At 32.1% G+C, this 72,089-nt stretch overlaps 3 protein-coding genes across 4 annotated transcripts; 1 reads left to right on the forward strand and 2 right to left on the reverse strand.

The window, feature by feature from the left end:
- Nucleotides 1-16,728: 16,728 nt before the first annotated feature.
- LOC107934519 (zinc-finger homeodomain protein 10) lies at nucleotides 16,729-17,202 on the reverse strand. Its single transcript, XM_016866969.1, has one exon. The coding sequence runs from the start codon at nucleotides 17,200-17,202 to the stop codon at nucleotides 16,729-16,731; it is 474 nt and encodes a 157-aa protein (XP_016722458.1).
- A 2,048-nt stretch (nucleotides 17,203-19,250) lies between these two features.
- LOC107934524 (putative clathrin assembly protein At1g25240) lies at nucleotides 19,251-20,830 on the forward strand. The gene has a single exon (XM_016866974.2). The coding sequence runs from the start codon at nucleotides 19,589-19,591 to the stop codon at nucleotides 20,537-20,539; it is 951 nt and encodes a 316-aa protein (XP_016722463.1). The 5' UTR covers nucleotides 19,251-19,588; the 3' UTR covers nucleotides 20,540-20,830.
- A 171-nt stretch (nucleotides 20,831-21,001) lies between these two features.
- On the reverse strand, nucleotides 21,002-23,342 carry LOC107934525 (protein BASIC PENTACYSTEINE2). Of its 2 annotated transcripts, none has more exons than XM_016866975.2 (2): nucleotides 22,983-23,342; nucleotides 21,002-22,057 (listed from the first exon to the last, which is right to left on the reverse strand). In XM_016866975.2, exon 2 carries the CDS (start codon nucleotides 22,051-22,053, stop codon nucleotides 21,205-21,207), a length of 849 nt encoding a protein of 282 aa, XP_016722464.1. In that variant the 5' UTR covers nucleotides 22,054-22,057; nucleotides 22,983-23,342; the 3' UTR covers nucleotides 21,002-21,204. The 2 variants fall into 2 exon arrangements, with proteins under 2 accessions (XP_016722464.1, XP_016722465.1); XM_016866976.2 differs by lacking the exon at nucleotides 22,983-23,342 and adding an exon at nucleotides 22,395-22,974.
- Nucleotides 23,343-72,089: the final 48,747 nt, after the last annotated feature.

Raw genomic sequence — 72,089 nt, forward strand, 5'->3', positions numbered from 1 at the left:
AATCAGTATTAATAGAAAAGATCGTATTTCAAGTCCCTTCCCGATTTTTTAATTTTCGACATTAAGACACTAACTAATCAATTCGGTACCAATTTTTTGGGCATGTCAAGGGTGCTAATCCTTCCTCGCACGTAACCGACTCCCAAACTCATTCTCTCAAGTTTCGTAGACCAAAGGCCCTGTTTTAGTACAACTAAAATTGATTTATTAAAACAAAGGTGATCCGATCACGCCTGATAAAAGATTGGTGGCGACTCCCGTTTTAATTTTCACTTTCAAACAAAGTCGATCCTCGTTTTCAAAAGAATGGTTTCGACACATACATTACAAATAATGGTAGTGGTACGATTTAGTTTTCACCAATTAGTGGAATGACGAGGAAGATCAGATCCTTCACCTTCACTTTGAGAACGTTCTTGACTTGATTCTCTTGACCTTTGTCCAAAAATATATCCAAAAAAAGTGACATTTTCACCTTGGTTTTCATATAATTGATATGGAAGATATATTTGAGGAGGAGGATACATGAGAGGTGGAGGTGGGTGATACATTGGTGGTGGAGGATGTATTTGGGGCTGGTATGGCACACCATAATTAGGAAATGATGGATAATAACCATATGGTTGTGGATAACCATGTGAAGGTTGAAAATATGAAGGTTGTTCTGGTGGATAAAAACCTTGAGTACTAGTAGATGAATCACTGTATCCAAGGTTACTGGAACTCGATCTCCTACCAGATGAAGAGCCTATAGAAGTATGCTTCTTGCCTTTTCCTTTTGATGGAACGCTAGGTTCACTTCTATCTCTCCTAGGTTCAGGAAACATATTTCCATCAAACTCTGATCTATCACGGAAATGTCCACTAGTAGTACCAACCCCATATTCTCCTCCATACTGACTAGAAGACCTAATTTCACCTCTATCACACTATATCCATCATCCTCATCAATTGGACTTAAACCACCACCATCGGGTCCATCGCCACTCTGACTTGGCGTTGAACTAGAACTTGAATGAGACAAATTTTGTTGTTGAGATTGATCAACATCCATTTCATCATCAGAGGTATCCACAGGCAGCACACCGGCATTTTCACCATCTAATAATGGATTCTCTTTCTCATGAAGCCATTCTGATAGTGGATCAACATCTTCAAAGATATGATCAAGGCTGATAGGATTAAAACTAGCGTTTATATCATCAGTGCTCATTCTTTTTTGATGCCTTATCTGAAGCCTCATATTATAATAGGTAAACACTAGTTTCTCAAGTTTTTTATACTTTAACCTATTTCTTTCCTTGGTGTGAATATAACTAAATGTGCTCCAATTCCGTTCGCAATTTGATGCTGAAGTTGTTTGACTAAGCACTTTAATTGCTAATTTTTGTAATTCGGGAACACATGTACCGTATATTATTCACCACTCAGCTGCATAATATTATTTAAATTTCAAAATAACTTCAAAATGTACAATATAATTAAATAATATAAATTAAATTAAATAATTTAATTAACTGTTTACTCGGATTCACTTACTTCCAAGCTCTTTGTGCTTGTGGAGTACCGAATGTCTCATGTTTATCTCTAAATAGTAACAACTGCATAAATAAAAGATAGAGTAAAATAAAAAAAATTCTATTTCAAATTATGTAACTAAGTAATAAATAATAGTACTTGAATCTAACCTGATTAACCATTCTGACTTGAGTATCAAGAGAAGGTTCTAATCTTTCAATTACTGATCGTGTACCTTCTAATGTTTCTATTAGTACATTCTCAGAATGCTCCACCCCAAATTGAAATTGAGGATTGAGAAAATAACCTAAGTATAATTTATAAGAATATCATCAAATAATAATAATCTAAAGCTTAAAATAATAAAATATAAAAATAGTTCTTAATTATATGAAACATTTTATCTTACCAGCTGAATGCAAGTCGGAATGCATAAAATTCCATCTATTGTCAATAATCTTTTCATACTCGGTGAAATATCGACAATCTTGTTGAATTGCTCGTTTCGCTCTATCAACAGCCTCATAGATAAAACCCATTGTTGGTTTTTCATCACTATCCACAAGTCTCAATACTTTTACTAGGGGCTCGTAAACTTTTATGAGGTCGTTGGTTTTTTTCCAAATTTTTTTGGCTTCATAAGCAGGCCCTGACTTTTGCTGTCTCCATTTTGATTCTTTAAATTCCTATATATTCATAAGAAAAAAATTTAAAATAATATAATTTAAATTATTTGGAACTAATAAAATCATTGAAGGTTGTTATATTTAAGTAATTATATTAACTAATTATAAAATACTAACCTTTGAATTAAACATTTCTCTTAGACCTTGCTTTTGTCTTGTTATCTCTTCAAGTTGAATGAAATGAGTTGCAAATCGAGTAAGAGCGGGTCGAAGTATTTGTTTCCCTTGTGTATACTTCTTCATCAAATCAACAGTTCAAATGTGATTGTATATAAAGCAAGTCACTTTCTTTGCCTCATCTAACACTTTTGCTACACTGGGCTTCTTCCCAATATCTTCAAGGCATAAATCTAAATAGTGAGCTGCACATGAGGTCCAATATAGATGTTTTCTTTTCAACATTAATTTTTTTCCAGCAGCTTTCATTGCTGCCTCATTATCAGTCACTATTTAGACAATGTAATTTTCTCTAATTTCTTCTACAACTGAATCTAGCAAACTGTAGTAGAATTCAACATCTCTACTACGAACACTTGAGGCATCTACCGATTTCCAAAAAATGGTTCATTTACTACAATAAACAAGGAAATTAATGATGTGCATTTGATTCAAATTGTTGGTCCAACCATCACACATTAGAGTTGCACCCAATTCTTTCCAATGAGTCTTTAGTCCATTTACCCAATCACGAACTCGTTGATACTCTGACTCTAAATACACATCTGAAATCTCATAAGGTGTTGGGAGCTTTACACCTTGTCCAACTTCTGTTGACACTTGAATTAAGTTATACAACCATGGAGAGCTTGCTAATTGAAAAGGAAGTCTTTCATATATTAATAATTTAGATACCGCTTCACCTATCTTCTTTCGAAAAGTCTTTAAAATAGAGTCACTGACCTTTGGTTGCTTTGAACTTTTGCTTCTGGCCAATTCAGGTATAGCTTCCTCTAAGGTAAACTCAGACTCACTTGGGATGGATTTACTTGTTCTTTCTCTATGATATTCTCTAGCTGATCCATGAGAAGATCGCCCTTCTTCATAAATGTTATTCCAACCACCAGTACTTCGTCTGAATTCTTCCCTTCTATGCCACTCGTGTTGTGATTGGATACTTTCTTGAGTTGCTTGCCTTATAGCAGAAACCTCATCAATGAATTCCTCGTGTTCATCCTCATCTTCTCTTAATTGAGATAAGAATTCATCTTTTCTCCTCTTTTTGTCTATTTTCTTTGTCTTGCTTTCTTTCAATATATTCATCATGCTTTCTCTAATGACACCTGTTAATAAAATAAAAATAATTCACACTTTATATTATTATCAATTATATATAATCTTTATAGAGAATTTACAATAACAATTAAAAATAATAATAAAGTATCACATACCAGTAACATTAGGGCATGGTGCAACATTACCAGTTTTATGAGCAATGTGCTCTTTAAATCGCGTTATTCCTCCTTTCACAACTTTACCACAAAGTTTACATACGATATTTCCTTTCGTATTTGGCACTGGAGTTCCAAAGTGCCAACCTATATCATTACTTGGTGCACCCTCCAATCCTTTAGTCGGGAACTCTTCACGTGGTGGCATGTTTATTTTTATTTATATATAAGAAACATAAAATTATATTTAGAAATATAAGCAACTCATTACTTATATTATCAACAATATAATACAAAAAAATAAATAAACATCATTAACATGGAAAATTTAAATTTATTGCATAATTCATACATAATAATAATAAATAATAAATTATGAAAGTTATGAAATTTTAAAATAATAATAAATAATAACTAATTATCATTATAAATTATAATTACAATATTAATTAAAAATAGCATATAAAGTAAAATTATAAACCTGATAAGATTGAAGCTTTCATATTAAAAAATATAATAATATGATTGTTATCAAAGCAATTTTTATTTTCTGTAAAATCTCTCCAAACTCTAATAAATCAATCCAAATATACTTTGCTTCAACAAGTTAAAAGAGGATGGGAGTGAGAGGTGGAATTCACTCTTTTCCACTTTAAATACTTTCTAGTTTATAGAAATAGCATGTGAAAACATTTACGTAATATATTTATAAAAAAATTGCTATGAAAATTAAGGGCATGAAATGATAAAGTTAAGATGATTTTAATGTTGGGTTTCAAATGTCATTATTTACATTTATATGCATGTATTTTTTTTCTAAATTTATCAAATATAAAAATATATAAATACCTCGAAATAATATTTGTTGTTTTATAAAATGAATGGATAATAATTTTCTAATTGAGTTTGGTCTCGGTTGTTAGGTTACATCAACTCAATCAACTCCTTAATTTATAGTATAGATGATTTTTTATGGTTGCATTAGCATAGTATATAATTACATAAGAAAATTATTAAAACTCCATATGTGTATGTAAAAATTTAATTTCATAAATTATTAATATGTTAAAATTTATATCAATAAAAATTAAACAAATAGAATATAAATATTTATATTATACTTATTTGTCGATAAGTTAATGTCAAGAGTCAACTAAACACTAACTTGATTGGAAATTAATTAAAAAAACATAACCTTTTTACAAAGTAGCAAATATTACAATATAAAAGTATTTTTACATTTTATACAAAATACAAAAAAAATCAATTTAAATCCAAAATACATATAGAAAAATACAAACAATAATCATATTTAAAAACTTTCAAATCCTCAATTTTATCATTCAAATTAAATCTCGTTTTTTATATTAATTTTAATAAATATAGTGAGGATATCATTCTCATTAAATAATATATACTGGTTTTATTTTAAAAATGATTATATATATATGTTTAACAGTTATAATGAATTCTAATTTCAAGTCTTATAGCCTATTAATTTTAGTCAAAGTGTCAAATTTACACCCATTAAAGAGTGACTTGTCATGAAAATATTGGAAGCCTAAACGGTGCCTTGGTTTTGGCTAGGAGTAAAGACATTAAAAATGAAAAAAATAAAGAAAAAGGGAAATCAAACGCCAGAAATATCAGAAAGAAAAACTGAAGAAGAGTCAAGACTCAAGAGGGAAATCAAACGCCAGTTTCCACTTTCTAGCTTCCAAGATCTCTCTTCTCTTGCTCGTTTTCATCTTCGTTCCTGGATTGATTTCATTTTTCTCGATCTTACAACGGTTAGTAAGGAATTGATTCACTTTGTGATCTAAACTCTATCATCCTCTCAAAAAAACTCTGAATCTGCTGCAAAAACAAGCAAGAATCAACAAGACAAAGTTTTAGGTACTTACTTGAAGATTATCAGTCTCTGAATCTGAATGTGCAAGTGATCAGTTTGCTTTGTTTGCCATTTGGGTTTCAATTTAGGGACCGAAATATGAGAAAGGAGTTTTGAATTTTGATTGCTTATTTGCTTGTTGTTTATTTGGTTTCAGTTTTGTTTACTTTCTTTTTACTTTTTTTTTATTGAAAACACTGATTTTGCAGGGAAATACCCTTTTGTTTTATTTTCACTGTTTCTACTGATTTTTATTTAGATGAGGGAGATGGATTTTTTTTAATTCACTATAACGGGATATAACGAGAATAGCATCCTATTATTGCCGCGACCGGCCGTTATCCGATAAGTTGCGGCCGCGACCCACCGTTATCAGTGTAACTCCGCTTCACATAGTTATTTTCAGCCGTTGCGTTTTGTACGGCGCCGCTACCGCTATATAATGGCCACTATAGCGGTTTCGGTCCGCTATTTAAATCCCTGGTTACTACTTTAGGTATTAACTACCAATTCATTAAATTAAATACAAAAAATTAAAATTAAATTAAATTAAATAATTTGTCTCTTTTTTTCTCTCCCTCCCCTTCTTTATTCACTTTTTTTTGTCTTCATCTTCTTAGCCATGTGTGAAATAAAAAATCCTTAAAAATAACTTATCATGGCCTTAAAATAGAGAAAATTGGAGTTCTCTTTTCTATCATTTCTTTTTTTTTCTTTATTGTTTTGAATTCTTAATATTGAACATTAGAGTTTGTTTTAAAGGAAATGAAGATGAGAATTTATTTCAATATTGAAATAAAGGATTCGTTCATTTTAAAAGGAAAAAAAAAGGAACCTAGGGGCTTGTTTTAATAGGAAATTTTTGAAATAAAATTTATTTTAAAATTTTGTACAAGTTTCTTTGTAGAAAAGATAAAGACGGAAGGAGAGATATTGAAAGGTGATGTCACGCCCTAAAATATAGAGAGTCAATTGTAATGAATAAATAAGAAAAGTTAATAAACTTGATGGTTAAGTGTTACTCCCTTATTTTAGAGGTCTTAAATTTAAACTTTCTTCCTTTAATGTCTCCTTTTATTAGGATAAAAGTCACAACTAAAATATATACAATTGGGAGTTAAAATTAAATAAGAAATAGGCTTCAATTTTAATGCTTAAGAGTTAGCTTTATTTTTAAATGATTCTAGGTTTGAGCCACCCTCTTCCCTTGTATTTCCTTTTTATTTCAGCCCAAAATTTTGGGTTATTTATCCTTCGCGCCCCAAATTTTCAAATCCTAACTATTTAACCATTTTTTCCCAATTGGACTAGGTTTGCCTCTTTTTAAATCCTAGTAAGACTTCTCTTCATCTTTTCTATTTCTTCTCTTTTTCTTTTCTTTTCTTTTTCTTTGCATCATATTTACATCTTTTTGTTGTTGAATATTTTTTTTCTGTATCAAATCAATCCCCGTTAAATCATTTTTCTACCAGTTATTGAATTCATCGTCGATAGCCTCCGTATTTTTTATCAAAGCTTGGTAAATGCATTCGTTTCAATAAGTAGAACTCTTAATTCCAAAATAGCATCGTTTCACGTTAATCTTTCAATTCAATTGCTCAATCTTTTACGGTTCTTGACAATTTTTTTTGATAATCTTGTCAAATCTTGAAACTAACAGCTAATCTGTGAGTAAGTGTTGTTTGAAGGATCAGATTTAGGTGAATCAGACTAGAATCGGGCATGAGAAATGTTGATCGAACTCTCGGTAAGTGTGTGTTCTTTACAAAGTGAATCAGGACAAACCGTGTGTAAGAATAGGGTTACATGGTCTCCCATATAGGCGTTTGGACCACACGGCCACCACACAACCATGTGCTTCTATTATGTTAGGGTACCTTTGATTTTCACACAACCAAGAACCTCCCACATGGTCGTGTCTCTCCTATAGGGTAATTTTTACATTTACCACATGGCCTAAATACACGGTTGTGTAACCTTTTCACACACTTTATAGCTCCTCGCACGGCCTAACCACATGGCTATGTGACCCCTATTTTACAGTTTTGCCCAGAATTTTGTAAACTGTTTAGTTTAGTCCATGTATAGTCCCCGAATTATTTTTAGAGATTTTATTCACTTATTTAAGTCCCTAATATTAGGAACATGCTAGAATCTGTGACTGGATTGAATCGCTATTGTAATAATGATGATATGTGAACGTTACATGTTTACTGTCATTGTAATTTTGATGAACTGTTACTGTTATTCTTACCACTGTATTACTAATTGCATATTCAACATGTCTACTGTTACTGTTGAACCTAATACATGTTAAGCATATCTAATGCTACTATTGAACTGAATACATGATAAAACATGTCTATTATTTTTACATGATACTATTACAAGCATGTCATACATCATTGCATGGGGTGTGATGATTGTAAGGAGGAAGTATTAACAGTTTAATAATTTGGAACACTGGTGGTTCATCCATAAATTACTGACAGCTTTTATCTGTAAATAAGTTGTGCATCCACAACAAGTGGCAATTTATTTACAAATATTTTTATTTGAAAATACTAGCGGTTCATCCACAATTTTTAATACTTATAGTTTATTTGCAAATATTACTAGTTCATCCAAAAACTGGAGTGTATTGGTTGGAAGAGTTCTAAGAAACTCTTACCATAGAGTGTAGCAAAGTATGGGTAGGATCTTTCATGTTATTTTTGCATTGACATTCACATGCATGCTCAAAATAACTGTTGGTTTATACTTTGCTATACGATTGTGTTTGTTTTGAAAACTATTTGTTGTATACCTGTTTACTATTTTACATTGGTTTACTTGTGATAGGACTCGCACTGAGCTTCTTAAGCTCATTCCCCTTTATTTTTCATCTTTATAGATAACCCTCCAATTCAGACGTGGACTCGGCATCCTGAATGTCTCAGCTCGGAATGTTATTTATTTATTAAAGTATCTTAGATTTATTATTCGTTATTCAAAGACTGTGTTGTTTTATTTTTAACTGTGGCATGGAACATAAGTTTTTAGGATTTATATAACATTTATGACATTTAATTTGAATTTAGGATATTGAATCATGGAGTTAGAATTAATCATGCATAAAATAATTCTGATTAATTGAAAATCACTTTTCCGCTACTAGATTATAAATAAAATTTGAGTAATAAATAAATCGGAAATTAACTAAGTTTTCAAAAGTAGTCACTATTATAAGGAAAATGTTAAACTTAATTAGTTTTTGATAACTCGTGAGTTTTTTCTAGAAATAGGGTTAGTTTTCTTCTAAGTTAAACAAACGTTTTAAAATTATTGTTTTATAAATGCTATTAGCTTACTAGGCCATTTCGTTGGCCAATGCAATCTTCCGAATTTAGGCCAATGTTTAGGCAGAGTTGGGGAAGTTACAAATGATATTTTTATTTTTAATTTAATTGAATCTTAATTTTAAATTTTTTACTTAATTAAAAATGTCACATGTCATAATCAGTACCATAAAATCGAATATTAAATTGATAAAAAAATAGAATCAAATAAAAAATTGTTTTAAAATCGTTAATTTGAATTGGATTTAAGTTTGTTTAAATATTTAACTTTGTTATTATCTATACTATTTTTAAGCTCTTAACTGAGTTGGTGTCACCATCAACCGGGTCACCAACTTGGTCAAGAAATTATGAAAATGTCTTTTTGTAATTAAAAAAAAAGGTTATATTATTCAAGGGTATTCTAATGTTTTAATTTTAATAAAAATGAATTAAAATATGCATATGATGGGATTTGAATATGCATCAATTGGATTATTCAAACTTTATATTTACCAATCGACCAAAGCTTCATTTTATGTATTATAAACATTTTTGTTTTAAGATACACAATTTATTATCTTCATCAGTTATGTTTATATATTAATAATATTATTCATTGAGTTGGTGTCACAAGTCAGCTTGACACTAACTCATAATTGATGACAAAATCATAATAAATAACTGTAGTGCATTTAGTATTGTTTATCTCATATATTTACGTGTCTAAATTTCATTTTACTTATAATTTAATCTAATTTTTTTATTTTAATAAATTTTTATTTTAATATCATACATATTTCATGTGTTATTTTGATTAATTAGTTTCAAACCATATGTTTCATTGTTTATTGTATGTTACTTTTAAAGAGGCGCATGTTTTAAATATGTGTTTCCACATGCATATACGTGTGATAAGATTTCTAGTAATTTATAAAATATGTTCTATTATTATTTACTAGTGTTGGGGATCGACCCGATTAAGCAACAAACAAGTAGAAAATAGCAGAAGAACTTGAGAAATTAAACACGCAAATTTAACGTAGAAAAACTTTTCCAAAAAAGATAAAAAACAACAAGAAAATATAATTTTACTATAATGGCAAAAGAATGAAGAGTACAAAGATGGAGATAAAAACTAAAACCCGAAACCTGAAAAAACAAAGAACCCTCAAAATGTAAATACAAAATTCTTCAAAAGTGTTATGAATTCTAATCTCTAATGGGTGTTTTTTATAAAGTTGTAAAAACCCTATTTATAGGCTAAATGCATAGGTGAAATCGTAATAAAATAATCTAGACTAATTAAAGTTTGATTGAAACAAATAAACAGAGTTTAACTAGAAGATTAATTCTCAAATTTGACTGAAATACGAGTCCTACTCAACAAATCTCCACCTTCACTCATATTTCCACAACTCTATCTTTGCCAAAGCCCACTATGGGCCTATCTTGAACTATGCAGGGAATTAACTGAGTCGAATATGTGCATAGAAATTGGAAGACTTCTAGCCTTCAACTTGTACACTACCAATTCAAAACTAACCTAGGTCTAATTTTCACGAACACAGTGCCCTAACTTTTCAAAACCTGCATCCAAAAGAGAACCTCTCTTCTAGCCTTCAACTTGTACACTACCAAATCAAAACTAGCCCAGGTCTAATTTTCACGAACACAATGCCCTAACTTTTCAAAACCTGCACCTAAAAGAGAACCTCTGTTAAAAAATGATCATACTTTTTTTTATCCTATGACCAAGTTGTCTCCGCTCCAACAAGTTGGCTTCGACTCTATAACGGACGAGGGACGTTCGATTTCACCGGTCATTGTAGAACCTTCCAGAATATAAAAATTGTTGGTTCTTTTACCTTTTAACAAAATGAGAGCCCCACGAGACACATTAATGTCGCTTGACTCGATGTTTATTCTACAACCTATCAAGTCTGAAATACTCAAGCAGACGAGATTCTTTTGTAAATCAGGTACATATCTGACATCTAAAAGTGTCCTAATTTTAATAGTACCAAAACATTTACCTTATTGGATGAATCGTTTCTCATGCACACAACTCCACCTTCAACTAAACTGTATATGGAGAATCATTCTTTATTAGGACACATATGGAAAGAACATCCCGAATCTAGGATCCACTTGGACGTAAGCTCAGAGCTTTCACTCATTGACACTAACAAGAAATCATCACCGCTTTCATCGGCCAAATTAGCACTAGATATATCTTCTACGTTACTCTTAACAGCCCTTTTATTTCGCAGTTTATAATAATCTACTTTGACGTGGCCTAACTTCTTACAATAACAACACTTTTTGTCTCGCTTTTTTTATACTACCAAAATGGAAGCTTGCCTAACTACCTTGCTATCTGAACCAAACTCGTTGTCAAGTTTATCTTTACTCAACAAATGACCCTTCACATCCTCAAATTAGAGTTTGTCTCTGCCATAAATTAGGGTCTCCCTGAAAGACTTGTATGAAGGGGATAAATAACACAATAACAGCATAGCCTGATCTTCATTGTCAATCTGAACCTCAACGTTATTTAAATCATTTAAAAGGGTAATGAATTGACAGATATGATCTCTAAGAAGTTCACATTTGTTCATGCGAAACGTAAATAGATGTTGTTTCAACATTAAATGGTTAGCCAGAGACTTAGTCACATAAAGAGTTTCTAACCTTTTCCACAAGGCGGATGAGGCCTTCTCCATCAATGCCTTCTGCAATACCCTATTCGTGAGACACAACTGGATTGCAAACAATACCTTTTTATCAAGCTCTTCCCATTTTGACTGATCTAGATTCTCAGGATTTTTCCCAGTAACGACCTTTTTCAGGCTAGTTTGAACTAAAATTGTTATATTCGAACTTGCCACAGATTGAAATTTATGACACCATCGAACTTCTCAATGTCAAACATTGTATACTGTTGTTGTCATCTTTGAATGGGCTGATCTACGAAAATTGAACTAGCATGATACCACTTGTTGGGGATCAACTTGATTGAGCAACGAACAAGTAAAAAATAGCAGAAAAATTTGAGAAATTGAACACACAAATTTAAAGTAGAAAAATCTCTCCAAAGAGGATAAAAAAAGCACGGATAAAAATAATTTTACTATAATGGAAAAAGAACGAAGATTACAAAGATGGAAATAAAAACTAAACCTCGAAACCCAAAAAATAAAGAACCCTCAAAACGTAAGCACAAATTTCTCCAAAAGTGTTATGAGTTCTAATATCTAATAGGCGTTTTTTATAAGGTTGTAAAAGAGCCTATTTATAGGCTAAATTCATAGGTTAAATAATAATAAAATAATATACACTAATCAGAGTTTGATTGAAACAAATAAATAGAATTTAACTGGAAGATTATTTCTTACAATTAACTGAAATAGGAGTCATACTCAACAACTAATTTTCTTAATCGTGCGTATAAATTAAAATAGATGAAATTACTTATTCAAAAATTTTATGAAAAATGACACATTTTGCTTAAAATTTTATTTTTAATAAAATTCGTAATAATAAAAAAATGTTTCATTTGTTATTTTGAATATATAATTTTTAATCAGATATATTATTAAAATTGTTAAAAAAATTAAACATAAATTTATGATTTCATAATAATGATAAAGAATTCAAATTTAATATTGCAACATGAAATAACTAAAGAGTTAATAATGTAATCAACCAATGTGACTATATCATTATTCTATGAATTGCATTTTTGACCTGTAATTTGTTACAATATTATTATTTATAATGTTAAATATTAGTAAAAAATAAAATTAATTGAGTACATATAAAAAAATTACATTAATTTCAGATTTTAATAACAAAATAAAATCAATTGACCCTTTTCATTAATAGATATTATCAGTTGACTAATTTGACCATTAACTGCATTGACATAAATGAAGTAAGTCACTAAAAATTGCCATGTGGCAATAAGTTAACATGGGTAAATAATAAAAATCTTTTTCTAAATAATTGAAATGTGCATATAAAGTGAATCTAGGCAACCATCTGTTTAGATTCATTTTAACAAATGCAAAATAAAGAAATATTAAAAGTTGTAATATATAAAAAACTTAAAAGATTTATACTTTTGATCTGCAAATAAAAAGTTTGAAAAAAAGAAAGAAAAACTTCAATATAAATAGCATAATCAATTCCATTTATGCTTAATATGTTAATTGCCCACTATAATTTAGGTTAAAGTTCAATTTGCCACTATACTTTATCTTCTTATATTTATCATTATAATATAATAACATATTTAAAATAGGGTTAATGTGTCAATTGCCCACTATAATTTAGGTTAAAGTTTAATTTACCACTATACTTTATCTTCTTTTATATTTTTCATTATAATTTTCAGTTGAAGATAAATTTACCATTATATTGTAACTTTATCTTGAATTTTACTATTTTACTTTTGTTTGTCACTAAATTTCGATTTTAATTTTAAAATATTTTGAAGAAAATATAATAAAAATAATATTATAATTTAAATTTAATACTTATAAATAAATAATTAAATTATTTATAAAAAATAAAGTTAATATATTTTTTTTATTTTTTATTTTTCAAGTTTTTTCTTTTATTAAATAATTTTTTGTTAATTTATTATATTTTAATATTTTATAAATTAATATTCTATAGTTAATTTTTATTTTCAAATAATCAAAATCAATATTAATAAGTAAATTTATTTAAAAATCAAGATTAATGGAAAAGTTCAGTAAAATTCAATAAAAATTTAATAGTATGGCGGCAGTTTTGCATTTTAACTTTTTTAATTTTGTCAAAAACATTTTGTTCTTAAAAACGTTTAGTTATTTATGTGTGTATATATGTATTATATTATTTGAGATGTAGATTAAGGGCTAAGTCATACATAATAAAAATATTTGTTAATTGGTTAAATAGGTTAATTTTTTGAAAATTAAAGGAAATAGGTTGTTTTTTAGAGAGAATGTGTAAAAGTTCGTCTAAAAATAATCTATCTTCTTAAATTTTTTTTAAAAAAATTAAATTATATGACCAATTAACAAACTTTTTCGACATATTTAACATACAGTAAGAGCTAAAAATATAATATATGTAATTTTGTGTTCAATTTTTAAATGGAAAAGTATTAGTAATTGAAGTTTTATTTGTGGCGGTAATATGAAAAGGCAATTGATAGTAAATAATGTCATTCCAACCTAAAATTAAGACTTATTTTGTTTAAATTATTAAATAATGGAATAGTAATTTTATAAAAGGGATTTTAAAAACAAATATGTAATTAATATTTATAGTAACATGTCATGTAATGAAAAAGATTGGTGCATATAAGTAAATACGTCAGCAGCATCATTCATACAACAATCTTATATTCATCACTTCTTATTTCAATTTATTTCAGTTTTATCATATTTTTTATTATTTTAAATCTACTAATTTCTCAAATTTATTTATTTTAATACGTGAATAGACCTGGGTCGGATTACCTGTATAGACTTGAAGATACGTCTGAAATTTAGGAGGATTTGAACAAATATATTAAACCCGAAAAATGGGTTTGAGAAAAAATATAAATTTATGGTACTTTATATTATGTTATTTTTATATATTATGTAATTTAGAACATATCAAAAAAATAAACTTATACTAAATATATAATACTACTCTAATATGAACATTAAAATAATGTTAAGATTACTACATAAAAACTTTCAATAAATAAAAAATATATAAAAATATTAAATATTACAATAATATAATATAAATATTTTTATAAATTTTTTAAAAAATAATATAGGCAGGCCTAAAATGAGCTTGGATTAGTCTTTTGTAAATATAGACGAGTTTGGGCAAAATTTTAAGCCTATATTTGAGGTCGGACCGAACTTGAGCATGCATAAAGTATGTTAATATTATGCTTAGGATCGACTCGAGCCTAGCCCGACCTGACTCAACCCGAACTATGAGCACCTCTATCTATGAATTATCCTAATATTCCAAATTAATTTGTTTTATTTTTTAAATATTGGATCATCACGTGAAATTTTTGGAATAATTCTTTTTTTAATTAATATAGTTTAAATTAATTTATTTCACTTTTTTTTTAAAAAAAATGTAGTAATTATAGGATAATTTGATACAAATTAATTTATTTTAAAAACGTTGATAAAAATTGTTTTTAATTGTATATTCATAATAATCATTTTTTACAAACAACTGATAAATTTTATTTATAATACTTATTATGAACGTAAATTAAAATTGCATATAATAATTATTATAAATATACGTTAATAACAATTTGTATCAAATTGTTCATAATTATTATAATAATTAATTTGCGCTGATAACAACTCGTATCTATGTTCATAAATTATATTAAGATAAATTAAAAAATTTAATTTTAATAATATGATGATTTTGAATTAATTTTAATTTTAATTTAAAAGAACGTTAATTTAATCTTCAAAATAAGTTAATTTTTAAATAATTAAAAATAAAATATTATCTTATAATTTAATATTATTCAGAATAATAATAGTGAATATTTTATTAATTTATGTCTTAAATTAATTTTATTTTATTTTAAAAAAACTTAATGGATAATTAAAAATTAACAAAAAAAGGGATTCCACCACTTGTCACAATATAGGCTTGTTTATATTTTTATATTATATATATGATATATTATATGCGCCTATTAATTTTATTTATTTATATGATATTTAAATATTTTATTATTTTTAAAAAATTTCTGAATTGTTTATTTTATAATAAATCCCCAGGAGGAGACCAGGTTTAATTTATGGGGTTTTAGTTTATGTTTTAATATCAGAAAACAATTTTGGGCTCTCAAGGCTCAAACTTAAACTCTGTTACGCGAGAATGGACCGATTCAGATAAACTAGCTTTCAAGACCCCTTGTTTACTGTTGAGGAATATAGATTCCAGTTTATATGAAATCAATATAATTCATAGGGTAAATTATAAGAATAGTAACTCAATTATTCAACTCCTTTTATTGTGATAGCTTTTTTAAAATTAAATATTTTATTCATTCTTTTGTGAGGTGTATAACAAAAGTCTAACGTGAGACCTCAATGTTAAAAGTTTTTGTATTTATTTTTTAAAATTTTTAAAAAATTTTAAAAATATATTTTATAATTTTTATAACTAGGATTAAATTAGAATTTTTTTATAATTTTTTAAATATATTTTAGAATGTGTAAACATTAAAAGGTTAAATTTGTTACTAAGCCAATAAAACAAGGGCCACGGTAGACTTTCGTTACTAAACTAACATCAAGAGTGACTAAAATATTTAATTTCAAAAAATTAAGTGACTAAAAAATTAATAAATTTATGATCAAAATAGAACAAACAGAATAGTTGGATGACTATTCTTGTATTTTGCCCTAATTCATAATTGTTCAATTACAATTTGGCCTAAAATATAGACTTTCAAATTTGTTTTAAGTATGCTTATATTTGTAAATTACGAACCTAAATCTATTTAAATCCACACATTAAATTTTTATCCTTTAAAATAAAATTTATTTATTTTAATATTTTTATTAATTTTTTTAGCAAAAACAAATTGGTATATTTTTAATATCTACATATATGTCATAAATTACATAATATGTGAAATAAATAATAATATTATAAATCTGAAAATAGATTGACTCGAGTTTGAGTATGGACAACCTAATTTATTATTTTTATGAGGTTTTTGACATTAACGAGTAACCCAAGCCAAGTCTAATCTGCAAACCCTTACTGAACTTGCCAATGCCATGCAAACAAACAGTGAATTTGAAGACAAAATTAGCAGTCTTATTCTGCAAACAAGAGAAATATCATTAAAAAACTCTAAAACAGGTATATGAGATGAACTATTAGCTTGAGATGTTAGCAGATGATGTCCCTTTGAAGTAACATTTCTTGTTATTGTTCAACCATGTCTTGAAGATTATCCTGCTAACACCAATTCTTTCACAAAATCTGTTGATTTCCTCTGGTCGATCTTTGTTCCTCATGCTCCATCCAAGCCCCTCACCAAATTCTCTCATCGCTTCTCTTTGTCCCATACTGAACTTGGATTTCCTCTGCTTCATGTTTACACCACCACAACTCTGTTGCTGCCGAGCCATCCTCTTTGCCTCTCTTAGGCTCCTGAACGACTTACCATTAGGAGATTGTTCCAGGTCTCTGCAAAGGACTTTCCGATGGTAGTTTCTATGGCAACCACAGGCTTTACAATGGGTTTTAGAGTTGTTAAAAGGAATGAACTGAGTGCAACCATCGATTGCATAGCCGCCAAGGCAGCGTGCATGGTTTCTCTGGCAATCTCTGTATATCTCTTTCTCCATCTCTCTTTCGATTGAGACAAAAGTAAAATGACAAACAGTATATCATATTGAGGAGGTTACAATAGCAATAGAGATTCCTCTCTGTATGTTTGCAAAGTGGCACATTAAGGTCTAATAGGTTAAACCAAGTTGGCAAGCATTAAACTACTTTGATGGTCGGAGGGCATATTTAAATTTTATTTTGTCTAATTATGATGTCAATCCTTGTACTTTTCAACCTTTTGAAAATTAAAATCTAATTATTAACACCATTAGTAGACTATGTTAAATGTGAGTCTGTTTTACCAATCAAATTTAATTTTTAAAGCTTTAATGCATAATTTTGCTCCAAAATATATTGATTTTTTCACTTTGCTCCTTAACGTTTTATCTCAAATTAGGACCTAACATTATCAATCATTCCTATCATTCCCAGTTCAATCCTTTTGGCGTTAAAAAACGGATGAAGCTTCCAACCAATTGATTTCCGCCATGTGTTGGATGATGACGTAGTCAACATTCAGAAATTTTAAAAATCAAATAAAAACAAAAAATTAAAATTAAAAATACTAAAATTATAAAAATTGTAAAAACCATAATATATAATTATAAAAATTTATAAGAATTACAAAATTTATCAAAAAGTATTAAAATTTATATATAAAAAAAAAACTAAAAATTTTAAGAGTATGAATGAAATCTTACATAGAAACATTCTTTTAAATGTTCAATCGTAGACTTTTATATTGAAATATTGTTCTTTAATTTTCTTTTTCAATTTTGCTATGATTTTGGGGTGATATCAGTGCAAGTAAATTTAGGATTTGTTTGTACACAATCCAATAACTGCAAGAATATATAATTATTATCCCAATAATCGTATTTTCTTATAATTACAAAGATTTATAATTTTTTAGATGTATTTGATTGGCATGTTAAATTATATTTTAAAAATTTTTAAAATATTTAAAAGTCATTTTAATTAATTATCCTTATAATCTTTCGTATTCTCAACTTTAAAGAATTGAAGCAAATATAAAATATTTTAATTACACTCAATTCAGTATGATGTATTAATTATAATATTTATCAAGATATGTCACGAGTATAATTAAGAAATCAAAAAATATTTTCAATTTTTTCTAAAAAAATTAAAAATATATGAAATTCCTAGAAATTAAAAGCCATTTACTTTTATTTTAAAAATACATAAAATAAAAAATAAAGACAAAAATAGGAAAAAAAGATAATAAAAAAATCAGAAAATATAGAAAAACACAAAATAAATGTAAAAAAAGATTCCTTTATTTTTATTTTTATTATTTTTTAATTTCGTAGTAAAAAATGGACATAAAATTATACTTGACAAATTAAAATTTTAATTCTATTAAACACCTTTGATAAAATTTTCCTGCGACTTCATTTTGTTTACAATCTTAACTCCATTATATAATGTCTTTATTTTAATAATTATTGAATAATCTCCCACACCACCTTCATTTTGTTGGATGCCACTCCAGAATACTCTTAAAAATATATATTTTATATTTGATTAAGTGATTTAACTAATTATTTAAAAAATAAAAATATTTAAATACCAAATTATTAAAAATCAAATTCCGCAACGTGTCATCATATTCCTAATAATACTGGGGTGACATTTTTAAGTACATGCTGAAACTATGAAAACCACTGATTTATTCTTAATGCACAAAGATGACATTGTAATTGGCTAAACATGAAAGAAGTGGGCTAGGCTTCCTTCCTTGTCATATAATTTTTTATTATATTTTTATACTTTCCTTTTTTGTAACTTTTTTTTTTGTTAATTTTCTAATTTTCTTTGACACCAAAAGAATTGATCCGAAATAATTGATAAAATTAAATCTTGATTTGAGACAAGAAATAAAAAAAAATGGATTAACAACTTTAAGTATTAAAATATAACATATTCCATATCAATGTTATAAAATGAATTTTAGACAAATTTCTAAATAAAAATAAAAATAAAAATAAAAATAAAAATGAATTGTTTTGTGGGATTTTAAATGTTATAAAATTTGTGGCATAAAAGCATAGGAATTTCGCCATTATAAGAAAAGAAAAATGATGAATAAGCCAAACATGACGCGACGCTAGAAACAAGGTTGAACGTGGTAATAACAAATGGCGAGGAGGCAATGGTGGCCAAAGTACTACCACTAATTTCATTAGCCGGCGATGCGGCTGCTTCTATCTCGTAACGGCAACCCATATAACTCCTAACCTCAATGGATGACGGTTGGTTTTCAATTCCGTTGAACCAATAACTTATTACACTAACAAAGCGTAGTTACAACCATCCTCCTAAGGCTATTATAGAGGGAAAGGGATTCGATACCATAGAGGAAAAGAAAAAGAAAAATCAATGGCTATGTGGAAGAGGGCCACCGGTGCTATCAAAGACAAGAACAGCCTTGTGGTCGCCAAATTTATCACAAGAGGTGCCTTTGGGGATCATGATCTTGAAGCTGCCATCATCAAGGCCACAAGTCATGACGAACATGACATCGATAAAAGGAATACTCGAATGCTTTTTTCCTGGATTCGAGCTTCACCGAATACCCTATGCCCTCTCGTTCGTGCCCTGTCTAGAAGGATGGAGAAGACGCGGAGTTGGGTGGTTGCCATCAAAGGCTTGATGCTCGTGCATGGTCTTATTCATTGTAAGGTCCCCGACGCTCGAAAGATGGGTCGTTTACCTTTTGATTTCTCCAGTTTCAGCGACAGACATTCCAGGTTAAGCAAAACATGGGGTTTCAATATTTTTATTCGTCAATACTTTGTATTTCTAGACGAAAGAGCTGCCGTTTGGTTACAGGACGAAAACAAAACTGCCGAGGATGTTCCCTTGATTGTTCGGCAGCTTTTGAAACTTCGGAAACGGCAATCTTTGCTTGATATGTTGCTTAAAATTAGGCCTCGAGCGGATAATATGAAGGTTCCTTTAATTCTAGAAGCCATGGATTGTGTCATCATCGAGATTTTCGATGTTTATAGCAGGATATGCAGTGAGATCGCCAAGGTTTTAATGCAAGTACATTCAGTTGGTAAACTTGAAGCAGCAATGGCCCTCGAGATTCTTCGGAAGGCAACGTCACAAGGCGCACAACTTTCTCAATATTTCGAGTTTTGCAAGAAATATGGTGTTTTAAAAGCTAACGAATTCCAGACGGTTACTGAGATTCCGGAGGAAGATGTCCAAGAACTGGAGAGAATAATCAATGGGGTTTCAGACAAGACATACAAGAACGACGACTTTAAGGAAAATGACCAAATGGCAACAGTTGTAAGAGAAGAAAACAATCGTCGAGCATAGCGAATTAATTAAAGGTGGCTTGAAGACAACAATAACAGACAAATGGGAGGTTTTTAATGATAATATAAACCTCAATGGAGAACATATCGATAGTTTCTTTAATGAAAACAACAGTAGTGCCGATCAAGAAGCTACAGTTTCCAATCTACCTCTAATACTCATTGATCATGTGGCTGTTCATTTCCCTTTTGAAATCCCAGATTTAATTAGCTTCTAGAATTAGATGGGACCATCAACTTTGATGAAAACAATTTTTCACATATCTATATTATACAAACATAATTAGTATAATATTCTTTTCTTGAATTCAATAAAAATGCATTAAGAAAATGAAATGATATTATCAGTTCAAAACAAGCGGCAGCATTTAACTGCTGGGTCTAAAATAAACACTTGCCGAGTGGATGAAATGAGATTACCCAACAAATGAAAACTCTCAATCCACAATTTAAGTCAGTGACCTGAATAAAATAAAAGTTCTTTAAGCAGAAGCATGAATGAAAAATACTAAAAAGGTTGGCTAGAACCATGATGTTCAAGTGTTTAAAACATAATCATGACTGAGAAAATTCATGAAACTACACAGGCAACAAACATCTCCACAGGAGGCCGAGAAATATATACATGCGATGCAGACCCGCTGTCAATACCATCCTTTTAGCTCTCTACCTGATAGTGACAAACTTGTTGGTACCATGTCTTGCCCAATGAGTCCTCAAATCAATTGGGTTATTGAAGTTATAGTTTTCGGCTGCGAGTTTCTCCAGGACCTTTTTGAATGCCCCTTGACTCATTTTCCGCCCAGCTATCCTCGCACCACGCCTCTTGGTGCTCATTGGCAAAGGATACATGGATACATTTGTGGTGCAACAAGCAGATTGCCAACCGCCACAGCCCCATCGATAGCATTGCTGAGGGGTTCCAGTGCATGAGCAAACCGGGATCGGAATGCCGGAAATATCCATGTCGTACCCATTGATTTTAATATCCATACTCTTCTTTGCTGGCTTCACACGTTGAACAGAAGAATTGGTATTATCCTTTGGCTTCCTAGGCTTTTTGGTCTTTGGCGTCTTCGGGGCAGACTCACTCTGCCTTTTCTTCAACTCCACACTTTCCTTGGTAGCTGGTGACTCTTCAACTCTGCCAACCACCCTCTCATCTCTTGTTGAAGAATTGGGTGATGGCTGCAAAATTGGCAGCGAATGAGCAGCTGAAGTTTCAGGCAGAATGCCGTAGTTAGGAGAAATACCCGGTAACATGTTAAAAAACTTTTCTCTCTGGCTAATCCAACTATCCCTAACATAATTCATGGGGATAGGAGCCTCCGAAACAATGCAGTCGCGTGGGTGAAAGGCAGCATTGGGAGTAACCATGAGATTCGGATCGCGCATTGGAATAAAAGACTTTGTGTCCCGCTCAGCCATGCTTGACATAAGCTGCAGACCAAGATGTCCTTTAAAGGATGGCTCATAGTAACCCCAATTACGCATGTTCAACGCATCGTCATCCATGAAGCTATACATAGCCACCAACAACAAGAACAAAATGATTAAACTTTTAACATGATTCACATTATTCCATAAATGCCATTCAAATCCTGCTTAACATTCCCATTAAAGAACCCACAAAGACCATGAAAAAAACATAACACCATTAAAGACAGACATTCAAACAAAAAACAATGTTTCAAATAAGCAATCTAACACATTTACATGAATGAAGCAAGATTCAGCCACATCAAAATACATATGAAAGCAAATAAAAGATCAGACAAGAACCAACATTCAAAATTCAAAGAATGACTAACAATCCGTTTGATTCCCAAGAAAACAAAAAGGGGCAAATATGTTACATTTTCTAACTCTCAATTGGGAGGAAATTGAAAAAAGCCCCCAATGAGCGGCCTTCACAGTATCGCAGATCCATGATATGGAAACGAAAGATCTAAATCCACAGTAAATATGTATATAGCAGATTTGGAAAAATCTAAGATCCCCAAAGCAGCAGAAATAGAAATTTAAAGATACCAAACAGAAAGATGGAAAATTTGAGATTCAAAATAATTTCCAATTCCCCACATTTCCCCAAAGTCCAATCTTTGCACGCATCGTAATCCATAATCAGATCTACTATTATAGACCAAAAACAAAATCTTGAAAAAGGAAAAAAAAATAAAGTTTGGGTTTTTCTTTTATGGCAGTATCAGGGCTTTCAAAATGGAAACTTTATAACATCCTTTAGATCTCCTTTCATAAATTTCACCTCCAGAGCTCGAACAAACAAACAGACAAACAAATAAATAAATGAAAATACATATGAAAAGTTTTAATAGTACAAAGAATAAGCATGGAAGGACCCATATATTCAAAAACTGTTAGAAAGAGAAAGCAAAGAAAGAGAAAAGAGGGGAAAGGAAAGTGAGAGGAGAGAGAAAACTTACTTAGAGGGGGTGTAAACGACTCTTTAGGGTTTGCCCTTTCTGGAGAGAGAAAGAGAGAGGAGAGAGAAACCTGCGAAGGCAAAAAAATAAACTACGAAAGAGAAAGAGAGAGAAAAGAAAGCCCAAAAAAATCAAGAGAGAGAATGGGAAAGACCTAAAAATGTGTATCTATCAAAGGGGATTTATATATATCAGGAATTTCACTTTTTTAAAAATAATATAAAAACATCAAAAGAAAATTATAAATAAAATCATTTTAATTAGAGATAAATATAATCTAAAAAAGTTATTGGATGAGTGTAGGCCATATGCCTTTGAACAAACAAACAAAAAGGAAAACTTGTTATATCTCTTTTCTACATTTTGTATGTGGACAAATATGTGATTTTATAACAATGGAAAACAAAGATAGTCAATAGATTTCTATCAATATCTGCCTTCCCTTCTCTTTTTCTTTTTATCTATATAATTTATAATCCCCATCAAATGTCATCAATCAAGTTTTAAAATTTATTCATTTTATAAACTAATCAATAGTATTTATATCTTTTGATAAATCTAAAAAAAATCTATACAGATTTGAACTAAAAACATAATTTTTAAAATTTTATTTTTACTATTTCAATCAAGAAACATTTAGTATTATCTCATTTTTTTTATAAAATTTTTCACTAATATTTTGAATGTACCATAATCTACTTGCATTGGAGATTTTGATCAAAGATTAAAAGGGTGAAATTCAATCAAATTTTTAGTTGATTAACATGTGAAATCTTTTTAAATGGTTAAATAATATTAATTTATTTGATAGAATACACATTACTCATTTCCAGCTTAAGTCAACTGCCTACTACATCACGAGAAAGAAAAGGCCAACATCCTAGCTAAAAGGTCATCTAGAAATCTAAGGGTATAATACATGCACGGATGGGTGAAATTTGTAACATCTCTTACCTGGTCCGATCATCGAACCCTAGTAATAAGATGTTACAAGCAAATACAAAAAATTATATGCAATTTATATAAATTCCATTCACATATTATGAAATTTAATAATTTAAAGTTTGCAAGGACTGAATTGTGTAATTCAAGCATGAAATAGGATTCAATTGTAAAATTTTAAAATTTTAAACTTTTAAAGTTGATATTGATATGTAATGAATGGGTATTGATATCATATTAAATACCGATACAAAATCACGATTTTGTTTGTTATGCGAAATAAGGGTATCGACATTATTTTCTGGTATTGATATTTTATGAAAAAATACTAATACCATTCTAGCATTCTATTTGTTTTAAAATTGTTCATATGATCAAGTATCAATACCAAATGCCAAAATATCGATACTTAAGTTTAGAAATGGTAAAGACCAATATTTAAAATGTCCATTTCATGCCCAAAACACCTAAAGCTCAAATGGTAACCATAGATATAATTATAGACCTAAAAAACATCAACCAAGGCATACCACAAATATCACTTCTAACAATCATCCTAAGTGTCTAACCAATATGCCACAATTGGCACCTCAATGAAAAATTCAAATTCAAACATAACATTATATTCAAAATGATCCAATATGCCCTCCAAGGCACCTAAAAAAAATTAACATTCCATACTTGTAATAGCCCGTTTTTGGGTCAAATCAAAACAGTGGTTTCGAGACCACAAATCCGAAGCAAAAATATTTATTTTACTGTTTCTTTAAGGTCTATAGCATAATAGAATAATTGTGTGAAAATTTCATTAAAAAATTTTAGCGATTGAGTACTCAATTTGACTAGAAGGACTAAATTGCAATAGGTGCAAAATTTGAGTTCTATAGGCTAAAGGTAGTAAATTGTTATGAAATTATAAATTAGAGGCCTTAAATGGTAATTAGACCATTATACTCTAGGATGGACAAAAATGGAAATAGAGTAGGTAAAATTTCAAAGTTTAAGTGAGGGGTAAATAGGTAACTTGGTAAATAAAGGCAAAATAACTAAATAAATGATGTCATCTTCTTCAATTTATTCCCCCATAGCCGAAAATTAGAAGAGGAGACATAGCTAGGTTTGGCCAAGCTTTCAATCTCGATTGTAAGTCCGTTCTTGTCTCGTTTTTAACGATTTTTATATTTTTGAGATCGTTGTAACTTGATTTAGCTATTTCAAGGACTAATTTGAAAGAAAATTAAAGTCTAAAATTTTAAACATGTTGAATATGCTTGTATTTTGATGTTTGATGGTAGAAAATGCATGTTTGATGTTTGTTAAATGACTTTTGTAAAGTGATTTTAGGTAAAAAGTCAAATAGGGACTTATTTGTAAAAGTCTATAAAATGTGTAGAAAAGTATGAATAAACGAAAATTGTGGGCTGTTATGAGTATAAAAAACATTCAGCTAGGCTTGGGTTGTGAAGATATTGAAAGAAATTCATTTTACAAGCCTAAGAACTAAATTGTTAAAAAGTTGAAAAGTTAGGATAAAAAATGTAAATTTTGCCATAATGTGTTTTTGGGCTGATTGAATAATGTGATGATTAAATAAGTTCAATATGGTATTATAGATCAAGAAAATGAATTTCGAGTGTAGATTGGGGGAAAAAAGTATTTGACGAATAGGTCCTTTTGGCCGATTTTGTAACCGAGGTAAGTTCGCATGTTAAATAAGTTTTACTTTAAATGTGCTTTAAATGATTTAATTTATGCATAAATTGTGTAATCGACCTTACGGACACATTTGAAAATGATTTGGCAAGCGAGAAATCCCAATTGAACCTTAGGAATAGATTAGGATACAAGTGACATGTCACTAAGGTTTCATGTTATGTGATCCGGATGCTGGTCCTGTATGTCCTACTAGTGGCTGAGTATACCGGCATATGTTGCGGCTACTTGACAGCTTGTGTGAGCAGCACCGAGTAGCTATGTCTTGACTGACAGCTTGTGTGAGCAGGCCCGTTGTTGGCTCGAGAGCGAGCATATATGTGATATAAGATAGAGGTAACAATGGCTATATATGTGGCACCTTGTGTGCAAGGTTTCCCGAGTATCCGAATTTATTATTCCAAGTGGTTCATTGGGTATGAAAAAGATAAGAATGTGTATGAAATTATTTCGAGATGGTACAAGTATGTACTTAAAGCTTATGATTATTAATTCGTGATACGACGATTTTAAGGTAAGTTTGTGATGGTAATGATTTTTTATCATGAGATTATTAAAAAATACATTGCCTTATGATAAATTACTTGCATGTCAATGTATGGTAAGGGTTGCTTATTTCTTTCATACGAGCTTACTAAGCTATATAGCTTACTCCATTTTATTTTGCATATTTTATAGTGTCACCAAGCTAACTCGGATTGGAGATCATCGGTGATTGTATCACACTATCAAACTATTATTTTGGGTACTGATGATTTTAAACATTTTGAGAATAAGGCATGTACAGGGACTTGGTCATTTTGTTATATGTGTCATTATGAATTTGACCGAATGTAGTGGCTTATAATTTGTCAAAGGCTTGATGTGGTGTTTAGCCATGTAACTTGGCTTATTTTGGTTGAAATGGTTGTAAGCTTATATATATATATATATTTATATAAGCATGCATGTGTAATTACTTCTTGTGTGATGTGGTTTATAAATGCTTGGTAAATGGTTGAATGTGGCTTAATGGTTTTGATTGTTGAATGGTTAAGATTAGCTCATTGGTATGCTAGGAAAACTAAGCAAAATTATGCAAGTTATTGGTAGCCATATTGAAACTTGTAGAATGTGAGTTTGGTATGATTTGGTTTGACAAAATATGATATCGTAAATATGTTGAGTGTGGATAATGAAATGACATGATTTGGCCTTGTTTATGGATGTTTGGTTGCCTAAGTATATCATGGTTTATGCCATTGAACTTGTGTGTATGTAGGTGGAAATGAGGGTGACAAATGGCTTGGTAAATAGCCTTTATTTTGTCCACACGGGTAGACACATGAGCGTGTGTCTAGGCCGTGTGTGACACATGGTCTGCCCCATGGGCATATGTTCCAGCCGTGTGTCTCCTACACCTTAATTTTAAGAAACAGAATACTCAAAATTGAGCACACGGGCAGAGACACGGGCGTGTGTCTCAGCCGTATGAGGGACACGGCCTCAAGCACGGGTGTGTGTCCCGACCATGTGAAGTCTGCACCTATTTTATGAAAATTTAATTAACCACACGGCCTAGCACACGGGCATGTGACTTGGCCGTGTGACCTCAATTTGTTCATGCTTTACAAAAGAGAGAGTTACACGAGTTAAGGACATGGGCGTGTGTTACCACACGGCCTGCCCACACGGGCGTGTCCCAAACCACACGGGCATGTGACCCCTTTTCATAGCAAAAATTTTCTAAGTTTTGTAAAACTTTCATAAGGGCTCGGTTTAATCCCGAACCACTTCCAAAGCATGTTTTGGGCCTCATAGACTCGTATTAGGGACTTTATGATTGAATACAAATGGTTTTAATTTGGTCAAAAATTTATGACTCGGAATTGTATGTTTGCTTGTGATGTAAGTCTAGTAATGCCTTGTATCCTATTCTGGCGGATAAGGGGTGTTACAATACCTCATTTATCCATTTATAACACATTATAACAATGATTAAATATCAACCATTCAAGCATGCACAATACCTTACCAAATTCATTCAAACCTATCACATACACATCATTCATTTACTAGGCATATTTCAAACATTTTATCTTATCACCACATAAGCATTATAACATACAGACCTAAACAATCAACAAAGGTTACCAAATACCAAGATCATTACCAAACTTATAGTTATATATATTCACATAACACTTAAAATGCTAAATTCATTCAGAGCATAACATATACAACCACATAACTCTCCTAAGTACATGCCAAATATTATATACCTTTCTTTCAAACCAATTAATTCATATCATGACATCATACTACTTATATAATTGCATACTCAAAATGCCATTTCAAATAACAAATACAAAATTCAACCATTTACTACTACATATGTTTTCAACAAGCATCTTCTTTGTCATAATCACACCAACAAAGATTTCAAGCCATACCACTATATAAGTAAACCAAAACAACTCTTAAGTACATGTCACACATAACCACGCCTTAATATGGTCAAAAGACTACATAATCAATATCGATATAGTGTGAGCTTCTCAACGATCCGCCTGACACATTCCACAAGTTGACACTACAGGGAAAAAGGAAAAAAGAAGAAGTAAGCATTACAATTGCTTAGTAAGTTCACAGGTATTCAAGCCAAATAACTTACCGTCAGTTATAATTATACACTACATGCTACTTAGCTTGGTAAAATTTGCCTATCATGGCAAATCACATATAAAAAAGGTGAGTTCAACATTTATCATACTATATATTAACTCAATCATATAATATTTCAATTCACTTAATTCAACATTTCATTATCATTCATAAAACTAACAATCATTTAATCAATTCACTATCTTAATCATACCATACAATCTATTTACCCGTAGTACATCTCATTTCAAATTAATGCCAAACATTAATTTTCATTTAATAGTATGAATTCTCAATCAAATTCATATTAAATCATATAAAATTTATTCTCATTTCATATGAATTCATCTTTATACAATATATATATCAATTTCAAATTTAATGTCAATTATTACTTCCTTTCATAATACGAATTACGAATCATATTTCATTCCATTTTCCAAACTCATGGATTCATTGAACATAATCAACCAATGTTTTCAACTAATTCCACAATTTCATATTCCATTTCACATTTCACTTCCATTTCACATCATTTTCCATTTCAAATATCTGATATTTCATTTTTACCATTAATTTCCCTGTTAACACGACTCAGACTCAAACAAATTCACAGATCTAACCAACACACCAATTTAGCACCTAGTGCCTCATCGCATAAATCTGAAGCAAATAGTTGTGCCCAACGCTATCAATAAGGTTGACACCTAGTGTCTTATCGGTATAGCCGAAGCAAATTGACACCCAGTGCTTTATCGACTCTTAGTCGAAGTAACCCTGAACTTTTCCATCCTATGGCATGCCAACTATATCCGACTTTACCCAAACAGTTAATAGGGTATTCATTTCATATTTCATTATTAACCAATACCTCTATTCATATTTAATTTCATCGTGACTAAATTTATCCAACATATGCCAGCAATAAATCATCTCAATATATGCTCAATTTCACATTATAACATTATATTATACTTTCACATATATTTAATTTAGTCATTATCACTATCAACGAGTCTAAATCAAATCAAATCAACTCATTTCATCACATTATCACATAACATATTTTATTTCAGTTCAATTTAAGGTCAATTCCATAATTATTTCAATTTATAATTCATCATATTCAATTTAATCCTCACTCACCTTTTTGTACTGAATTGTAAACAATTAAAATTTTAATTAAATATAATTACAATTATAATTCTGATTGCATAACAATTTAATAAAAACATACCATAGGAACTTACCTAGTCAAGATAATAAACAAACAACTCTCTAAGGACTAATTAGCAATTTTTGTCATTTCCTCGATTTTCTTCAATTTGGTCCAATTTTCGATCTATTCAATAATTCAATTCAATTTATCAATTCCAAATATTTTATATCATCCTATTATAAGTATATATCAGTTTAATTTTTTTATTTGAATGCCCCTAAACTTTTGCATTTTATTCAATTTAGTCTCTAAAACCAAAACTATTATAACTTTCACAATTGAACTTTGTTTTTCATTCTGATTTCAATTATGCCCTTCTACAGCCCTCTAAAACCTAAAATTATAAAACTTTCATGCTAAATTCAAAATTATTACATTGTAGTCCCTAAGTTTGAAACTAACAAATTTCTTTACAATTTAGTCCCCATTTTTATAAGTTCCTTATGAATTTTGAAGTTGTTCTTAGTATGAAAAAAAACTATCACACTATGGGTCTGTTTGTTTCACGTAAAAGCAATTACAAAAAACATTTACCATGCTTTCTTATATTTGTTTAGCATAAAACATCTTTGGTCAATGCAAGTGATTTTCCTAGCCAAAGTAAAATGACCCTTTTTCTTTGTAAAATGTATTATCGTTTGTTATCTCGTATGACATTTTCCAAACCCTTACTCTCAAGAATTTTGATAGCCGAGGTCTCTCACTAAAGCTTTAGACCAAGCCTCAAGCATCATTCTTGACACTGATGCTCTCCCTCTTTGACAATGAGAATCAAATGAGTTGTGTCTTTTCCATTTTTCATTCTTTTAACAAATTTGTTGTAAAAATTTTGGGATTTTTTCTTATGAAAACCTAGAAAAGAACTCATAATTTTTCACACTCCAAAACTGAGCTTGCTTGGTTTGCAACATGAAAAGTTATTCCAAATCTGAGTTTTCATCTTTTGTTTCTGAAATCAGGTATGTTTTTCATAAATTTGATTCATTTTCTTCTTCTTTTTATAATTTTTTTATTGCCGCATCGTGGTATGAAACTTTCGAATGTTTCTTATTATTTCACTGTCGTTTTCTTTTAGTTGTTTGTTTCATCTTGATTTTTCTTTTGGCTTTTGGAATAGGTTTTTGGGAAGCCAAATATTTTATTTTTTCTTCCTAGTATGAAAGCTAATGTAGAGAGCTTTTCCACAGGTTTATTTGCTTTGGGTTTAGAGGGAAAAATCTTTTGAGAGATTTAGGTGCAATGTCTTTCCTTCTTTTTTTTCCTTTCATGTTTTTATTGATCACTCTTGGTCTTTCGATAAAATATAATCTTTACCATATTAGAAAAAAATACCTCTTCTATGACTGCCCTTATTCTGGCTTTGTTTATTGCTTTATATGCCTTCCATCAACTTGTTTATTGCTTTATATGCCTTCCATCATGTTCTTTTTAATCATGGGGCTTAGTAAAATTTTCTAGAAATGACTTTGATTTTGTGTAGAAGGATCTAAATTTAGTAAGAGATAATAATAAAAATAAGGTTTTGGGAAGGTATATTAGCTTAAATACCAAAGCATTTAAATGATACAACTCCTACAATTTCATTAAAGAGCTCTTGTAAAATAACAATAAAAATCATCTTCGCAAAAGAATAAATGTAATAGAAACATAAAAGGGATGTTGTATAACAGTCCATTTCAGCGAAATCGGAACAGTGGTTTCGAGACCATAAATTTGAGTTCGTAAGAAAAAATTATTTTATGGTCTACCGTATGATAAGAATATCGTATAAAAATTTTGTTAAGAAAATTTTACCAATTACATGTTTAATTGGTAAAAGGACTAAATTGCATGAAAAGCAAAAGTTGAGTTCTAGTAGCTACATGTATCAAATAGCTATGGAATTCAAAATTGAAGGTCCTTATATGATAAATAGACCATTAAGAGGAGTTATAGATAAGTATAATGATCCATCCATGGAAATTTAAGAAAAGAAAATGACTAAATTGGAAAATGAAATAATAAAAGATGATAAATGATTAAATAATGAAAATATCATCATATTATCATCTTTCCCAAATAAAAATACATAGAAACCCTAGCTAAGAAAAGAGAACTCAAGCAAGCTATTTTGGCTTAATTAGGTATGTTTTCTTGTCCCGTTTTTTAGTAATTTTCATATTTTGGAGATCGTAATAGTTTAATCTAGCTATTTCGAGAATTAATTTGTAAAGTTATCAAAGTACTAAGGTTTTTCCATGGATGACTATGCATGAATTATGAAATTTTATGGTAGAAAATGAAAGGTTATTGATAGATAAACAACTTTTGTAAAGTGAATTTTGATGAAATTGTGATTTATGGGCTAAATTGAAAAGTTGTAAAATTCATGAAAAAATTCTGAATTTTGTGAAATACATGGGCTGTTATTGTTACATGTAAAAATCAACTAGTTTTGGAATAATGATTAAATTGCATGAATTTCATTTTTCGAGCATAAGGACAAAATCGTAATTAAATAAAAGTATAAGGGAAAAATAATAATTTTGCCTAAGATGTGAATTGGATTGAATTGAATATGAATTGTATTAAATTGAGTTAAATTTACTCATATAGATTCTGAAAGAAAAAATATGGAATTAGATCGAGGAAAAGAGAAAGTGTTATATGAGCAAACAATAAATCAACGAACACTTGTCAATGTAAGTTCGTGTAACTAAATTGAGAACTTATATTTGTTAAATTGAATTGTATGTATGTGATTGTATTATTTTCATGTACATGAAAGTGTTCGCATATCTAACATTAATCGATAAGAGTAAAGTCTCGTTTGAATAAATGAAATTTAAGATTGGATATAGGGTTCCCGAATTGGTTATGGTCCTACATTTGTTACGGAAACACCATAGCTCGAAAGATCGTCCCGTTATTAGCCCTCTCGAGCTTCCTGTTATATGGTTTTTGCGAGCTTTCCATTGATAGCTCTTCATAACGTCCCGATTGGTTGTGATTCTGCATGTATTATAGACACACCGTAGCTCTTATGAGCATCCCGATATATGGCTTTTCATGAGCATCCCGATTAAAGGTTTTTTGTGAGCTTCTTGAATAATGGCTCTCTGAAGCTTCCTGATATGGCTCGCTTGAACTTCCTGATATATGGCTGTTCAAAACTTCCTGATTAATGGCTCTTCGGAGCTACCCGTTATTGGATCACATGAGCTTCTTGATTATGGCTCTTATGAGCTTCCTATTATACAGCTCGAATAAGCATCCCATTACATGGCTCACATGAGCTTCCTGTTATATGGTTCGAGAGAGGGCTTCCCAATTATGTGCTATAATGAGCACCCCCAAATATGAATTGACGGATTTCAGATTCATACACTTCATGTGTACTACCTTTGTATCCATCGATATTTTAAATGATTCAACGGGTAAAGTTCTGATATGAGATTATATGAATTCAAGAGGAATTACTATGAGAAATACTTGAAATACAAAGATATGATATGCACATGTTCATGGACAATTGAAGTGATAAATACATGCATGTGGAAATTAAATATTGATGAGCTCATTCATGTTTCTTGGTATTTATGTGAATTACATGACTAGCATGCTTGATGAGGATATTTTTTTAGGCAAATAACCAAATTGGCTTGAGCATGTTTATTTGCTTACTTTAAATGTGAATTAAATGGTAAGTTAATTTCCTTTTATATGAACTTACTAAGCATTAAATGCTTACTTTGTTTTATTTTCCTCTGTTCTATAGTAATTCGGAAGCTCGTTGGGTTGGAAGCTTGGCAGAGATATCATCACACTATCCATCGACTCATCTCGGTATATTTAGTAAATCAACTTTGGTTATAATGGTATGTATAGGTTAACTTGGCCAATGTTGGCATGTAAATGTTTTGTCTTGATTAGCCATTGAAATGGCTTGCGTTGACACAATTTGATATATATATGTATGTGTATGTGGCCTCATCAAATAGATATATGTGTGAGTGAATGAACAGAAATGAAATATAAATTGAATATGCATATGATAAATTAGCCAACTAGGTAAGTTTATATACTTGGTTATGTGATAAAATGCTAAGTTTAAGACTTGATATTGGCTTGATTCAAATGTTTTATATTGGATTGGGAATGTGTTTAAGTGTTAATGTAGGTGGAAGACAAGTTTGGGTGAGAAATAAGGCTAGGAAATGACATTATTTTGTCCACACGGGCGTGTGGCTCGACCGTGTGACCCCTGTGCTTACACACGGAGCATTTACACATGGCCTAGCACTCGGGCGTGTGACTTGGCCATGTGACCCAAGTTAGAGAGTTACACGGGTACAAACACGGGCTGGGACACAACCGTGTGCCCCATTTTGAATGCCCACACGGCCTGAGACATGGACATGTCTATTGGCCGTGTGAACCACAAAGCCTGACCACACGGGCGTGTGTACCTTGCACCTAGGAAAAATTTTGAAATTTCGCGAAAAATTCTCTGAGTACTCGGTTTTGTCCTGACTTATTTCTAATGTAAGTTTTGGGCCTCGAGGGCTCAAATAAGGGACTTTATGAACAATTTCTAACATGAATGTTAAATAATATGAAATGTCTGTAATTTTTCTGTATATTCTGGTAATGCTCCGTAATCCTGTTCCGGCGACGGATACGAGTTAGGGGTGTTACATGTTGAATACTTAGTAAACGTTTTTAATTATTATAGAACTTCATATTTATTGTTTAACTATCTTCACAAAGCTTGCCTTATCTCATAAATTAGTTTATCTTCTTCATTCATTGGCAATAACTTTATTACTATGACTAAGCTTTGAACTAAAAACAAATACATGAGAAAATAGTTTTGTTTATGATTCGAAATGTTTGCCTTCAATCAAGACATCAAGTAAGATATTATAGTGAAAAATATAAGGATTTGATTCACTATTTTGCATTGCATGAAATAGTTCTAATGCCACATCAATTTTATTATTTTAATTAAGCCATTGAATAGGACATTTTGTTTGAAAATGAGTAACCAACAATTATTAATTTTGATTACCATAATTGTAACATCCTGATTTTTGGGTCTAGTCAGAATAGTGGTTTCGGGACCACAAATTCGAGGTCATAAAATTTATTTTAATATTCTTTTGAGGTCTATAGCATGATAATATGATTGTGTAAAAATTTTGTTAAGAAATTTTACCGTTTGAATGCTTAATTTGTGAAAAAGGACTAAATCGCATAAAGTATAAAAGTTTTGTTCTACTAGCTAAAGGTGTTAAATAGCTATGGAACATTAAAGTTGAAGTCCTTATTGTGTAAATAGACAAGTAAAAATGTGGTGGCTGGACATGGAATTTTTAATTTTAAAATTGGTCAAAGTTAGGTGAGTTGGTGACTTAATAGATAAAAAAAGAAAAAGAAGAAAAGGCTATCATCTTTTCTTCTCTCCACCTATTTTTCTCCAAGAAAACAGCCATGGAAGCTTGAACATTTTCAACAACTTACAACCCTTATTAGTAAGTCATTTTGATGGTCATTTTTGTTGATTTTTGTGTTTTTGGAACCCTTATAGCTTAATCTAGCTAATGAGGGGACTATTTTGCACTATGGCTGAAAGTCTAGGATTTTTCCATGAGAGCATTAATGTTGTTTGTTGAATTTTTATGGAATAAAATGAATCTTGGTTGTTATATAAACAACTTTTGTTAAGTGATTTTCATGAAAACACCTAAAGAGGACTTTTTTTTATAAAAGTTGTAAAATAGGGGGTAAATGTGTGAAATAACTGAAATTTTGAGCTGTTATAAGCTCAATAAAGATTCGGCTAGGCTTGGGTAGTGAAGGAATTTGATGAAAATCATTTTACGAGCCTAGGGGCTAAATTATAATTATGTAAAAGTTTAGGGGCAATATTATAATTTTTCCAAAATATGATTTATGGGCTGTTTTGAATAATGTGATACTTAAATAAGTGAAATTTGCTATAACAGATCAAGAAAAACGGATTCTGGGCCTAGACTAGGGAAAGAGCAAGATTTTAGACTAAATCGAACTAGTTGTTCATATTTTGTACCGAGGTAAGTTTTGTATGTAATTGATATAGCATTCTAATATGTATTTAACCTTTAATGTTGCATGAATTTTATACTTGTCTTTGTAAATATTATTGATGTTGTTTTATAAAGAATTGAGATGATGGAAGCCGGTTGAACCTTTGGAATACTTAGGGTACAAATATCACGACATTTGGGGTGATGAGATCCCGTATAAGACCATATCTGGGATATGGCATCAGCATCAGTATGTGTTATCATGTAAGACCATATCTGGGATATGACGTTGATATGAGATCCCATGTAAGACCATGTCTAGGACATGGCATTGGGATCGAGTTGTGATCCCATGTTAGACCATATCTGGAATATGGCGTTGGCATCTTACTACGTGAATGAGGTTTTCCGAGTATCCCTTAGTATTCCAAGTGGTTCAACGGGTAATCCAAGGATGTGTCAAAGATATGATGAGGTAGGATCATGTTGAAAAGGGTACAAGTATGTACGCCAAGCTCGTAGTTATTGAGATTACGAAATGATACTGCAATGCCCCGAAAATTTTTATAGTAAAATATTATCCGTGATATAGTAAAATAAGGAAATAAAGTGACAAAAAGGGAAATTTTGAGTTATGTCAATATTGAGAAGTATATTATGACATATTGATTCAAGAAAGGATTAAATTGTAAAAGTGAGAAAAGTTTTGTTGCCCAAGAGTAAATACTCAAAATTTGAAGGATTAAAGTGTAAATATGAAAAGTTGAAGGACTAATAGTGAAAATATTTTAAGGGTGGAATGATCTAGAAACCAAGGAAAATTGATGAATTAGGACCAAATTGAATAGGTGAAGAATTATGAGTGACTAAATTGCAATTTTACCAAATTAAGTGATGACTCAAGATTGGAATTTTTAAAGATCACAAAGGGCAAAATGGTCAATTGAAAGAGAGAGAAATCTAGAGACAATGATGATGTTGGAGATATTTTAGATAAATTAAATAAATAAATATTAGTTTATTAATACTTTAAATTGATTTTTAAATGATATTTTATTATTTTATTATTATTTTATTTAATATATATATGTAAGGAAAGAAAGGGGAGGATGATCACCATTCTCATGCAACTAACGTGAGAAGAAGAAGAAGAAAGAAAGTTTTCCTTTTCTTACAAGTTAGTCCTTCCTCCAAAAATTCATTATTTTCACCTAAAAATTGAAAGAATTTTCATAGCCATCAAGAGAGAAAGATAGCAAGGAGATGATGGGGAGCAAGAATATCAAGTTGGATTCAAGAAATAGAAGCTGAAGGAGAGAGAAAAATCAAGTTAAAGATTGAAGTCAATAAGAAAAGGTAAGTACATCAAGATTTCAATATGTTTTTAAGTTTATTATTATTAACAAAGCATGGAAATAATGTTATAGTAGAGTTTTCTTACATAAGGTCCTGTGTTCTTGATATGTTAGTGAAGAGAAAATAAGAGAAAGTGATGAGAAATGGTGTAGAAAAAGAAAATAAGGGTGTTATAACATGGTAATTAATATCTTGCACTAAAACAGTTATGGACAGCAGCAGTAGTCTAACTTTGAAAAATCACAAAAAATTTTAGAAATTGAATTATAGGATGAATAAAATATGAGATTAAATATTATTGAGTTTAGTTTCTTATAGAAGAAACAGTGTAAGTAATGGATTTGTAAATCATGAAATATAATGAATTTTGTGAGACAAGGTCAGAATGAATTCGGGTTCCCCAATTCTGACTTTGGAAAATCATAAAAAATTGGATAGAAATAATTAGGGGCTTAAATTTATATGTTTAGAATATTTAATGAGTCTATTTTCAATATAAATAAACGGGAATACCATTCAAATTATGTACTAGGAGATAATTAATTTTTAGTAAAGAAGGGTCAGAACTGTCAGACAACAGAACAGGGGTAACTTTAAAAAATAAACTGTACTTATTGGCTAAACCAAAAATTCTAAAAATTTTATGGAAATAATAAATATGAGTCTAGTTTCAGTGAAAATTTTTGGATCTTAATTTGGAGCTCTATACCTCCAGATATAAATAATTTAGTGACTATGACACAGATGGACAGCTTGAATATTCATAAAAGTAAATAATATATATATATAGATAATGTTACTTACAAGCGTGTTATATACATTAAGGATGTGGAATGGAGAGGAGGAGGAGGAAAACATATATGAATATTCATTTAGCATGGCTAATTTGCATATTTTAGGCTCAGGGACTAAATTGAATAAAAGTAAAACTTTATGGGTAATTTTGTAAAAATGTCAGAAATGACCAAATTGCATGAAATGGATTATTTTATTATTTAAATTACAAAATTGAATAAAATTATTAATTTAGTTCAAGATAAGAGGAAAACATGTTTTAGGGATTAAATTGAAAAGTGTTGAAATTATGGAAAATTTTGATATTTTATAGAATTCATGGACTGTTATCAATATGTATGAGAATAATAGCTGAAAATAAGGATTAAATTGCAATAATTTTATTTTCCTGACCCTAAGGATGAAATCATCATTAATTAAAAGTTTAGGGGCAAAATGGTAATTTTGCCTAGAGCATTAATTAAATGCATTAGAATATGAAATGAATGAAAATGATGATCAAATTTATTTATAAAGATCTGAACGACTCAAATATGAGACTTGATCGTGGAAAAGAAAAGATATCGGATTAATGAAATTTTAAACACAAACAAGCAATGAGGTAAGTTGGTGTAACTTGAATTGTATTTTAAATACTTGAAATATGTGGTTATGTGATGAAAATATTATTTGAATGTTCAATTCATGATATTTGATGAAATATTGATAATACTCGATATAAATTGAAAATAAATCCCGGTTGAATGAAAGGAAAATTCGATGGATCTCTGAAAAGGAATTGACGGTAAAAAGGATCTAGCCTGGACGGGTGATCCTATTCTGATATACCCTCCCGAAGAATACCTGTAAAATGGATTTAGCCCGGACGGGTAATCCAAATTAGGGTCTGAATTTAGCCTGGACTGGTAATTCAGATCCAAGCTCATTAGAGTAATTGTCGTTGCAGGGGATTTAGCCTGGACTGGTAATCCCGACAATACTCTATGAGTTTATATTACAGGGGATTTAGCCTGGACTGGTAATCCCACTGTAAGGGTGAGGTTCGTGGGAGTATGCTCTCTGATATGAAATGTGTAAGACCATGGTTGAAAGATACCATGGCAGCCTGATATGAAATGTGTAAGACCATGGTTGAAAGATACCATGGTAGCCTGATATGAAATGTGTAAGACCATGGTTGAAAGATACCATGGCAACCTGATATGAAATGTGTAAGACCATGGTTGAAAAATACCATGGCAACATGACAGAAAATGAGTAAGACCATAGTTGAAAGACACTATGGCATCATGTCAAAGATAAATAAAACTGTGGATGGGAGACGCTATGACATCTGTTGAACAATTGATATTCAGGTAATATGTATCAAATGACGAATGGTTATATGAAATAATTATGAAGATAGATAAACGAAATAAGTATAAGTACATGGAATATAATTTATGTTAAGTTTGATATAAGCTATTACCGGAATAAATATACATAAAATATATGGAAATGATGGAGCATGAAATATTGATATAATGAAATGAATGATATATGCTTATGAAGAAACGGTAAGAGAATGATATGTTTCATGACATGTACATATATGATTATCTTTGATATGTTGATACAAGGAAATTATGTAAGTAAAGACAACTATTAAACTCAAGTGTGACATGTCGAGAAAATAAGTATACCAATGTTGAATTTATATGAAATATGTGCAAGTATACTAACAATGATGTGGCTTGACGCTTAGACAAAGGTCAAGCTATTGATTGAATGGTAACATGTTTAATTATAAGAAGCATTGAAATGGTTAGTACTTAGATGAAAATAAAATTTAAGATTTTGTGAAATTTTTTTTATGATCCCGATTTAATTCCGGTTGGTTTTTAATGTATGTTTGGGGCTTCGAGGGCCCAATAAAGAGACGTTATGATTATTTTCAAAATATGAATAATAAATGACTCAGAATTATCTGAAAATGTTCAGTAAACTCCGGTAATGCCTTGTACCTATTTTGGCAATGGATACAGGTAGGGGTGTTACAGATACGACTTTGGTAAGATGAGAATTAATGAATTATGATCTTGGTTTCTATTGAGCTTTATGTAGATTGATTGAGATAGGACATGACTGCAATGATTATGAGAATAAGATGATTTAAGTTAAGTTATGTATATGTATGAAAATGCATAATTGTATTGCTTATTAATTATATGCAAACTTACTAAGCTTTATGCTTACCCCCTCTCTTTTCCATTTTCTTATAGTATCGTCAAGCTAGCTCGAAGGTCAAAGTACGTCGGAGGCCTGTTTACACAATCGATTGGATTATTTGGGTATAGTTAGTCTCAACATTTTGAATATGGCATGTATAGGATCTTGGTCTTTTTGTTATATGTCATATTGGTCTAGCCAAATGTATTGATTGATAATGATAGTTGATTCATTTTGGATATGGCCACGAGATATGGTTCATAGTGATTATTGGATTGTAACCCTATTCATCTATGTATGTATGTGCCCATTTCCATTATGATATGGCCTATGGTTGTTATTGATTAAATGTTGTGTGGGTGTACAAGTTGGTATGAAAAATGCATGCATGCGAATCTAAGAAATATTGCTTATTGTGTATGTGATGGTAAGATATGGATTGTCATGATAGGGTGTCTTAAACAAGTATAATGTGACGAGAAGTTGTCATGCATGAGCTAGGTTTATGAGTATTTAAGTACCGTTGAAGTCATATATGTGGTTGTACAATTAAAGGTGACAATTGGCTTGGAAAATAGCCTTAAAGTTGTCTACACGGGTAGGCACACGGGCGTGTGTCTAGGACATGTGTGTGACATACGGTCACCCCACTTGGGCGTGTAGTCCGGCTGTGTGTCCTCTGCACCCTATTTAATGCAAAATAGAATACCTCGTAGTAAACACACGGGCAGAGATACGGTCGTGTGTCTCGGTCGTGTGAGAGACATGGCCTCAGAACATGGGTGTGTGCCCAGGCCGTGTGAAATCTGCACCTGATTTTTGGAATTTAATTCGCCACACGGCCTAAGGACACGGGTGTGTGCCTTGGCCTGTGACCTTATTTGGTTGATGACATCATAGTTAGAGAGTTACACGGGCTGAGGACACGGGCGTGTCCCAAGTCACATGGGCGTGTGTGACCACACGGCCTACCCATATGAACATGTGACTCTCCAAAACATGCAAATTTTTCTAAGTGTTGTAAAGGTTCCGGAAGTTCCTGATTTAGTCCCAAATCTTCCCGATGAATGGTTTTGGCCTCGTACGCTCGTATAAGGGATGTCAAGTATATTTTTGAATGATCTTAATTGGAACGAAATTTTATGGTCCGATTTTTGTGTGTTTGATTCTGTTCAAGTACAGTAATGCCTCGTACGCTCTTCTGGCGTTGAGTATGGGTAAGGGGTGTTACAATAATATTGTCTTAAAATATACTCATTCAAGAACCTCCCAATAATACAATTATCATAGTTATTACTACTCAACCAGTAAGCCACATCTTCCATGTTTTGTAAAATAAGACAATAAAATAGATTTTTATTTATTATAAAATGCCAAAAGAAAATTATTTTTTGTAATGATCAAATATTTGTGTGGCACTATTTTTTGTAAATGGACCGTAATAAAGATCATAATGCAATTGTTGGGGCTATGGCTTCAGTTTTAGCTTTTGAGGCTCTTTGGATTAAAATATTTAAAACTAGGAAGCAAATTGCTTGTCACCCTCATGTGAACAGAGATTATGAAAGATAAAATTATATTAATAGTTTTATATAGATGTGACCAACATTATATTGATGTGATAAGGATGTGACCGATTTTGTTTTTTTTTTTAATTTCAGTGACATTCTTATTAGGGACAATTTGTTACAATTAACTAGATCGGTGAACGTTAGGAAGCAAGTGGTTATATTTTTACATATAATTGATCATAATGTAAGGTTTCAAGTGATTGGATCAAGATATTATAGATCAATTCAGACAATTCACCATTACTTTAGGGTTGTATTGAGAGTTATTTTGAAATTGTATAAACTAGTCATTAGATTACATGATGAGTCAACTCCTAGTAAAATTAGAAACAATCCAAGGTTTTATCCTTATTTTAAAGATTGCAATGGAGTATTAGATGGAACTCATGTTCGCGCATACGTTCCATTTAGCATTCAAGGAAGATTTCATGGTTGTAAAAGGGGGATTGCACAAAATGTATTGGCTGCCATTACATTTGATTTGAAATTTTCCTATGTTCTAGTTGTTTGGGAAGATAGTGCATATGATTCTCATATTTTAAGTGATGCACTTGCACGCCTAAGAGGATTTAGAAATCTGGAAGGTAACAATTAACATTAATTATACAAAATATTTTAATTAAGCTCATAATTTTTTAGTAATAATTATGTTTTGTAAAATTATAGGTAAATATTATCCTGTTGATGTTGGATATGACATCCAAAATGGAAATATTTCTCCATATCGTAGTGTCCGATATCATTTAAAAGAGTTCAGTGATTAACGACCAGAAAATGCAAAGAAACTCTTTAATCTTTGTCATTCATCATTGTGAATCATTATTGAGTGTGGCTTTTGGGATTTTGAAGAAACAATTTCATGTGTGAAGCACTAAATCATTTTAGAATTTTCAAACCCAAGTAGATATAGTGTTGGCCTGTTGTATCATTCATAATCATATAATAGGAGTAGGTTCTAATAATTTACTTAATTAAGGATTATATGACAAGCTTGGTTTCGATTTGATAATACCAACTTTTATAGAGTGAGAATAAAGAGAATAAGCAGGAGAATTGTAACACCCTATACCATGTTCGACTCAAAGAACTTGATATAGGAATATTACATTTGGTGCCAAAGTAATTCTTGGCTAATCACTAATATATTAGAACATAAAAACAGACAAATAATAAATTTAAATAATTTATAATTTAGTCCTTACTACTACTTGGAACATACTTGATTTTTCCTAAGTACATGCCATTCTATTCAAAATTTTAAAATGTACCCTCTTGTTGCTTGAAGATGTGATGAGATGAAGGCTAGTAATCTCAAATACAACTCTTCAAAATTTCTGTACCTAATCTGGGCACGGAAACATACCGTACGCTGAGTATACACCCAATGGTATTACTATAATTCAAATACTTAAAGTAAAAACAATAAATGCACAATTAATCTTACCACTATTTTACTTTCAATAAATCATTCATGCATTTAAAACTTTAAATTTTCTTAGTAATATGTATCTTAAATAGCTTTTCTTCATTTTAATTTATATATCTTCTTACTATATCAATATTCATTTCATGCATTTCATCAATAACTATTTCATAAAATCGTTATTTCATATATTTCATTTCTATATCTCAATTCAATAACTTATTCTATTTCATATCTAAAACCTTACAACATTAGTCTTTCAATAATTATTTAAACCAACATTTTTCAATAAAAATAATTATAATTAATTCATATGATTATATTCAATTAACTCATACACTATTTCATTATTTCCAGTTCATTCTATTTTCACTTCTTATTTCGATATTTTAACAAATTTATGAACCTTAAGTTCATGCTTCAAATCTCATGTCTCAATTCAATTCACAATTCAACTCATAATTTCTTTCTCATATTTTTAATAGTACAATCAATCAAATTTATTTAATTTTCTCATTTCAGTTATTCATCCTATTAACAAACCTTGACCTTGGCGGATATACAGATTCAAACCAAACACACCAGTACGGCACATTGTGCCTAAAATAGTACTTAGTACCTGATAAATATATCAGAAGTAGTATACGACACATAAAGTGCCTGAAACGACACATGTGGTGCCTAATACGAAATATATAGTGCCTGCCGGCAAAGTTGATAAATTCCCATACTCTTCCAATCCTATGGCATGCCAACTATATCTAATTTAGCCCAACTAGTTAATAGGGTATTCAAATAAATTTTCTATTTCAAATTCACTTTCCACTTTCTAATCAATATACAATTCAATACCAATACATATTTCAGATATTCACATATAATCATACTTCGATTCAATTCAAACCACTTTTCAATCAATACACAATTCACATATTCACACGTATTCATAATTTAATTCACTTTTATTCAATTCATATTTTTAATTCATTTTCCAATCAAATTCAAATCACTAATTACTTTTCAATCAATATACATTTCAAATACTCACATATTTTCTTCATTTAATTCAATTTTATTCAATTCAAATCACTTTTAATTTCCAATCAATATACTTTCAAATATTCACATAATTCATAACTCAATTACTTAATTCAAATCTCTTTTAATTTCCAATTTGTTCACATTCAATTTCAATAACCATAAACATTTTTGAATCAATTTCATTCAAATTAATATTATCATTTAAATTGCTTACCTAATTTTACTTACCATGCATTTTAATTAAAATATAACAATTAATAATAAATAGATTTGAATTATAGTAATACAAACCGCGGTTTCTCGTTTTTATTCCCTGTCCACTTTTTCTTTTCCTTTCTTCGCGGATGCCTTGGGTGCAATATTGGCAATTTGAATTTTTGAACTTTGAAAACCCTAAATTCTTTCTTTTTCTTTTTCTTTCTTCTTTCTCTCTATTTCGTCCCTGCTATTCTGTTGTTTTAGTTTCTTTGTTTTCTTTCTTTACTTTACCATATATATAATATAATAATAATATAATAATATAATATATAATAAAATATAATAAATATATTTATTATTTAATAATATAATATATATTAAACTTAAAAATCTCAGATTTTTAAGGATTAACTGCCTCAACTTATACTTCTGGTTTAATTGCCCTTTTAGTCCTTTTTACTTTCTTTGTATTATTTTTGTTTATTAATTTAACAATAATATAATATATAATTATAACAAATACCTATTACTTAAATAATAAGTAAATTAAATACATATATTACAAATGTACATATTTTAATTAACACACTTGTATTTTATCATCACCTTACACTTGTCTTTATTTATTTTATTTCATAATATAATAATTAATAAATATCTTTTACTTATTATTTAAGAAAGTATACAAATATATTACAAGTGTATTTTCATGTATTTTATACATGATTATTATTATTACCATACATTTATCACTATTTTAATTTATTTAATAATATTTTAATATAAAACCATAATAATATTTATATATATAATATCTTAGATTTTTCTTCCCATTTGCCGCCTCACCTAATGAAATAGGCATAATTGTCTATTTAATCTCCTTTATTTTATTTTAATCTATAATAAAACTTTTACCCTTTATTCAATTTAGTCCTTTTTCCTAATTTCTCCTAATTAAGCTAAATTTACCTAATTAAAGCCTAATTAGACACACTACTAGACTCATAAATATTTCTAATAATTATTTATGAATTTGGTTTATTAAGACGGAGGCTCGATAATGCACTCTTCCAATGGCCATGAATTTTGGGTCATTACAAGAATGATCTACTAGGAGAGAGGAAATTGCGCAAACTATGTGGATTGATTATATGACTAGAAACATTAGATAGGTTTAGGCTTAGGGTTAATGTTTCTATGTTATGTATGTTTTAATATTGGTTGGATATTGATATTGAAATTAACTTGTTTTAAGCTTATTGGATATTGAAATTATTGATAATGTAAATTATTAATGTAGAATGGGTAAGGACAACAAAGAAGGGACAATAAAGCAATTCATGTGGGCAAAACCAATGGAACATTTTCTCGAAATTCTTGTAGAAGTGGCCTAGAAAGGAATAAGCCCTCTAACACTTTTAGAGCGATTTCTATTACTCGAGTTGTTGCAACTATTTCTGGAAGATTCCAAGTTTCATGTGATGCTAAGCAGGTGGAAAATCATCTGATGATTGTAAAAAACACGTGGCAAATTATATGCACAATTTGGGCTGAAAGTGGGTTTGGATGGGATGATAACTTGAAAATGATTACATGTGATAGAAACTCCTTTCATCAAGACATTATGTTCATCTCCTCATTTCGTCATCTCAATCGGTGCCTTTGTACACTGGCTCTAATACCAACTATCACGAAGCTAGATCTTTAGTCTGGTAAACTGCGCGACCTTAGGTGATTTATTGGGTTCATAAGTTGACCTCTACGAGACATTTTGTGCACACTAACCCGAAACATTAAGTTGTTATCGGGTTTTAATGTACTTACGCTGTGCTAATGAGATTTTCAAATAAAAGTAATTTAATTAAATCACAATCAAATAAAAAAAGTTTATTTTTATACCCATTGCAAAATATTAATAAGTGTTAACTATTGAGTGCAATGATAAAACGTATTCCATTTTCAATGAAAAAATATGAATTGTAATCTTAGAGGTGACATTATTCAAAGGACAATCCCAAATTCTAAATATGAACGGTAAAATAAATATAAAGGATAAAAAAACACATTATAAAATTTTAAAATAATGATTATTTGATTGTTAATTATAATTTTATGAAAAATGAATGAGTAAGAAATATTTAATGTACGCATTAAATTGAATTATTGGCCGTCTTTAATGAAGAAATTAAATAAATGTTTTTTTATTATGCTATTACTCAAGTTTAGTAACTTGAACCCAATCTCATTCAACACAATATTTTGGGTAAGTTTTGAGTTATAGTATCAATCGGTTGACATTTAAATAATTATGTAATTGGTGTTACTCTCTTCTAAATGTAATTTCATTAAATTACAATTAATTATAAAACTCCAATTGGAATAAAACTGTTATTAATAGCAGTTTCACAAATCTTTGGTTAAAATTTGTTGATTTTAGTACCAATATTGTTATTGCTAAGCTACAAGTTTTTATTTTAATTATTTTTCTTATTATTCAACAAATAATTGTTTTTTTTTTGGGATGCTTAAATTATTTCCTTTCTAATTACTGAGGAATTGCATGAATGCTATCATTCAAAATAATAATAAAAATTAGCCAACGTCATTTTTTACTCCCTTCTATTAATTTTGGTGATTTGCACAGTCGATTCAATTTTTAATTATATTTATTCATTCAAATAATTAAGTTTCTTATGTTAATTGATTTCTAATGGATTTGTTACTATATAGTGAAAGATGTTGAGATTGGTTATACAGATAATTACATTGTTTGGTTTTTTTTTTTAAGGAACTTCTATTGTTTTCTTTTTCTTTTGATTTTTTTTTCTAAATTTATTAAAGTTTTTGTGAATATTTCTAATATGGTTATGATATTTATTTTTTTTATCTTTTATTTTTTTTAAAATAATTACATTTTATAACTTTTAATTTTCATGTATATCAACTCGTAGGGGAGACTTATCAAAGTAAAAAGGGTCAAATTTATTTTTTTTAAATTATTTTATTTTGATTGAATGTGTTATAAGTATTAATTATATTTATAGTTTTATTGCCTTTGAATGCTTTTTTCAACTTTTGGAAAGTTATGCTTTATTTTTTTAACAAATTAATTGTTTTTTTTAAATATTATTTGTTGTTATTAGAAATATTTTAGTTGACAATATTTTATTATTATTATTTCAATTAAATAAACTGAAATAAATTAATTACAATACATTAACCTAAGCGAAATTGTTACTTGTTCTATCAAAGAAAGAGAATCTAACACCTCCTTTGGGATCCTTTCAAACACTTGTAAGCCTTATCTTGTACCAGAAGCCATTTTGGCAAGGCAATCAACAATTTTATTATCCTTTCTGGGAACGTGATTAAGTGACCATCGTCCTATCTTAGCCAAGAGCTGATGGATTCGCTTGATTAAAGCAAAAGTTTGAACCATCAAGGAAGTGACTTATAAAACCTTGATCGCCTCTAATTTGTTCACTTGAATCATCACTCCTTCATATTCCTTACCTTGGATAGGGGCCAACCCGTCAAGAATGCCCCACAATTCAACAACAAATACTGAACATTCTCCCAAATATCTGTTGTACCCCACTATCCATTCCCCATTTCCACATCTCACCACTCCCCTAAATGTAGCAATTCCCAAGTCCACCTTCACCTCACAATAATTGCAAAGCCATATGCATTTGTATGGCAGAGAAAGGTGTAGCCTCGCATGCCGCTGCTTAGGCAAACCTTTTTTCTGGTAAGAGGCATGTTGTTTTTCCCAAATAAAAGATACACTAATTGTTTCATCTGCACTCCAAGGAATCCTCTAAAAAATAAATAAGTTCATGTTCTTCCAGATTCTCCAAGTAATCAACCCAAACAACCTGCCCAATCCACCTCACCAAGAGAAATATTTGAAAAGTTATGCTAGTTAGAAATTAATCAGTCATGTAGATTCCAAAAAAAAAAAAACCACTAGCACTTATCTGCTAAAATGACCTGCAACCAAACTATTGCTGCATTACAATCCTTAATGACGTGTAAGATATCTTCATATGGATATCCATACAAACCACAAGACTATCATGACTCATACCCTGCTTTACTTGCTCAACATTGGTGAGCAAATGTTGTTTTAAGGCAAGCCACAAGAAAAACCTTACTCTTTAAGGCCGTTGAACTTTCTATGGAAGAACCCAATTCACCTCCCTCAAGTTCCATGTCCTCTTTCGCAACTTCCAATATGCACTTTTAAGTGAAAAATACCCCATTAAAGTCCGGGCCCAAATGGTTCTATCCATACTCGTTGACGGATGTGGTGGAGGGATGCCCATGATACGCTTAATTAACTAATCTGGAAGCCATAGTTGAAAAACATCAAGGTTCCAAGAACCCCCATTGGTAACCATATCACTAAGCAAACAATCCATATTAAGATTTGCGTGAGATGGGACATGGTGAACCAAGGGTCCCATATTCGGAATCCATAAATCCCTCCAACATCTAATGTTGCTCCCATTGTCGTAACCATTTTTTTGTGGAAAACGGGAATCGACTTGGATTTTGAAAATGAACACAAAAAACGGGAGTCGCCACCGATCCTTTTTGACTAGGTGTGATCGAGTCACCTCGTTAAAGTGGTTGTTTTCAATAAGTAACTTGATTTATTTAAACAACAATTTTGGTCTACGAAAATCAGAAAATGAGTTCGGGAGTCGGTTACGCACGAGGAAGGATTAGCACCCTCGATACGCCCAAAAATTGGTACCTAGTTGATCAATTAGTGTTTTAGTGTCGAAGATTGAAAACTTGAAAGATATTGAAATACGATCCCTCTTTATATAAAAAAAATGCTCAAATGTTAAAGACTTTCTCGTCTCAAAATATAACATGTCACATCCAGTAAGTTAGGACATGACATCTTGAATTCTCGAGAGCGAGCTTGCCTTTTATATAAAGTTTGCGTATTTTAACCCCTTTTTAAAAGGATATTCGGTTAGTTAGGGTAAAGAGGAAAATCGAAACCCAGTAAGTTAGGGCACGTTTCCTCGAATTTCCAAACACCGAATATTGCCTTTACTTGTGAAAATCTTATTTCGGCCTAACAAAATATCATACCCGGTAAGTTAGGGCACGATTCCTCGTATTCCCGAGGATAAGCATTTTTCAAAACTCGTATTGCGATTTAAAAGAGTATTTCGTATTTAGGTTAAATGAGAAAAGTCAAAACCCAGTAAGTTAGGGCACATTCGTCTCAAATTACCAAATACGGAATACCACTTTTATGAAAGAATTATTTTGAGGTATCGAGTAAAGAATATAATGAGATGCATAGTAAAATATAAAAGCGAATTATGATATTAACAGTAACGTGTAATAATGGGTGACAATAACGAGTAGTTGTAAAGGATGAAGTAATGGCAAGGCTAGTAACATGCAAATATAAACAAATTCATGAGGAAAATGAAATGATCGAATGCATAAAAAAATAAATAAAACATGGAAAAATAAAAATGATAATGATAACAGAAGCGATGATAATAATATAAGTAATAATAGTATGAAACGATAATAACACGTGGCGTTTAAACATGATAATAATAATATAAATATGAAATAGTATGGAATATATATATATGTACAACATATAATAGAAGAAAAAAAAATATATATGATGTTTATTGAAGATAGTAATAATAATAAAAAATAGCTAATGATAGTGGTATATGAATATATACATGTATGTATTAAAATATTTACTTAATAAGAGAAGTATATACGTAGTATTAAAATATATATGTACAAAACGTATATGAAAAGATATAATATTAAAACGTGTATTCTTGACATATATAAAAATATACGCATAACATAATTATTAAAAAAAATATACACAACATGTATGGTATTAAAAATAGTTATTAAAACATAATACATACATATAAGTGTTGTAAAAAATGCTAATGCTAATAATAGTAATAATAAAATGTTAATAAGTAATAAATGTAATATAGTACTAGAAATACAAATAGATAAGAAACATAATAGGTGAATAATAAGAAAAATGGAAATAATAATAATCATAATACAATGGTAATGGTAATTACAAAGATGATGATATTAAAATTAATAGTAATAATGTTAATGATAATATTAGTAATAAAACAAAACAAACATAACAATAAAAGTAATAAATAATATCTATTATAACAATATAAAACTAATGATATAATAAGGTAATAATAATAGGCAAATCAGTATAAAAAGAAAATATAATTATAGTAATAATAGTTGCATTAACAATAATAATAGTAAGAATAATAACGATAATATAACAATAATAGTAATAAAAAATAATAACAATAATAGAAATAATAAAAATAAAAATAAAAAAGGTAACGAAAATAATACTGACACTAACAATAATACTAATAATAACAATATATTAATAATACTGATATATTAATAATAATAATAATAATAATAATAGTAGTAGTAGTAGAAATAACAATCATATAAGTAGTAATAATACACATAGGAATAATAATAATAATAGTAATAATTTGAATAATAAAAAAAAGGCAAAAATGAGCAGAAGGGATCAAATCGAGCTTGAAACAAAATTTTTGGGGCAAATCCAGAGTAAATAATGGAGAAAAGGACTAAACTGCATGCGAAAATAATCAAGGAGGGGCTAAAATGGGAAATAACCCCTCCCTTCAAAACGCGCAGCATGAGGGAGGACCAAAATGAAAACCAAAACAAATTACGGGGTAAAATTAGAAATAAGAGAAATTTAATTTCAGAACAATAAAAAAGCGGAGGGGCTAAAAGTGCAATTAGCCCCTCTGTTGAAAACGCGCGGACCCTAAGCGGGTCGGGTCGCCTGCACGGGTTGATGGCCAAACGGCGCCGTTTTGAGGTCTCCGAACCCCCCTAAAACTACGTCGTTTTACACCTCTATATATACTAAATTTTTTTTAAAAAACTTCATTCTTCCTTTCTGTTTAGAAAATAAAAATGTTTTCTTTCTTGCTTTTTCTCTGTGCAGGCCCAGAAATCGGCGAGGAGCCGGCCGTCCGCCGAGTGGCCGGGATCGCCCGAGGGTAAATTTTTTCTCTCTTTTTTTTATACTTGTTTAATATATGTATGTTATTTTTACTTATATTATATGTTTGTGTATATAAAGAAACTCAAAAAAAACGGAAAAATAAAAGGAAATCACCTTAGGTACGGGTTTGATTTTCGAGGGCTTTGGGTTTATTTTGATGTCGCTTCTCTTGTTCTTTGCTGACTAATATTGTGTTTTTTTTGTTTATAATCTAATATTGCTTTTTCATTCACAAGTGTCGATTGTTACAAATGGTAATGGATTCAGCCTTTTATAGGCGTTTTTTTTTACAACTTGCTCTGTCTCTTTTTCTTTTATTGCTGCAGGTAAACGGTGGTGGAGCAGAGGCCACTTGTAAGCGTCGGTGGCGGATGGGGTGGATAGCATGTGCTGACGGCTAGGGTTTCCTTAGCTTTTTTCTTTTGTTGTGTGTTTGGGTTGGGTATGTTTTGGGTAAATTGGGCTTCTATTGGGTATTTAGTGGGCTTGGGTTTGGGTCCAAAATTGGGCTTGTACACCCATTTTCAACAAACTAAAGTAGATTCTTCTGAAATAAAGACCAAACCTTGGAAAGGGCCTTCCAAAAGAAGGAACATCTTTATCATGAAATACTTTCTGGTAGAGCTTCCTTCGTAGCATACTTAGAGCGAAGAACGTAAATACATAAAGCATCAGAAGTTAATATAATGTTGTACCCCAAATTTATCATAAAGGAAATGTTTTGATCCAATTAACCAAATCCATCTTTTTACAATCATTAGATGACCTCTAAGATAAATTGTCCAACCATCCACTCAATCTCTTCACACAGCCTTTTCGGGATCAACACGGACTGTATAAACTAATTGGGTATAAATAACAAGATGGTCTATGCTAAGGTAGCTTTGCCAACCATACATAATTTCCTAGCATCCCAATTGAAGAGTTTGCTATGAACCTTATCCAAAACAAAATGTAAAGTGCTATTTAATACCTTTTCATGGAAGAAAAGCACCACCAAGTAAGTACCAAGGTTTTGCACCTTTTAAAAGTTAGGGACATCACTCAATTGCCTTCCAACACCATCATCCACCCCTTTAGAAAATAAAATCTTAGTATTTTGAGGACTGATTTGGTGACCAGAATATACACAAAACTTTTTCAACAATTATTGGAGAAGAACGACTTGTTGTATGTCTATCTAACCAAAGATGGCTAAATCATTAGCAAAGAAAATGTGAGAGAGGGTTAGCCCAGACTGATATAGACGGATAGACCACCATTGACCACTATCAATTGAAGAATGAATGCTATGTCCAAGCCATTCTATACAAAGTACTAAAAGGAATAGCGATAATGGGCACATTTGTTGAATACCTTTAACAGGTTTGAATTTTTGCATAGGAACAACACCTGCATAGAAGAGTTGGTGATGGCAAACATAATAACATTTTTTAGCATATTAGGAATACCTGCAGTACGAAGAGAGGCATAAATGAACTCCTATCGTACTCTGTCATAAGCCTTTTTCAGGTCAATTTTGATAGCCATCCAATGTTTATTTTTGCATTTACTTTTCATGGAGTGGATAACTTCCTATGCAATAAGGATGTTATCTGTAACGTTTTGTTCTGTAATAAAATCAACTTGTTCTTGTCCAATGATCTTCAGAAAGAATGATCTAAAATGGTTTGTAATTACCTTCATAACCAACTTATACAACATAGAGCACAAACTTATAGGATGAAATTGTGTAAAGCCTTCAGGGCTAGGAACTTTAGGGATTAAAAAGTTAAAGTGTTATTTAGCTCTAGCTCAATAGCTTTCCCATTGAAAACTAATTTAACCCACTCACAGATAGTAGCTTCGACTAGATCCTAATGTTCCTGAAAAGTAATGCATAGAAGCCTTTAAAGGAGCCATGTCGAAAAGCGCAACCTTGATTTCATCATCTAACACTTTCTTTTCTAACAGCTGAATATCACATTGCTCCAGACGAGGAAACAAAATATAGGGAATACTCCCCATGGGCTCTGATTACTCACTGTACGACTTTTGGAAGAAATTAACCGCCTCAAGCTGTAAGACCTTTGCATCATAAATCCAACTGGCTCTATCAAATTTCAAAGTGATGATGCAATTATTTTTCCTTATCTGTAACGTGTAGCTATGAAAGAACTTTGTATTATGGTATCCTAAAGATAGCTAGTCTAATAGCTTGTTCATTTTGCATAATTTATTTGTTCAACTTGACTTATCTCTAATTAATCCCTGCTAATTGGTGCATTTTGTGTTTAAATATTGACAGGGAATGAAATTTTGGCCCTTTAAATCAGAGACAAACAAAGAAGGGATTAAATTGAAGCATAGGAAAGAGAAGAGGGACCAAATTGTAAATTTGAGACATTTGAGGGGCTAGTCAGATTTTAATCTTGTAAAAACCAAAATTAGTAAATTAAATCTGAAAATATTTTGTATAGTTAGTGGGTAGATGGAAAAAGCCTAAAATTAGAATGTGAATTTTGTGTAAATAGGTGAGGTGGTGCACTTGAAAAAACACCTTGAATACATTAGAAATTGATTGGATTTAATGTGATTATCCATTTTCTACCTTTTGTTCAAAACACTTGTAGCTTATTGTTTTTCATTCTGACAATTTTCGTTTCAATAGCTTTTAATTTCTTTGTTGGCTTAATTATTTTCCAAGTTTCCTCCCTTTTCCATCAATCTCTACTACTATTTAATCATTTGCCATGAACCAACAATAACATGATTAGTTTCATGCTTCACTAAAATTCTAACTGAGCTTTTGGCCAATATTATTTCCGGTCAGGAGCAGTGAGAAATGTATCTGCACTAAAAAATCCTTCAAATTGGTATTAACCATTTAGAAATATCGGGATTGACAAATTCATCCCTTAAAGTTAACTCGATTTCAATTTAAATAGTGCACGTTGGGTTGGAGTGGTTTTAGCGTACAGTTGAGAAGATGAGTCGGCCATGCTGTATTCGAATTTTCGCGAACAAGTTAGGGAGATTGTGATCATATTTAAATGTCTCCTGCGGTTGATGCCATTAATCTGAATTGGGTTCTTCAAAACACAAGGCTGTCGGGGTCTTGAATTACGAACGTGTGTATCGCGGTTAGACAATTGAGAAGGGGGTTTGCAGGGCATACTCGGATCAACTATGAGAGCAAGAATTGACGGTTAAGACATTTTTAACCATTGTAACCAACTTATTATTTGGAGGAGAAAACTACTTTTCAAGGATCGATTCAAAAACCATAATCCAAATTCATTTTCTAATTTAATTTTACTTTCGATCGCCTTAGTTGCTTATTTATACTATCTTAATTATTTAATTTCTAGACATTTCCAAATCCCCTAATTTATTTAATTTATTTTTCAGCAGGTCCGTTTGAAGTCGTGGGCACGGCTATTGTAACATCTCGAATTAGGGCCTAGTCAGAATAGTGGTTTTGGGACCACAAATCTGACACAATAAAATTTGTTTTTATTATATTTTTATGGTCTACAATTTCACAGGATGATTTTGTGAAAATTTTGTTCGAAAATTTTTACGTTTGGGCATTCAATTTGGTCAAAAGGACTAAATTGTAAAAAGTGAAAAAGTTGAGTTGTACATGTTAGAGGTGTCTAATTGTTATGAAAATTTTAAATTGGAGGCCCTTAAATGATAATTATACCATTGGATGGAGAAAAATGAACATGAAGTGGGTGAAATAGAATATTTTAAGTTAGGGGCATTTTGGTAATCTAGTAACTAAAATGAATTAAAAAAAAATTAAAAGCCAATTTTTGTCCATATTCTATCCCATGGCTGAAACTTGCATGGAGAAGACATAGATAGGGTTTTTCAAGCTTCCGAACTCGATTGTAAGTCTGTTCTAGCCCCGTTTTTAATGATTTTTACTTTTTTGAAATCCTCGTAACAAGATCTACTCATTTCTACCCATATTTTGAGCTAGGGTTTGTGTTTAAAAATTTAACTATGGATTACATGCATGTGTTTTAATGTCTAATGGTAGAATATGAATGTTCGGTGTGTAATAAACGACTTTTACTAAGTGATTTTCGGTGAAATTATCAAAAAGGTCCGTTTTGTAAAAGTTACAAAATTTGTCATAAAAGTGTGATTTACTGGAAATTAGGGGCTGCTACAGTTATGAAAATGATTCAACTAGGCTTAAAATGCAAGTAAATTGAATAAAAATCATTTTACGAGCCTAGAGGCCAAAGTGCAAATATGTGAAAGTTTAGGGGTCAAAATGCAAATTTGTAAAAGTATGATTTTTGGACCCATATGAATAATGTGACTAATTATTAAGCTAAATGTGGTATTAAAGATCAAGGAAAATGATATTCGGGTATAGATTGGAAACGAATGAGATTATGGACTAAATCAAAATATATAGTCGTACTCGAACCCGAGGTAAGTTCATGTGATTTTAATAATGCAATATTGTATTTGAATGCTAATGCTTCGATATTACACAACTTGTAAGTATATATATGTGAATAATTTGATATTATGTGATTATTTTGATGATAAAACATGTTCTTGTTGTTTTGCTATTATGATGAAAATGTTGCAATGCCATGTGATTATGAGATATTGCTATGTGAATGAAGTAACAATTCGAGTACGTCCGGTAAAGGTTTGGAAGTTTGATGGAATATGATATTTCTTTGAAATGAGTAAGTTTGTATGTAAATAATATTTCAATTCTTTTTATGTTATTATATTTTGTTATTATATAATATGTGGCTGCCTATAGAATGATCAATTGATGTAAACTACGAACCGGAATTGACTAAGAACGAGTTAGTAAAATGTTGAAAAGTGAAGAATTTTCAATTGAACCTTCGGAATAGAAGAGATACAAATGATCCATTGTGAGTCACGTGTGTAGTACTAAGTGCAGGCTACTACGTGTACCAGATTGATAGGTCGCATGTGTAGTACTAAGTCCAGGCAACTATGCGTACTCGTTAACTTTGATCACGTATGTAGTACTAAGTGCAGCGTACTACGTGTATCAGATGGTTAAGTCACGTGTGTAGTACTAAGTGCAGGCTACTATGTGTACCAGATTGATAGGTCGCATGTGTAGTACTAAGTACAGGCTACTATGCGTACCCGTTAACTTCGATCACGTGTGTAGTACTAAGTGCAGGCTACTATGTGTATCAGATGGTTAAGTCACGCGTGTAGTACTAAGTGCAGGGTACTACATGTACCAGATTGATAGGTTGCCAGTGTAGTACTAAGTGCAGGCTACTATTCGTACCAGAGAGCTTCGGTTACAAGGGTGGTATATGCACAGGCCACCAGGTATCTGTTATTATTCTAATGAGTTCAACGGGAAATTTACTAAGTGAAAATACATATGTACATGACTATGTGATGAATAAGTGCAAGTATATCTATGTGAAAAGTTGTGAGCAATGTGCTCGATAGTTGAGCAAATCTTTTGGTAAGATAGAATGGAGTAAGTGAAATTTTGTAATAAAACAATTTTGGACAACAGCAGTTTCGTGACTTTAAAAAATTACCAAAAATGGTAGAAATTGAATTAAAGGTTGAATAAGATATGAAATTAAATTTTAATGAGTCTATTTTCTCATAAAAGAAACTGCGAAGGCAAAAGAATTTCATATTCTGTGATAATTGGATTTTTGTGAGATAGGGTTAGAATGATTTTGGAATACCCTGTTCTGAATTCGGAAAATCGTTAAAAATTGTAAAAAAATAATTATGGGTCATAATTTGCATGCTTAAAATCCTTAATGAGTCTATGTTCAAGAGGAATTGATGGGGACAACATCCAAGATTTGTACCATGAGATAAATAATTTTTAGTGAAGAGAGGTCGGAACTTCCAAACAGTGAAACATGGGTATCTTTAGTGAATAAATTGTAATTAGCTAGACAAAAAATTCTAAAAACTTTATGGTAAGAATATATATGAGTCTAGTTTCTGGAAAATTAACATTTCTCAATTTGGAGTCTATTACCATGGGATAAATAATTTTTAGTGAAGAGAGGTCGAAACTTTCAAACAATGAAACATGGGTATCTTTAATGAATAAACTGTACTTATTGGCTGGACAAAAAATTATGAAAATTTTATGGTAAGAAGATATATGAGTCTAGTTTCAGAGTTAGCTCCAGATTAGCTCCAGATATAAATAAATTAGTAACTATGACTCGAGAAAACAGCATGACCAGAAAATCAGCAAAAGTGTAATTATGATTACATTTTCATGGAATCATGTTGATAATTTTCTTATTATTTTCATATGGACTTACTAAGATTTAAGCTTACTCCTCCTCTCCATTTCCTTAGTGTTCTCAGGTCAGCTCGGGATTGGAGACCGTTGGAGGCTGCATCACACTATCAAGCCAACAACTCCGGAGTATTGTCCTATGTGTATTAAATACTTTCAAGTGAGTGGCATGTATAAGGACTAGCTTTTATGTTAGATGTTGTTATGATTAGCCAAATGTAGCGGCTTATATTGATTTATTGTATATGACCATGAGATATGGCTAAAATGGTTATGGCTTGTAAGCCTAATTATTCTTGCTATGTGTTAATGTTTGTGATGTGTTTATAATTGGATGTTATGAATGATTAGTATAACACATGTACATGATGAATGCTCTAAGACCATTCGAGGTGGTTGTGACCATGGAATGAATGTGTGACATGATAGTAAGTTGATAATGATTGAATATGGACAATTGTAGAATGTGAATTGGAATGTCTAACTTGGTGTAACATGAGTATAGGTAATAAACACATGTATGACAACATGTAAATGCTTTAACGAAATTTTACTAAAGGATGATTAACCATTAAATTGATGTTATAATGTGTGTCTATAATGTGTATAAGTATGTGAGAGAATTAAGGACAACATAAGGCTTGGAAAATAGCCTAAGTGTTGGCTACACGGGCAGAGACATAGCCATGTGTCTCAGCCGTGTGGAGGACACGGCCTAGCACACGGGCGTGTGGCTTGACCGTGTGGATCAATTTGTTTTGCTAACGTCATAAACAGAGTTACACGGCCTGAGGACATGGGCGTGTTGAAGGCACTCGAATGTGTCCCTGTGTCCACACGGGCGTGTGACCCTGTTTCATGAAAATTTCTCTAAGTTTTCCCAGAGCTTTCTAAAATCCTCGGTTTAGTCCCGAACCAGCCTGATGTATGTTTTAGGCCTCGAAGGCTTGTATAAGGGACGATTTACATGTGTTTGAAAAGTTTTAATTTGGATGAAATTTTATGGCTCGGTTTTGCATTTTTGTGAATGTTTAAGTCCGGTAACGCCTAGAACCCTGTCCCGACTTTGGATACAGGTAAGGTGTTATAGCTATTGCCACGATTATCGGCTCGAACGAAATTCTGTTCATAAGAAAAACATAGAAGTTGATCGTAATATCCAATCCTTCTGGACCCGACCCTACTACTCTTACTACTATTTAGAGTTATTTTATTGTAGGAATTATTTTTTTTGATTTCGACGCCCATCAAATTTTGGCGCTGTTGTCGGATTAGAGATATTTTTTTCTAATTTTCTTGTTTACCTTATAACCAAATTAGAATAGGGGTCTCTAAAGTTTGAACCAGAAATAGAGAAGTTGGCTATAAAACTACGAAGAAAATCCATTTGATATAGTTAACGACCAAATCTCAGATTTGAAACCATATCTTACACCAATGACATTTTCTTGTTCAATGAACCAGACGAGATGGCCAAGAAAATTATACGCTAACTCGCTACAGTACCGGATGAACAACAGCCCCTATGTATAACTTATTCGACAGGAGGAACGTCGTTCAAGTTGAAGTCGGGTTTGATTCATTTACTACCCACCTTCCATGGATTACAGAACTAAAATCCTCACACCTATCTCAAAGAATTCCATAAGATGTGCACAAACATGAAGCATCAGGGAGTAATCAAAGACTAAATTAAACTTTATGATTTTTCTTTCTAATTAGTTGATTCTTCTAGAGAATGACTATTTTATTTACCTTCAGGATTTGTTAATACATAGTCTGACATGTCTCATTTATTTCTTGACAGATTCTTTCCAGTAGCTAGAGCAACCAAACTAAAGAGGAATATTGTAGGAATCCGTTAAAAGGAGACTGAATCGCTCTACGATTACTAGGAGTGGTATAAAATGTTGTGTGCAAGTTGCCCACAACATGGACTACCAAACAATCACTCTTGTATTATTTCTATGAGGGGTTGCCCCCAATGGAGATTAAAAAAATGTAGATGCTACAAGTGGGGGGGGCACTTGTTAATATGACGCCTCAGAGGGCGAGAGAGTTGATTGTAATCATGGATGCTAACTCTTAACAATTTTGACCAGCCATAAAACCCACGAGACTGGTTCACGGGTTAGGTTCTCTATCTTTAGAAGACAAGATTGATAAATAAACTAACTTTTTTTTAAGTTTACTTACAGATAAAACAGGCCTAGCATAGTTGTGCAGAATTTACGCTAAGTTAGACCGCCAGGTAGACTCATGTCTAATTTTACATGAGGATTCGACAAAATAAGAAAATATTGTCAGAAAATTTCTAGGACCTCCCCAAAGGTGATATTACCCTTACTCGAACTCATATAATGTGGAGTGGAAAGATAACCCAAACCTAAGTTATGCATCCTCGGTTCAATCAACTTTACCAACAAAGACCGCATCCGAATAAACAAATACCACTCCCAAAGTCATCATTGGAAGCCATAGTGGAAAGGCTAGCCAGTAGTACTAAGAAGTTCCAGCAAAAAACTGACATGTATTTATAGGAGTTAGATAAGCAAGTGAGCAAACTTACACTCACGGTTAGCCGTTTGGAGTCTCAAGGTAAGTTGCCGTCCCAAACTGAGCCTAATCATTGACATAATGTAAGTGCTATGACATTGAGGAGTAGAAAGGTTTTGGAACCTATACCTGACTACGAGTCATGCCCACGACACTGGTCGAGATGAGAAGAAACTTGACATAGAGGCTCCAATAGAGACAACACCATAAAAATCATTTGCAGTACTACCTCCGTTTCCTAGAATACTTGTCTAATGCAAGAAGGAGTGTGTAGAGAAGGAGATCCTCAACACCTTTCGAAAGGTAAAAATCAACATACCTCTTCTTGATGTGATTAAGTAGATTCCACGATATGTAAATTTCTTAAAAGAATTATGCACGAGTAAGAGGAAGCTCCTGGGAAATGAAAAGGTGAGTGTCAGAGAAAATATTTTTTCCATTTTACAAAGGAAAATACCACCTAAATGTAAGGACCAATGTATGTTTTCCATATATTACAAAATAGGTAGTGTCGGTGTTAAAAAAACTATGTGTGAGTTAGGCACATCAATTAATGTTATGCCTTTGTCAATTTATAAACTACTTAACGCGAGTCCTTTGAAGAAAATAGTTGTAATTATTCAGCTTACAGATAGATCTATAGTGCACTCAAAGGGAGTGCTGGAGGATGTTCTTGTTAAGGTAAACGAACTAATATTTCCTACATACTTCTACATTATCGATATAGAAGATGACAACTTGGCCAATTCTTTTGACATACTTCTTGGAAGGCTATTTTTGAGTACCGTACAAACAAATATTGACGTACGAAGTGGGATACTCACTAAGGAGTTTGTTGGGGAAGTGAAATTTAACGTTTATGAGGCCATGAATTGCCCTACCATGATTTATAATGTTTTTAATATTGATATAATTGAGCCCTTAACTGAATTACATTTGAAATATCATGACGAAGATGAATTACAAACTGTTCTTTATAGAAGAGTCTATTCGCAAAACAGTGACTCACATAGAGGCATCGCAATAATGAAAAAATTCAGGTAAAAATTTTGACTTGTCCCCTTCACAAACTAAGCTTTTACCATCTGATTTGCAGATTCCAGAGTTGGAACTAAAACCACTTCTGGACCATTTGAAATAACTTTTTTTGGTGAAGGAAATACCTTACCGGTAATAATCTCGAGTAAACTCTCAAAAGTAGAAGAGGAAAATTTGGTATGAGTTCTTAGATATTATAAAGAGTGATCAAATGGATGATAGCTGACATGAAGGGTTTGAGTCCCTTAACTTGCCTGCACAAAATATAACTTGTAGAGAATGTGGTTTCCAAAAGAGAAACTTAAAGGCGTCTCAATAAGCCTATACTATAAGTGGTAAGGAAAGAAGTTCACAAGTTACTTGATGCTGGGATGATCTATCCTATTTCTGATAGTAATTGGGTAAGCCCAGTCTGTGACAGCCCTATAGTGACCCTAGTCGGAAAGCGGTTTCGGGACCGCTAAACCGAGTCACCAAATTATTTGAATGTGATATTTATGGTCTAAAATATGTGAATATGAATGTGCGAAAATTTTAAGCTTCGATTTAGTTAATTGCATGTGAATGTAATACATAGGACTTGTGTGACACTTTTGAAATGTGATAGGCTAATCTATAAGGATCTAATAGTGCATGTAATCAAAAGGGAGGACTTGCATGTCAATTTTCCCCCCTAATTAGTAGTGGCCGGCCATGAGCATGAGGGTGGACAAAATGTTATGGCTAAAACATGTCATAAACATGTTGGGTTGATGCTTTATGTTAGGAATAATAAAATAAAGAGCATGGGCAATAAAATATTAGTGTTAGTAGGAGGAGAAACAAAAAAAGAAGAAGAATGTGTGTGGTTGTTTCCCCCCCACTGCCGTGAGTTGAAGAAAAGAAAACAAAAAAAAAGTGTCCATCCTTTTTCATTTCTTTTGGCCGAAAGTTCTAAGGAAGAAGGAAGGAGCTCTTGCTTCATGATCGGCTTGGAAGAGGATTAGGAAGAGGTTCGGCCATACTTGTATCTAGGTTAAGGTATGTTTGATGTTGTGCCATGAGATTCATGCATGTTTTTAGTAGTTAGCTTGAGTTCTAACTAGCCCATGGTTCAAATCTTTACTATGTCATGGAGATGATATTCGGCTAAGGTGGATTTGTGTTGATGTCATTTGCATGCTAAAAGTGAAGCTTTGTAATGATGCATGTGATGGTGGATTGATGACTCTTGAATCTTCTTTTTAGCATTTTTGAGTGAGACATTAAGTTCTTTGTTTAACCATGACCAAAATTGAAATGGTATGGTGTTGTGATGCATTCGGCCATGGTAGGAAGTAGAAGAGAAATATGGTTGTTGTTCACGTTATTTGGATGAGAAATGGTAGTAAGGTGAAGTGCAAATGTTAGTGTTTGATTTACTAGTGTATATATGTGTATTGGCCAAGTTTTGAACTTGAAACAAATGGTGTTTAGTCAATACAAGTGACCATACTTGTAGAATGTATTAAGTGTTGCAATCGGCCTCAACATAGACATGCATGTTCGGCCACATGAATGAGTACATAAGTTGATGTGTATGTTCGGCCATAGGTAAGCATATTGATGACTTTATCTTGACTTAGAAAATTCGGCTAAGGGGAATATTAACTAATATGTTGAATTCGATTCGTGATTTCGTACATATGTGACTCTAATGTCTAATGTATATATGGGCTAAGTACCTTGAGCTTCTCTTTTGATGTTCGAATGAATTGTATTAAATTGCTTAATGTGATTAAAAATGCGTATGACCATTTTGTATTTGAGCTAAAGGTGGCCATATGACCCATCAAATTCATTGTCATGTTCGGCCATAAGCTAGCATAATGAGACTTTAATAAGTTAAATTTGTTTGAATTAGCTCAAGAGCTTAGAGGACCAAAGTTGGATAAGGGAAAGGAAAAAGTGATAGAATAGCCGCCGAAATCGTTCGACAACATCCAAGGTAAGTTTTCGAGTAATGGAGCTTAGATTATGCCTTAAGTAAATCAAAATCATGCTCTTTGTATGTGGCTATTGAGCCGAAATTTGTAAGTGTGATAAGTGTTTTGTGTTTGAGCTTTGGTAATGAAAATGAAATGTGGATGTGTCATGATTTATTGATATAGGTGCATGGTTATTCGAATAATATCCGGGCTAAGTCCCGAAGGTTTTTGTGATAGGTGACTATAATCGGACTAAGATCCGAAGGCATTCGTGCGAGTTGCTATATCCTGGCTAAGACCCGAAGGCATTTGTGCTAGCGATTATATCCGGGCTAAAACCCGAAGGCATTTGTGCTAGCGACTATATCCGGGCTAAGTCCCGAAGGCATTTATGCTAGTGACCACATCCGGGCTAAGACCCGAAGGCCTTGTGCAAGTAGTTATATCCGGCTAAATCCCGAAGATTACTTGAGTTTGGGAATGAGCGATCTGCTGTAATAATTTCAATTAATACGCTCGTAAAATCTCAAGAACGAGGTATGTGTTGTACATGCATTGGATTAATTGATTCCTCTTAAATAGCATTCGCTCAGTCGATTAAGGAGCTTCCGGTTTTTGGTTAAGTTGATCCCTTATGTATGAATATAAGGGTTGGAAATGTGAAGTAGGACTGATTTTTGAGAATATATGTGTATATGAAATTATCCGTTTAGTTATATGAATGCTATACTTCAGTTGAGCCTAATTCCATTGCTCAAAACTTACTAAGCATTAAATGCTTACTCCGTTCTTTGAATCTCTGTTTTATAGATTTTGGTTCGTCAGCTATCGGACTCGGGAGTGTCGAAGTCGAAGTCGCCCAGACTATCCAGGCCCCTTTTGGTACACTTTTGGTTGAACTTTGAAATGGCATGTATAGGACTACCCGTTTTGTTGTTGGTCATGGACCCTTTGGTTTTGTATAAATTTGGATAGCCATGCGAAAATGGCTTATATACACTTTGAGCTTAGTATTATAATCGTCTTGTATGATGTTCATTAAGAGGTATGGAAATGTTTGGTAACGATTAGCCATTGGAATGGTTAATCATGATCATTTTGGTGCTATGTATGACCACCTCTAGTTGATTCATGGAAAACCATGAAATAGGTAAAGTTTACCTTAAAAACAGATGCTGACAGCAGCAGTGCTGTGGATTTGAAAAATCACTAAAAATAGTAGGAATGGAATTAAATAGTGAATAAATTATGTAATCGAACCTTGATGAGTCTGTTTTCATAAGAAAGTAACGAAACGATCATATGAACAGTATATTATGAGATATTTAAGTTTTCGTGAGACAGGACCAGAACGGTTTCTAGATTCCCTGTTCCGACTTTGGAAATTCATTATAAATTAACCAGAGATAATTAGAAGTCATGCCATATATGTATAGATTCCTTTTCGAGTCTAGTTTCTATAGAAACAAACGGAATCAGTATTGAAGCCCTGTACAAGGATATATCCAAGTCGTAATGCGCAAAGGTCAGTGTAGTCGAACCCTGAAACAGGGGAGACTTTAACTAATAAACTGTACTAATTGGCTCGACCAAAAATTCTAGAAAAAAATTTGTAGATGAACATATGAGTTTAGTTTCAGGAAAAATTTACGGAACTAGTTTTCTAGTTTTGGAACTCGAGATATGATTTTTAAGGTGACAGTGATGCAGTTAGGCAGCTCGTCTGAAAATTTAAAATGGACTGTGCAAATAAGTGATTTAAGTCTGCGAACCCCTCGTGTCTGACTCCGGCAACGGTCTCGGGTACGGGGTGTTACAATTTTATTGGTATCAGAGCTACGGTTTAGTCGATTCTAGGACTACCGTAATACGTTTGGGTCTAGCTATACATGCCATTTTGTGATTATTTGATAGTGGTGATTTCTGACATTGCAAATGTGTTTATTTATAGTAATGGATCCCGATCCCAACTGAGCGGTAGCTGATGATCTTGAGAGTGTAGCGCCTGCTCCCGCACAAGGGACGGCACCGGCGGACTCTCAACCTATTGCTAGTAATCCGAATGATGAAGCTAGACAAGCTTTTTATAGTGTGATGAATGATTGGTTCAACCAATACATTCGAACTAATACGGCTGTTCCACAACCTCCATTCCTGACAAATACCACCCCCGCACCTACAATACCTCCGGTAACTGACCAAATAAGGTCGAATAAGCCCCCAGTTGATAGAATCCAAAAACACGGGGCTACTGAATTTAAAGCTACGGACAGTGATGATGCCGAGCAAGCGGAATTTTGGTTGGACAACACTATCCGGGTACTCGATGAGCTATCTTACACACCCGATGAGTGCCTAAAGTGTACTATCTCCTTGCTACGTGATTCTGCCTACTATTGGTGGAACACGTTGACTTCTGTTGTGCCCAGAGAGCAAGTAACTTGGGAGTTCTTCCAAACCGAGTTTCGAAAGAAGTTTATCAGTCAGAGATTCATTGACCAAAAACGAAAGGAATTTCTTGAACTCAAACAAGGTTCCATGTCGGTTACCGACTATGAACGAAAATTTGTGAGGCTTAGCCGATACGCGTGAGAATGCATTTCTTCAGAGGCCGTGATGTGTAAACGTTTCGAGGATGGACTGAATGATGATATAAAGCTGTGTGTTGGCATTTTAGAAATCTGAGAATTTGTGGTACTCGTCGAGCGAGCTTGCAAAGCTGAGGAGCTCAGTATGGAGAAAAGAAAAGCTGATATGGGAGCAAAGGAGTTTCGTAAGAGGTCTTCGGGGAGGCCCTTTCAACAGTCATCGAAGAAATTTAGAGATGATTTAGGCCAATCTAGAAACACTTCGGGCTTTTCTAGACGAGATCGCGATCGACCCCCTGTGAGTGCACGAGTCACTTCGGTCGCCAGTGTTGGAACTGATCGTCGAGACAGAGCGGAGTGCCAGTATTGTGGTAAATGGCATTCGGGAAGTTGTAGATTCCATGACCGCTCCTGTTACAACTGCGGGTCAGTTGACCACTTTATTAAAGATTGCCCGAGGTTGTCTGAACAGAATGTAAATCAGAGTGGGAAACCGGGTGCTACCACTGCTCGAGGTAGACCATCTAGAGATACGGGCAATGCTAGTGGTGGTCAGAGAGGATCTAGAGATGCAACGACCAGATCTGAGGCTCGTGCTCCTACTAGAGCTTATGCTATACGCGCACGCGAGGATGCTTCCTCGCCAGATGTTATTACCGGTACTTTTACTCTCTTTGATACTAATGTGATTGCTTTGATTGACCCTGGTTCTACTCATTCTTATATATGTGAAACCTTAGCATCCAGTAAGACTTTACCTATTGAGTCTACTGAGTTCGTAATTCGGGTGTCAAATCCCTTGGGTCGTTATGTGCTTGTCGACAAAGTGTGTAAGAAATGTCCCCTAGTAATTCGAGGTTCCTGTTTTCCGGCGGACTTGATGCTTTTGCCATTTAATGAATTTGATGTTATTCTTGGTTTGGATTGGTTGACCGTGCATGATGCGGTTGTGAATTGCAAAAGCAAGACTATTGATTTGAGGTGCGCAAGTAACGAGATAATCCGAGTTGAGTCTACGGACTTAAAGGGGTTGCCAGCTGTAATATCATCAATGTTGGCTCAGAAATGTGTAAGAATGGGTGCGAAGCATACCTTGCGTGTAACACCCCGTGCCCGAGACCGTTGCCGGAGTCGAACACGAGGTGCTGACCGACTTAATTCATTTACTTGCACAGTTCATTTTAAAAATTTCCAGACAGCTGGCTAACTGTGTCGCTCTCACCTTAAAAATCATATCTTGAGTTTCACAACTTGAAAATCAGTTTCGTGATTTTTCCCTGAAACTAGACTCATATATGCATCTAAAATTTTTTTTCTATAATTTTTGGTCAGGCCAATTAGTACAGTTTATTAGTTAAACTCTCCAATGTTACAGGGATTGACTACACTGACCTTCGTGTATTACGACTTGGATATCTCCCTGTACAGGGTTTCAATACAGATGCAGTTTGTTTATATAGAAACTAAACTCAAATAGGAATCTATACATATATGGCATGACTCCTAATTATCTCTGGTTAATTTATAATGAATTTCCAAAGTTGGAACAGGGAATCCAGAAACCGTTCTCGTCCTGTTTCACGAAAACCTAATTATCTCTTAACATACAACTCATATGACAGTTTCGTTTCTTCCATATGAAAGTGGATTCATCAAGGATCATTTACATAATTTATTCACTATTTAATTCCATTCCTACTATTTTTAGTGATTTTTCACATCCACATCGCTGCTGCTGTCAGCGTCTGCCTTTAAGGTAGACTTTACCTATTTCATGGTTTCCATGATTCAATTAGCCCCTTTTTTTTGCATACATAGCACAAAGTATAATCATGATTAACCATTCCAATGGCTAATCGTTTCCAAACATTTCCATACCCCTCGACAGACAACATACAAAACGATTATAGCACTATGCTAAAAACGTATATAAGCCATTTTCGCATGGCTATCCAAATTTACACAAAATCCATGGGTACATGACCAACAACAAGAAGGGTAGTCCTATACATGCCATATCCAGAGTTCAACTAAAAGAGTACCAAAAGGGCTTTGATAGTGTGGATGACTTCGACTTCGATGATCCCGAATCCGATAGCTAACGAACAAAATCTATAAAACAGAGAGCCAAAGCAACAGGGTAAGCATTTTAAAGCTTAGTAAGTTTCAAGTAATGAAATCGGCTTTGACTAAAGTATTACATTCACATAGCTAAATGAATCACTTTATTAATACACATTCTCATAAACATACTTACTTCACACTTCATCAACATATACACACACAAGGTATCAACCTATCTAAAAGCCGAAAGTTTGTTAGTCGATTGAACGAATACTATTTAAAACGAATCGACTTTTCCGATGCACATGCAAACATACCTTATCGTTTGGGTTTTTCGAGCGTATTAATTGAATTTATTACAGCACAAAACGCTCACCTTCAAACCCAAGTTTCTTCGGAATTTAGCCGGATATAACCACAAGCACAATTGCCTTCGGGTCTTAACCCGGGTATAGCAACTCGCACAAATGCTTTCGGGTCTTAGCCCGGATATATCAACTCGCACAAATGCCTTCGGGTCTTAGCCCGGATAAAATCACTAGCATAAATGCCTTCGGGACTTAGCCCGGATATCATTCAAATGCTCATGCACACATATATCAATAATCATGACACATCCATATTTCATTTTCGTTACTAAGGCTCAAACACAAAACATTTATTAAACCTTTCCAATTTCGGCTCAATAGCCACACACAAAGAGCATGATTTCAATTGGCTTTATAACATGGTCTCTATGCACATTCGGCTATCCGTCATAGTATGACTAATCATTTCAATATAATTCAAGTAGGGTCATTACTCGAAGACTTACCTTGGATGTTGTCGAACGATTCCGATGGCTATTCGACCACTTTTTCCTTCCCTTTATCGGATTTAGTTCCCCTTTGCACTTGAGCTTAATTTAACAAATAAATTGATTTAATCATTTGAGCATCGAAAAGAGGAACTCAAGGTACTTGGCCCACATATATTCATTAGACATTAAAGTCACATACGTACGGAATCATGAATCAAACTCAACACATTAGTTAATACTCTCCTTAGCCGAATTTTCTAAGTCAAGATAAAGCCTTCAATATGCTTACCTATGGCCGAACAACACATCAACCTATGTACTCATTCATGTGGCCGATTATGCATGTCTATGTTGAGGCCAATTATATACTCAATACCACACACAAATGGCATACCTTTTACTAACTAATGCATTACATATTATAACTCAATACGCATCCATCATGTACTCTATAACCGAAACACCATCATATGTAAATATATACCTTGAGATATTGTTTATGTCATACCAATGCGTCATGTGCAAACATATATATATGTGCAAGAGCCGAATCTCAAAGTTGATTATAACTAAACATGAACATAAATCCAAAACACAAATCTTACCTACCATGCAATAAGCATAAATCATACTTATGGATATACCATGGCCGAATACATCACAACACCATACCATTTCAATTTTGGTCATGGTTAAACAAAGAACTTAATGTCTCACTCAAAAATGCTAAAAAGAAAATCCAAGAGTCATCAATCCACCATCACATGTATCATTAACAAGCTTCATATCTAGCATGCAATGACATTAACACAAAATCCACCTAGGCCGAATATCATCTCCATGACATAGCAAAGATTTGAACCATGGGCTAATTAGAACTCAAGCTAGCAACTAAAAACATGCATGAATCTCATGACACAACCTCAAACATACCTTAATCTAGATACAAGTATGGCCAAACCTCCTCCTAATCCTCTTCCAAACCAAACATGAAGCAAGAAATCCTTCCTTCTTCCTTAGAATTTTTGGCCAAAAGAAATGAAAAAGGATGAACAAATTTTTTTTTCTTTTCTTCACTCACGGCAATGGTGGGGGAACACTCACACACATTCTTTTTTTTTTTGTTTTCTTCCTTCCATTTCTTATTAGTTTATTGCCCATGCTTCTTATTTTATTTTTCCATTAACACAACATGTTTCATGACATGTTTTGCCCATCATCTCTTGTCATGGCCGGCCACTAGTACTTAAATGGGGGGAAATTGACATGCAAGCCCACCCCTTTGATTACATGCACTATTAGGCCACTTGCATTTGCCTAGCACATTTCTAAATTTTCTCACATAAGTCCTATCAACTAAATTCACATGCAATTAACTAAATCGAAGCTTAAAACTTTCACACATTTATATTCACATATTTTAGGCAATAATTATCACATTCAAATAATTTGGTGACTCGGTCTAGCGGTCCCGAGATCGCTTTCCGACTAGGGTCACTTTAGGGCTGTCACAACTCTCCCCCACTTAAGAAATTTTCGTCCCGAAAATCTTACCGGTAAATAGGTTTGGGTATCGTTCTTTCATCGAGCTCTCGGTTTCCCAAGTAGCTTCCTCGATCCCATGTTTGAGCCATAACACCTTTACTAACGGAACCCTTTTGTTTCGCAACTCTTTCACTTCACGAGCTAGGATACGCATCGGTTCTTCTTCATAACTCATATCGGCTTGAATTTCAACCTCTGATGGGCTAATTATGTGCGATGGATCAGATCTATAGCGTCGAAGCATCGAAACATGAAAGACGTCGTGAATCTTTTCAAGTTCAGGGGGCAAAATCAATCGATACGCAACTAGACCGACTCGTTCGGATATTTCGTATGGCCCGATGAACCTCGGACTCAATTTGCCCTTACGCCCAAATCTGAGTATCTTTTTCCAAGGTGAAACTTTAAGGAACACCTTATCTCCCACCTGATACTCAATGTCTTTTCGTTTCAAATCCGCGTACGACTTCTGGCGATTTGAGGCTATCTTTAGACTTTCACGGATTACTTTTACTTTCTGTTCAGCATCTTTAATCAAATCCATTCCGAAAATTTTACTTTCACCGAGCTCGGTCCAAAACAATGGTGTACGGCATTTACGCCCGTACAAAGCCTCGTAAGGTGCCATCTTAATACTTGATTGAAAACTATTGTTGTAAGCGAATTCAATCAATGGTAAATACCGTTCCCATGAACCACTAAACTCAAGGATGCAACATCTCAACATATCCTCAAGTATCTGAATTACCCGCTCGGATTGACCATCGGTTTGTGGATGAAAAGTGGTGCTAAAATGCAGCTTGGTACCCAAAGCTTCTTGCAATTTCTTCCAAAATCGCGAGGTGAATCTCGGATCTCTATCCGACACAATAGAAATCGGTACCCCGTGTAATCTCACAATCTGAGAAACGTACAATTCAGCTAGTTTATCCAATAAAAAATCCGTACGCACGGGGATAAAGTGAGCCGACTTAGTCAGTCTATCAACAACAACCCAAATCGCATCCTTCTTACTTGCTGACAATGGCAGTCCGGACACAAAGTCCATTGTGACTCGATCCCATTTCCACTCGGGTATCATGATCGGCTGAAGTAATCCTGAAGGCACTTGATGTTCCGCTTTCACTTGTTGACATTTTAAACATCTCGAAACAAAGTCGGAGATGTCTCGTTTCATACCATGCCACCAAACCGACGTTTCAAATCGTTGTACATTTTCGTACTCCCTGGGTGAATTGACATTCGGCTACAATGGGCTTCGTTCAGAATCATCAAAATGAGTTCCGAATTCCTTGGAACACACAAACGACTTCTGAACTTCAAGCAATCATCATCATCAATTTGAAACTCCGATTCCTTGTTCGGAACACACTCAGCCCGTTTTGCAACCAATTCATCATCGACTTTCTGAGCTTCACGAATTTGATGAATCAATAATGGTTTGGCTTTTAATTCAGCTACTAACACATTTTCGGGTAGAATAGACAAGTGTACATTCATCGCTCGCAAAGCAAACAGTGATTTCCGGCTTAAGGCGTCCGCAACCACATTAGCCTTTCCCGGGTGATAATTAATGACAAGCTTATAATCTTTCAACAACTCAAGCCAACGCCTTTGTCGCAGATTCAAGTCTCGCTGGGCCATCAAATATTTGAGACTTTTGTGATCCGAAAATACATGGCACTTCTCACCAAACAAATAATGTCACCATATTTTCAAAGCAAATACGATGGCGGCTAGTTCGAGATCATGGGTTGGATAATTTCTCTCGTGTGGCTTCAATTGTCTCGACGCATAGGCCACAACTCGACCTTCTTGCATCAATACGCAACCCAACCCAAGTAGGGATGCGTCACTATAAATGGCAAACGCTTTGCCTGATTCGGGTTGCACTAAAATTGGAGCTTCAGTCAAATAAGTTTTCAGTTGATCGAAACTTTTCTGACATTTCTCCGTCCATTCGAACTTAACATCCTTTTGAAGTAGCTTCGTCATTGGTGTGGCTATCATCGAGAAAC

The sequence above is a fragment of the Gossypium hirsutum genome, chromosome A01 (assembly GCF_007990345.1).
Source record: "Gossypium hirsutum isolate 1008001.06 chromosome A01, Gossypium_hirsutum_v2.1, whole genome shotgun sequence".
In the NCBI taxonomy this organism is placed as follows: domain Eukaryota; kingdom Viridiplantae; phylum Streptophyta; class Magnoliopsida; order Malvales; family Malvaceae; genus Gossypium; species Gossypium hirsutum.

What these genes read in the sequence shown, in the direction of transcription:
- LOC107934525 (XM_016866975.2), bottom strand. Translation starts at nt 22,053, where the DNA reads ATGGATGACGATGCGTTGAACATGCGTAATTGGGGTTACTATGAGCCA.
- LOC107934524 (XM_016866974.2), top strand. Translation starts at nt 19,589, where the DNA reads ATGGCTATGTGGAAGAGGGCCACCGGTGCTATCAAAGACAAGAACAGC.
- LOC107934519 (XM_016866969.1), bottom strand. Translation starts at nt 17,202, where the DNA reads ATGGAGAAAGAGATATACAGAGATTGCCAGAGAAACCATGCACGCTGC.